Genomic DNA, 71,340 nt, shown 5'->3' on the forward strand with positions numbered 1-71,340 from the left:
AGCCCCCTGACCCTAAAGAACCCCTGACCCTAAATAATCCTCTGACCCTAAATAACCCCGACCCCATAAGGACCCCCTGACCCTAAAGAACCCCCTGACCCTAAATAACCCCCTGCTCCTATGGGAACCCCTGGGACCCCCTGATCCTATTGGATCACCCCTGATCCTAAATAACCTCCTGACCTTAAATACCCCCTGATCCTAAAGGAGGCCCCGACCCAAAATAACCCCCTGACCCTAAATAACCCCTGGGACCCCTGATCCTACAGGAACCCCCTGATCCTATGGGAACCCCTGACCCTAAATAACCTCCTGATCCTATGGGAACCCCTGGGACCCCCTGATCCTATTGGATCACCCCTGATCCTATAGGAACCCCCTGACCCTAAATAACCCCCTGATCCTGTAGGAACCTCCTGATCCTAAAGAACCCCTGACCCTAAAAAACCCCCTGATCCTATAGAAACCCCCTGACCCAAAATAACCCCCTGACCCCATAAGGACCCCCTGACCCTACAGGAGCTTGTGGCCCCAAACAGGCCCCTGACCCCACCCCCGCCCTATTGATCCCTGTATTGATCAGCAGCGATTGGTGATCGATCATCGATATTGACCCTGGGTTATCGATCCCAGGTCACCAATCAGAGGGTATCACCCTTGATTATTGCTCCCAGGTTATCAATCCCGGTTTATCAATCCTCCAATATCAATCCTCATTATCCATCCCCTGTTATCAATCCCCCCTTATCAATCCTGGTTATTAATCCCCGTTATTGATTTCCGGTTATCAACCCCCATTACCAGTCCCCGTTATCAATCCCCCGTTATCAGTCCCCATTATCCATCCACTGTTATCAATCCCCCGTTATCAATCCTCCTTATTAATCCCCGTTATCGATCCCCTGTTGTCAATCCCTGTTTATCAATCCCCGTTATCAATCCCCCATTATCCATCCCCTGTTATCAATCCTCGTTATTAATCCCTGTTATCATCCCCGGTTATCAATTCCCCATTACCAGTCCCCGTTATCAATCCCCTGTTATCAGTCCCCATTATCAATCTCTGTTATCAATCCCCCGTTATCAATCCTCGTTATTAATCCCCGTTATTCATCCCCGGTTATCAATTCCCCATTACCAATCCCCATTATCAATCCCCCGTTATCAGTCCCCATTATCAGTCTGTGTTATCAATCCCCTGTTATCAGTCCCCATTATTGATCCCCATTATTGATCCCCATTATCGATTCCTGCCGCTCGATCCTCTCGGCGCTCTCCCCCATCCCTGCCCATCGATTCCATCTGTGCTCTCCCCACTCCCTGCCGCTCGATCCTCTCGGCGCTCTCCCCCATCCCTGCCGCTCGATCCTCTCGGCGCTCTCCCCGCTCCCTGCCGATCGATCCTCTCGGCGCTCTCCCCATCCCTGCCCATCGATCCTCTCGGCGCTCTCCCCGATCCCTGCCGCTCGATCCTCTCGGCGCTCTCCCCCATCCCTGCCCATCGATCCTCTCGGCGCTCTCCCCGCGGGGCTGGCGGGGCCGGAAGTGGCCGGGCCGGGGGGGGGCCCCGGGGCCTCCTCAGGAGCCGCCGCCGCCGCCGCGCCCGGACCCCCCCGGACCCCCCCGGACCCCCCCTCAGCGGGACCCCCGCGCCCCCCCAGCCCCGGGGGGGCTCCGAGCCGGCCCGGTGAGCGCGGGGAGAGCGGCGGGGAGCGCGGGGCGGGGGGCGCGGCCTGGCGGGGCTGTCAGCGCTCCGTGAGGGTGGGGAGGGGGCGCGGGGACCCCCCCAGGGTGGGGCTGGGGGCTCTCGGTGAGGGGGGGGCTGTTCTGAGGGGGGCGCGGCCCCTCCGGGGGTCTCGGGGGGTTTTGGCGGGATCGCGATTTTGGGGGGGGGGGTCGCGACCCTCAGGGGGGTTTGAGGGGGAATTTGAGGGGGGGTCGCACCCCCGGCGCTGTCGGGGCCGTGTTCGGGGCGGGTGTCTCGGTTTTTTTTTGGGGAGGGGTCGTGGGCCCCTCAGCGCTGCTCTGAGGGGATCCCGTGCCCCCCCCACACCCTCAGGGGGTTTTGGCGGGATCGCGATTTTGGGGAGGGGTCGTGGCCCCCCTGAGGGTCTCAGGGCTGTATTGGGGGGGGTCTCAAGGCGTATTTGGGGGGGTCTCAGGGCTGTGTTTGGGGGGGGTCTCAAGGTGTATTTTGAGGTGGGGTCTTCTCTAATTTAGGGGGGGGTCGTGCCCCCCTGAGGGTCCCAAGGCTGCACTGGGGGGGGTCTCGGGTCTGTATTTTTGGGGGGGGTCTCAAGGTGTATTTGGGGAGGGGTCTCCTCTTTTTCGGGGGCTCAAGTCTGTATTTATTTTGGGGTGGGGTCTCACGTCTGTATTTTAGGGTGGGGTCTTCTCTAATTTAGGAGGGGTCGTGCCTCCCCAAGGGTCTCAGGGCTGGATTTTGGGGGGGGGGTCTCAAGGCGTATTTGGGGGGGGTCTGAGGGCTGTATTTATTTTGGGGGGGGTCTCACGTCTGTATTTTGGGGAGGGGTCTCCTCTAATTTAGGGGGGGGTCGTGTCCCCCCCTGAGGGTCTCAAGTCTGTATTTATTTTGGGGTGGGGTCTCAGGGCTGTATTTTGGGGTGGGGTCTCCTGTAGTTTAGGGAGGGGGTTGTGTCCCCCCCAAGGGTCTCAGGGCTGTATTTTGGGGGGGGTCTCCTCTAATTTAGGGAGGTCGTGCTTCCCTGGGGGTCTCAAGTCTGTATTTATTTTGGGAGGGGTCTCAAGTCTGTATTTATTTTGGGGTGGGGTCTCAAGTCTGTATTTATTTTGGGGAGGGGTCTCAAGTCTGTATTTATTTTGGGGAGGGGTCTCAAGTCTGTATTTATTTTGGGGAGGGGTCTCAAGTCTGTATTTATTTTGGGGAGAGGTCTCGAGTCTGTATTTATTTTGGGGAGGGGTCTCAAGTCTGTATTTATTTGGGGAGGGGTCTCAAGTCTGTATTTATTTGGGGAGGGGTCTCAAGTCTGTATTTATTTTTGGGAGGGGTCTCAGAGCTGTATTGGGGGGGTCTCAAGTCTGTATTTATTTTGGGGAGGGGTCTCAAGTCTGTATTTATTTTGGGGTGGGGTCTCAAGTCTGTATTTATTTTGGGAGGGGTCTCAAGTCTGTATTTATTTTGGGGAGGGGTCTCCTCTTTTTCACGGGTTCTCCTGGCGCTGTCAGGACTTTATTTTGGGGAGGGGTCTGGATTTTCTGGCTGTTCCCCTCAAGACCCCCCCCCAAAAGTCAGAACCCCCTGAGGGTCTCAGGGCTGGATTTGGGGAGGGGTCGTCTGATTATTTGGGGAAGGGTCTCCATGTCCCACTGGGGGTTTGGATTTTGGGGAGGGGTCTCAGTGGGGTTTGATTCTGATTTTGGGGGGGGTCTCAGGGCTGGATTTGGGGGGGGGTCCGTCTCCCTTTTAGGGGCTCTCTGATTTTGGGGAGGGGTCTCAGGGCTGTATTTTGGGGAGGGTCTCTAATTTTTGGGGGTCTCCCCGTCATTTTAGGGGCTCACTGATTTTTTTGGGGGGGGGGTCTTTGATTTTTGGGATCTCTGATTTTGGGGTCTCTGATTTTTGGGGTTTCTGATTTTTTGGGTGTCTGATTTTTTGGGGTCTCTGATTTTTGATGATTCAGATTTTTGGGGTCTCTGATTTTTGATGATTCAGATTTTTGGGGTCTCTGATTTTTGGGCTCTCTGATTTTTGATGATTCAGATTTTTGGGGTCTCTGATTTTTGGGCTCTCTGATTTTTGATGATTCAGATTTTTGGGGTCTCTGATTTTTGATGATTCAGATTTTTGGGGTCTCCCCTCCCCTTTTGGGGTGTCTCTGATTTTCCTGTGGGGTCAGGACCCCTCCCCAAATCCCTGCAGGGTTTTAATCCCCCCCCTCCCCTTTGAGGATTCCATGGAATCCCTGGAATGAATTCAGGGGAATCTCCTCCCCCTCCCCAATTCCTGGGGTTTGCTGCCTCCCCTGCACTTTTTATTTTTATTTTTTTAATTTTTTATTTTTATTTTTACTTTTTATTTTTATTTTATTTTTATTTTTATTTTTTATTTTTATTTTATCTTTATTTTATTTTTATTTTTAATTTTAAAATTTTTTTTATTTTAAATTTTTTAAATTTTTATTTATTTTTATTTATTTTTATTTTTGTTTTCATTTTTAATTTTTATTTCTATTTCTATTTTTTATTTTTATTTTTATTTTATTTTTATTTTTTATTTTTTTAATTTTTATTTTTTTAATTTTTAAATTTTTTATTTTTTATTTTAAATTTTTTAAATCTTTATTTATTTATTTATATTTATTTTTATTTTTGTTTTCATTTTTAAATTTTTATTTCTATTTCTACTTTTTATTTATATTTTTATTTTTATTTTTTAATTTTATTTTTATTTTTATTATTAATTATTTTATTTTTTATTTTTTATTTTAAATTTTTTTAAAGTTTTATTTATTTATTTATATTTATTTTTATTTTTGTTTTCATTTTTTATTTTTATTTCTATTTTTTATTTTTATTTTATTTTTATTTTTACTTTTATTTTTATTTTTATTTTATTTTTACTTTTATTTTTATTTTTACTTTTATTTTATTTTTATCTCTTTATTATTTTTTATTTTTACTTTTATTTTTAACTTTTATTTTTATTTTATTTATTTTTATTTTTTATTTATTTTTATTTTATTTTTCTTTTAATTTTTCTTTTCTTTTATTTTTCTTTTCTTTTCTTTTCTTTTATTTTTATTTTATTTTATTTTTATTTTATTTTTTATATTTTTATTTTTATTTTTACTTTTATTTTTATTTGTACTTTTATTTTATTTTTGTCTTTTTATTATTTTTTCTACTTTTATTTTTTAACTTTTTATTTTATTTATTTTTATTTATATTTTATTTTTCTTTTAATTTTTCTTTTATTTTTCTTTTCTTTTATTTATTTTATTTTATTTTTATTTTACTTTTTAAATTTTTATTGTTATTTTTATTGTTATTTTTTATTTTTTATTGTTATTTTTATTTCTATTTTTATTTTTATTTTTATTTTTACTTTTATTTTTATTTTTTTGGGGGGATAAAGAAATTTTTTAGGGAATTTTGGGAGTTCCCAAACCCCCATCCCCAACAATTTTGTGAAGAGAAATTTCCCCTCATATCCCAAAATTCCCAAAAAAGAAATTTTCCTGTGGGGTTTAGGGCAAAAAAAAAAAAAATAAAAAAGAGATTTTTTTTTCCCCCTCTGGATTTTTTTGGGATTTTTCCCCCCTGGATTTTTTTGGGATCCAGGAGAATTTTTGGGATTTTTCCCTTTTGGATTTTTTTGGGATTTTTCCACTTTGGATTTTTTTGGGATTTTTCCACTTTGGATTTTTTTGGGATTTTTCCACCTCCCTCTCCCCGGGGAATTTCGGGGTTATCCCAGGTCAGGCTCTGAGGATTTTTTTGGGATTTTTTTTGGGATCTCTTCCCGAGGGAGCTGCTCCAGTTTGGAATTTAAATTAAAAATAAAAAAATAAAAAAAGTCACAGAGGATGGAACAACCAGAGCTGCATCCCAGAATATCCTGGAATTGTTTTTCCAGCTTTTACTGGGATTTATCCCTCAAAAAATAAAATAAAATAAAATAAAAATAAAAATAAAATAAAAATAAAAAAATAAAATAAAAAATAAAAATAAAATAAAATAAAAATAAAATAAAATAAAATAAAATAAAATAAAATAAAATAAAATAAAATAAATGGATGGAGCAGCTGCAGCTTCATCCCAGAATATCCTGGAATTGTTTTTCCACTTTTTTTTTTTTTTATTTTATTTTAATTTTTTTTTATGGTTGGATTTTCTGAGCAAAGGAGGGGGGAGGGGAAAAAAAATAAAAATAAAAATAAAAATAAAAATAAAAATATTCCCGATTTCCATGGGAGCGCTGGGCCCCCCGGGATGGGATTTAAGCGGGGTTTAAATGGAATTTAGGCGGGGTTTAAATGGAATTTTGGGCGGGGTTTAAATGGAATTTCGGGCGGGGTTTAACTGGGATTTAGGCGGAGTTTAATTGGAATTTTAGGCGGGGTTTAACTGGGATTTAGGCGGGGTTTAACTGGGATTTAGGCGGGGTTTAACTGGAATTTAGGCGGGGTTTAATTGGAATTTTGGCGGGGTTTAAATGGAATTTTAGGCGGGGTTTAAGTGGGTTTTAGGCGGGGTTTAATTGGAATTTTGGGCGGGGTTTAACTGGGATTGCATTGCTGGAGCCAAGGATGGGAATGGCGATTTATTCAGGATTTATTCAGGATTTATTCAGGATTTATTCAGGATTTATTCAGGATTTATTCAGGATTTAACTCCCAATTTTTCCAGCCCCACAAACTGGGAATTTTTTTTTTTTCTGGTTTTTATCCCAGATTCCATTCCTGGTTTTTCCATCCCTGCAAACACTGGGAATTGGTTTTTTTTTTTTCTGGGATTTATCCAGAATTCAATTTCCTGTTTTTTCCAGCCCTACAAAGAGCAGGAATTGGGATTTTCAGGGATTCCATTCCTGGTTTTCCCAGTTGTTCCCAGGCTGGGAATGGGAATTTATTCAGGATTTATTCAGGATTTATTCAGGATTTATTCAGGATTTATCCAGGATTTATTCAGGATTTATTCAGGATTTATCCAGGATTTATTCAGGATTTATTCAGGATTTATCCAGGATTTATTCAGCATTTATTCAGGATTTATCCAGCATTTATTCAGGATTTATTCAGGATTTATCCAGGATTTATCCAGGATTTATTCAGGATTTATTCAAGATTTATTCAGGATTTATTCAGGATTTATTCAGGATTTATTCAAGATTTATTCAGGATTTATCCAGGATTTATTCAGCATTTATTCAGGATTTATTCAGCATTTAATTCCCAATTTTTCCAACCTTGCAAAGAGTGAGAATTGTGATTTTTCAGGGTTTTATCCAGGATTTATCCAGGATTTATTCAAGATTTATTCAAGATTTATTCAGGATTTATTCAGGATTTACTCAACATTTATTCAGGATTTATTCAGGATTTATCCAGGATTTATCCAGGATTTATTCAGGATTTATTCAGGATTTATTCAGGATTTATTCAGGATTTATTCAAGATTTATTCAGGATTTATTCAGGATTTAATTCCCAATTTTTCCAGCCCCACAAACTGGGAATTGGGATTTTTTTAGGGATTTATTCAGGATTTATTCAGGATTTAATTCCCAATTTTTCCATCCTTGCAAAAAGTCAGAATTGGGATTTTTCAGGGTTTTTATTCAGGATTTATTCAGCATTTATCCAGGATTTATCCAGGATTTATTCAGGATTTATTCAGGATTTATTCAGGATTTAACTCCCAATTTTTCCAGCCCCACAAACTGGGAATTGGGATTTTTTTAGGGTTTTATCCAGGATTTATTCAGGATTTAATTCCCACTTTTTCCATCCCTACAAACAATAGGAATTTTTTTTTTCTGGGATTTATTTTTCTTTTTAATTTTTTTTCCCATCTCTTATTTTAATTTATTTTTATTTTATTTTATTTTACTTTATTTTATTTCATTTTATCTTATTTTATTTTATTAATTTTCTTGTACTGTATTTTATTTCTGGAGTGTCCCAGGTGGGAGCAGCCCTGGCTGTGCAGGAGGAGTCAGAGCCGTGGCCCAAATCCTGCTGGGACCCCCAGGGAGTGAATCCCCTGCAATCAACCTCACATCTGTGTCCTGCTTCTGTATTTTATATTTTATATTTTATATTTTATATTTTGTATTTTATATTTTATATTTTATATTTATATTCTATATTTTATATTTTATATTTTATATTTTATATTTTATATTTTATATTTTATATTTTATATTTATATTCTATATTTTATATTTTATATTTTATATTTTATATTTTGTATTTTGTATTTTATATTTTATATTTTATATTTTATATTTTGTATTTTGTATTTTATATTTTATATTTTATATTTTATATTTTCTATTTTCTATTTTCCATTTCCCAGTTCTGAATTCCTCCTGCTTCCCAGGGATCCAGTTCTGTGTTTTCTATTTTCTATTTTATATTTTACATTTTCTATTTTCTATTTTCTATTTTATATTTTAAATTTCATATTTTATATTTTATATTTTATATTTCTGAATTCCTCCTGCTTACCAGGGATCCAATTCTGTATTTTATATTTTATATTTTATATTTTATATTTCCAGTTCTGAATTCCTCCTGCTTACCCAGGGATCCAGTTCTGTGTTTTATATTTTCTATTTTCTATTTTCTATTTTCTATTTTCTATTTTCTATTTTCTATTTTCTATTTTATATTTTATATTTTATATTTTATATTTTATATTTTATATTTTGTATTTTCCATTTCTGAATTCCTCCTGCTTACCCAGGGATCCAGTTCTGCATTTTATATTTTATATTTTATATTTTGTATTTTATATTTTATGTTTTATATTTTATATTTTATATTTTTTATTTCACAGTTCTCAGTTCCTCCTGCTTACCAGGGATCCAATTCTGTATTTTATATTTTATATTTTATATTCTATATTTTATATTTTATATTTTATAGTTTATATTTTATATTTTCCATTTTATATTTTATATTTTCCATTTCCCAGTTCTCAATTCCTCCTGCTTACCCAGGGATCCAATTCTGTGTTTTATATTTTATATTTTATATTTTATAGTTTATATTTTATATTTTATATTTTATATTTTATATTTTATATTTTATATTTTATATTTTATATTTTATATTTTATATTTCCCAATTCTGAATTCCTCCTGCTTACCCAGGGATCCAGTTCTGTGTTTTATATTTTCTATTTTCTATTTTCTATTTTCTATTTTCTATTTTCTATTTTATATTTTATATTTTATATTTTATATTCTATATTTTATATTTTCCATTTCTGAATTCCTCCTGCTTCCCAGGGATCCAGTTCTGTGGTTTCTATTTTATATTTTATATTTTATATTTTATATTTTATATTTTATATTTTATATTTTATATTTTATATTTTCCATTTCCCAGTTCTCAATTCCTCCTGCTTACCCAGGGATCCAGTTCTGTGTTTTATATTTTATATTTTATATTTTCCAGTTCTCAGTTCCTCCTTCTGCCCCTGCTGCTTTTGTGGTGTTTTAAAAAAACAAAGAAAAAAAAACCCAAAAAACAAAAAATACCCAAACAAAAAGAAAAAAACAACAAACAAAAAAAACCCAAAATAAAAAAACCAAACAACAAAAAAACCCAAAACAAACAAAAAACCCCAAAAAAACCCAAAAACAAACAAACAAAAAATCCCCAAACAAAAAAAACCCCAAAAACAAAAAAATACCCAAAACAAATCAAGCAAAAAAAAATAAAAAACAAACAAAAAACCCAAAACAAAACAAAAAACCCCAAACAACAACAGCAACAACAAAACCCAAATAAAACAAAAAAACCCAAAAAACCTCAAAAAACCCAAAAAGAAAAAAAAAACAAAAACGAACAAACAAAACAAAAAATAAAGTAAAATAAAATAAAACAAAATAAAATAAAATAGAATAAAATAAAATAAAATAAAAATTAAATAAAATAATAAAATAAAATAAAAAAACCCAGGAATGGCCTCTGGGGAATTTTTGTCCTTGATGTCCCAGGAATGTCCTGAACCCTGGGATTGTCCCCAGGACTGTGACTGTCCCCAAATTTGGGATTGTCCCCAGGACTGTGACTGTCCCCAAATTTGGGATTGTCCCCAGGACTGTGACTGTCCCCAAATTTGGGATTGTCCCCAGGACTGTGACTGTCCCCAAATTTGGGACTGTCCCCAGGATGGAATGTTCTCAATCCCAGGATTGTCCCAGCAATGGAATTGTCCCCAAGCCTGGGATTGTCCCCAGGACTGGGATGGCAGGACTGGGACTGTCCCTGATCCTGGGATTGTCCCCAGGATGGAATGTCCTCAATCCCAGGATTGTCCCAGCAATGGAATTGTCCCCAGGACTGGGATTGTCCCCAAGATGGGATGTTCTCAGTCCTGGGATGTGCTTGGTTTTTGGGATTGTCCCCAGGACCAGGATTTGTCCCCAGATCTGGGATTGTCCCCAGATTTGGGATGACAGGACTGGGATTGTCACTGGTCCTGGGATTGTCCCCTGGTTTGGGATTGTCCCCAGGGTGGAATGTTCTCAATCCCAGGATTGTCCCAGCAATGGAATTGTCCCCAAACCTGGGATGGCAGGACTGGGATTGTCCCTGATCCTGGGATTGTCCCCAGGAATAGAATTGTCCCTGATCCAGGAATGTCCTCAATCCCAGGATTGTCCCCAGATCTGGGATTGTCCCTAATTCCAGAACTGTCCCCAGGATGGAATGTCCTCAGTCCTGGGATTGTCCCCAGGATGGAATGTTCTCAATCCCAAGATTGTTCCAGAAATGGAATTGTCCCCAAGACTGGGATTGTCCCTGATCCTGGGATTGTCCCCAGACCTGGAATTGTCCCCAGATTTGGGGTGGCAGGACTGGGATTGTCCCCAGGAATGGGATTTGTCCCCAGATTTGGGAGTGCTGGTCAGGATTGTCCCAAGGATGGAATGTCCTCGGTCCTGGGATTGTCCCCTGGTTTGGGATTGTCCCCAGGATGGAATGTTCTCAATCCCAGGATTGTCCCAGCAATGGAATTGTCCCCAAGGCTGGGATTGTCCCCAAGGCTGGGATGGCAGGACTGGGACTGTCCCTGATCCTGGAATTGTTCTGAATTCTGGGATTGTCCCCAGGACTCTTCCTGATCCTGGGATTGTCCCAAATCTGGGATTGTCCCTGATCCTGGGATTGTCCCCAGGAATAGAATTGTCCCTGATCTAGGAATGTTCTCAATTCCAGGATTGTCCCCAGGACTGGGATTGTCCCTGATCCAGGATTGTCCCCAGGATGGAATATCCTCAATCCCAGGATTGTCCCAGAAATGGAATTGTCCCCAGGACTGGGAATGTCACTGGTCCTGGGATTGTCCCCATACCTGGAATTGTCCCCAGATCTGGGATGGCAGGACTGGGACTGTCACTTGTCCTGGAATTGTCCCCAGGACTGGGATTGTCCCTGATCCTGGGATTTGTCCCCAGAACTGGGATTGTCCCCAGGATGAGTGTCCTCAATCCCAGGATTGTCCCCAGGACTGGGATTGTCCCTAATTCCAGAACTTTCCCCAGGATGGCATGTCCTCAGTCCTGGGGTTGTCCCCAGGATGGAATGTTCTCAATCCCAGGATTGTCCCAGAAATGGAATTGTCCCCAGATCTGGGATTGTCCCCAGGACTGGGATGGCAGGACTGGGATTGTCCCCAGGACTGTGACTGTCCCTGATCCAGGAATTGTTCTTAATCCTGGGATTGTCCTTGGCTTTGGGATTGTCCCCAGAACTGAGATTGTCCCCAGGATCAGTGTCCTCAATCCCAGGATTGTCCCAGCAATGGAATTGTCCCCAAGGCTGGAATTGTCCCCAGATCTGGGATGGCAGGACTAGGACTGTCCCTGATCCTGGGATTGTCCCCAGATCTGGGATTGTCTCAGAAATGGAATTGTCCCCAAGCCTGGAATGGTCCCCAGATCTGGGATGGCAGGACTGGGGCTGTCCCTGATCCTGGGATTGTCCCTAATTCCAGGATTGTCCCCAGGATGGAATGTCCTCAACCCTGGGATGTGCTTGATTTTTGGAATTGTCCCCAGATCTGGAATTGTCCCCAGATTTGGGGTTGCAGGACCAGGATTGTCCCCAGGACTGTGACTGTCCCCTGATCTGGGATTGTCCCTGATCCTGGGATTGTCCCCAGGAATGGAATTTGTCCTCAGGACTGAGATTGTCCCCACATCTGGGATTGTCCCCAAGACTGTGACTGTCCCTGATCCAGGATTGTCCCCAGGATGGAATGTCCTCAATCCCAGGATTGTCCCAGCAATGCAATTGTCCCCAGGCCTGGGATTGTCCCCAAGCCTGGGATGGCAGGACTGGGATTGTCCCAAATCTGGGATTGTCCCTGATCCTGGGATTGTCCCCAGGAATAGAATTGTCCTCAATTCCAGGAATGTCCTCAATTCCAGGATTGTCCCCAGGACTGGGATTTGTCCCCAGGACTGGGATTGTCTCAGGAATGGAATTGTCCCCAAGGCTGGGATTGTCCCCAGATCTGGGATGACAGGACTGGGATTGTCCCTGATCCTGGGATTTGTCCCCAGAACTGGGATTGTCCCTAATTCCAGAATTGTCCCCAGGATGGAATGTCCTCAATCCCAGGATTGTTCCAGAAATGGAATTGTCCCCAAACCTGGGATTGTCCCCAGACCTGGGATGGCAGGACTGGGATTGTCCCTGATCCTGGGATTGTCCCCAGATCTGGGATTGTCCCCAGGATGAGTGTCCTCAATCCCAGGATTGTCCCCAGAACTGGGATTGTCCCTAATTCCAGAACTGTCCCCAGGATGGAATGTTCTCAAACCCAGCATTGTCCCAGAAATGGAATTGTCCCCAAGGCTGGAATTGTCCCCAGGACTGGGATTGTCCCAAATCTGGGATTGTCTTGAATCCTGGGATTTGTCCCCAGAACTGAGATTGTCCCCAGGACTTGGATTGTTCTTAATCCTGGAATTGTCCTTGGCTTTGGGACTGTCCCCAGATCTGGGATTGTCCCTGATCCTGGAATTGTCCCCAGGAATGGAATTTGTCCTCAGGACTGAGATTGTCCCCACATCTGGGATTGTCCCCAAGACTGTGACTGTCCCTGATCCAGGATTGTCCCCAGGATGGAATGTTCTCAGTCCTGGGATTGTCCCCAGGATGGAATGTTCTCAATCCCAGCATTGTCCCAGCAATGGAATTGTCCCCAAGGCTGGAATTGTCCCCAGACCTGGGATGGCAGGACTGGGATTGTCCCCAAGACTGTGACTGTCCCTGATCCAGGAATTGTTCTTAATCCTGGGATTGTCCTTGGCTTTGGGATTGTCCCCAGATCTGGGATTGTCCCTGATCCTGGGATTGTCCCAGCAATGGAATTGTCCCCAAGGCTGGAATTGTCCCCAGACCTGGGATGGCAGGACTGGGACTGTCCCTGATCCTGGGATTGTCCCCAGAACTGGGATTGTCCCCAGGATCAGTGTCCTCAATCCCAGGATTGTCCCCAGGATGGAATGTTCTCAATCCCAGGATTGTCCGCAGGATCAGTGTCCTCAATCCCAGAACTGTCCCCAGGATGGAATGTTCTCAATCCCAGGATTGTCCCAGCAATGGAATTGTCCCCAAGCCTGGGATGGCAGGACTGGGATTGTCCCCAGGAATAGAATTGTCCCTGATCCAGGAATGTCCTCAATTCCAGGATTGTCCCCAGGACCAGGATTTGTCCCCAGATCTGGGAGTGCTGGATCAGGATTGTCCCCAGGATGGAATGTTCTCAGTCCTGGGATTGTCCCAGCAATGGAATTGTCCCCAGGACTGGGATGGCAGGACTGGGACTGTCCCTGATCCTGGGATTGTTCTTAATTCTGGGATTGTCCTGAATGCTGAGATTTGTCCCCAGAACTGAGATTGTCCCCAGGATCAGTGTCTCCAATCCCAGGATTGTCCCCAGGATCAGTGTCCCCAATCCCAGGATTGTCCCCAGATCTGGGATTGTCCCTGATCCTGGAATTGTCCCCACCTGGTTTATAAAATATTCCCCATTAACAGGAGATATCCCATGTAGAAATAACAATTTCAAAATTAAAATAAAATTAAAATAAAATTAAAAACTAATTAATAACAAATGGATAACCAATCATTATCCATTAATAAAAATTAAAAGCTAATTAACAGCCAATTAAGATGCAATTAATAAATAAAAATGATAAGTTATTATGAGCCAATTAATAAACAATTAATAGGTCATTAATGTCCAGATAAAAGGTAATTAACACTCAATTAATCACTAATTAACACCTAGCTAATAACTAAATAATACTTAATTAATACCTAATTAACAACCAATAATAAGAAATTATTGTCAAATTAATAACTAATTAATATAGAAATAATAGCTCATTAATAGCTGATTAGAGCTCCCTCATCAGCAGCAGCTCCTCTTTCCTTGCAGATTCTGGAATTTCCCCAGAATAAAATACAAAAAAATCCCAAAAATCCCAAAAAATCTCTAAAATCCCTAAAATCCAAAAATACCCATAAAATAAAAAAGCCCTAAAATCCCAAAAATAAAAAAATAATTTAAACTCCCCCCAAAAAAATAAAACCCAAAAAAATCCCCAAAAATTACCAAAAAAATCCCCAAAAATTCTCAAAAAAATCCCTAAAAAATCCCCAAAAACTCCCCAAAAAATCCCTAAAAATTCCCAAAAATTTTCAAAAAAACAAAAAAAAAAAAATCCGCCAAAAAATTCCCAAAAAAATCCCTAAAAATTCCCCAAAAAATCCCCCAAAAAATCTCAAAAAATAAAAAAAATCCCAAAAAATCCCCCAAAAATCTCCAAAAATTCCCCAAAAATCTCCAAAAAAATCCCCCAAAATTCCCCAAACACTCCCAAAAAACCCCTAAAAATACCCAAAAATTCTCAAAAAAATTTTAAAAATCCCCAAAATCCCAAAAAACCCCAAAAATCCCCCAAAAAATCCCAAAATATAAAAAAAAATTCCCCAAAAATAAAAAAAATCCCCCAAAAATCTCCAAAAAAAATCACCAAAAAAAAAAAAAATCCCAAAAAAACCCCCAAAAATCCCTAAAAATTCCCCAAAAATCCCTAAAAATCCCCAAAAAACCCCCAAAATTCCCAAAAAACCCCTAAAAATTCCCAAAAATTCTCAAAAAAAAAGCCCCAAAAACTTTCCCAAAAAATAAGAAAAAATTTTTAAAAATTTCCAAAAAAATTTTTAAAAACCCCCAAAAATTCTCAAAAAAATCTCTAAAAAATCCCCAAAAAATCCCAAAAAATCCTCAAAAAATCCCCCAAAAAATCCCCAAAAAATCCCCCAAAATTCCTCAAAATTCTCCAAAAGATAAAAAAAAAATCCTCCAAAAAATCCAAAAAAATCCCAAAAAAATCCCAAAAAAGCCCCAAAAGCTCCCTAAAAAATCCCCAAAAATTCCCAAAATATCCTCAAAAATCCCAAAAAAATCCCAAAAAATCCCCCAAAAATCTCCAAAAATTTCCCAAAAACTCCCAAAAAATCTCCAAAAAAATCCCCCAAAATTCAAAAAAAACTCCCAAAAAAACCCTAAAAAATCCCCAAAATTTCCCCAAAAATCCCCAAAAAACTCAAAAAATCCCAAAAAATTCTCCAAAAAATTCCCCAAAAAATCCCCAAAAAAATCCCAAAAAATCCCCAAAAAATCCCCAAAAAACCTCAAAAAATCCCAAAAAATTCTCCAAAAAATCCCCCCAAAAATCCCTAAAAATCCCAAAAAAAATCCCAAAAAATCCCCCAAAAATCTCCAAAAATTCCCCAAAAACTCCCAAAAAATCCCCAAAAAAATCCCCCAAAATTCCCAAAAAAACTCCCAAAAAAACCCTAAAAAATCCCCAAAATTTCCCCAAAAATCCCCAAAAAACTCAAAAAATCCCAAAAAATTCTCAAAAAAATCCCCCCAAAAATCCCAAAAAAATCCCTAAAAATTCCCAAAAATTCTCAAAAAAAAATCCCCAAAAAATCCCTAAAAATTCCCAAAAATCCTCAAAAAAAATTTTTAAAAATCCCCCAAAAAATCCCAAAAAATTAAAAAAAATCCAAAAACATTTTTAAAAAATCCCCAAAAATTCTCAAAAAATCTCCAAAAAAATCCTCAAAAAATTTCCAAAAAAATCCCAAAAAAATCCCCAAAAATTCTCAAAAAAATCCCTAAAAAATCCCCAAAAAATCCAAGAAAAATCCCAAAAAAATCCCCAAAAATTCTCAAAAAAATCCCAAAAAAATCGCCAAAAAATCCCCAAAAAATCCCAAAAACCCCAGGAATCCCCAGTTCCCCTTTGCCCTCCCCCATTGCAGAATTTTCCATGGAAAGTTCTGGAATTGGAGCAATTTTCTCTTTTTGCAGGAGCTGTGCAGCCATGGACATCGAGGACTGCAACGCGCGATCCTACATCACCGGTGAGGGGCTGGGGGCAAAAATTTAACTAAATTAACCCAAATTTACCAAATTCCACAAATTCCACATTTCCCTGATTATTCCCAAATGTTCCCTGGTTTTTCCTGATTTTTCCAGATTTTTTTTCCTGATTTTTCCTGATTTTTCCTGATTTTTTTCTGATTTTTCCCTGATTTTTTTCTGATTTTTTTCTGAATTTTTCCCTGATTTTTTCCTGATTTTTCCTGGATTTTTTTCCCCCAAAATTTTTTTTCTGGATTTTCCCCCAGATTTTTTTTCTGGATTTTCCTCCAGATTTTTTCCAGATATTTCTGATTTTTCCCTCATTTTTTTCTGATTTTCCCTGATTTTCCATGATTTTTTCCTGATTTTTTTCTGGATTTTCCCCAGATTTCCCCTGATTTTTCCCAGATTTTGTTCTGGATTTCCTCCAGATTTTTTCCTGATTTTTTCCCTGGATTTTCCCTGACTTTTCTGGATTTCCCCAGATTTTTTTTCTAGATTATTCCCAGATTTTTTTTTTTTCCCCCTGGATTCCCCCCAGATTTTTCCCTGATTTTCCCCCAGATTTTCCCTGGATTTTTCCAAGATTTTCCTAGGTTTTTTTCCAGATTTTTCCTGGATTTCTCCTAATTTTTCAGGATTTTTCTTGGATTTTTTCCCTGATTTCTCCCAGATTTTTTCTGGATTTTCCCCAGATTTTCCCAGATTTTTTCCCTGGATTTTCCTGGATTTTTCTCAGATTTTTCCCAGATTTTTTCCTGGATTTTCCCAGATTTTTTTCCAGATTTCCCCCAGATTTCCCCTGATTTTTCCTGATTTTCCATAATTTTCCCCTGATTTTTTTCCAGATTTTTTCCATATTTTTTATCTGGATTTCCCCTGATTTTTACCCCCCATTTTTCCCAGATTTTACCCAGATTTTCTCAGATTTTTTCCAGATTTTTCCTGGATTTTTCCCAGCTTTTCTCCAGATTTATCCTGATTTTTCCCAGATTTTTCTCTGATTTTACCCAGATTTTTCCCTGTTTTTCTACACATTTTCCTCCTATTTTTCCTGTATTTTCCCCCAGATTTTCCCTGGATTTCCCCCAGATTTTCCCCCCATTTTCCCAGATTTTTTTCTGGATTTTTCCCTGTTTTTCCACACATTTTCCTTCAATTTTTCCCATATTTTTCCCAGATTTTCCCTGAATTTTCCCCCTATTTTTCCCATTTTTCTGCACATTTCCCCCAAACTTTTCCTGTATTTTCCCCACATTTTTCCTGGATTTTTTCCAGATTTCCCCCAAATTTTTCCTATATTTTCCCCACATTTCCCCAGATTTTTTTGGAGCAAATTTGATTCATCCAACCCCAAAATCCCAAACTGGGACCGAATTTTTTGGGATTTATCCCAATTTCCCCACAGCTTCAATTCCTGATTTTTTTTTCCCCTTTTAGGAACTAAAAAACCTCCAGGGGTGGGAAAAAACCAAAAACTGGGGGAAAAAAACCCCAAAAAAAACCCCAAAAATATAAATTTGAACGCAGATGGTGGGAAAAAAATTAAAATTGGGGGAAAAAAACCCCAAAAAAACCAAATAAAAATAAATTTAAGTGCAGAGAGTGGGAAATTCCCCCTTGGATCAGGGCTGGAATTTCCAGGAGGGAATAAAAACTTGAGGGGAAAAAACCCCCTAAAAACCCCCAAAAAATAGAAAATTGAGTTCAGAGGGTGGGAAAAAACAAAAAATTGAGGGGAAAAACCAAAAAATAGAAATTTGAATGCAGAGGGTGGGGAAAAAAACCCAAAATTCGAGGAAAAAAAACCAAATAAAAATTAATTTGAGTGCAGAGAGTGAGAAAAAAAACAAAAATTAAGGGGAAAATAACCCCAAAAAAAAAAAAAAATTAGAAAATTGAGTGCAGAGGGTGGGAAAAAACCCAAAAATTGGGGTGAAAAAAAACCAGAAAAAAATAGAAATTTGAGTGCAGAGGGTGGGAAAAAACTAAAAATTAGGGAAAAAAAAACAGAAAAAATGAAATTTAAGGGCAGAGAGTGAGAAAAAAACAAAAAATAAGGGGAAAAAAACCCCAAAAAATTAAAAAAAAAATAAATTTAAGTGCAGAGGGTGGGAAAAAACCCAAAAATTGGGGTGAAAAAAAATTAGAAAAAAATAGAAATTTGAGTACAGAGGGTGGGAAAAAATTTCAAAATAAATGAAATTTAAGTGCAGAGGGTGGGAAAAAACCCCAAAAATCGAGGAAAAAAACCCCAAAAAACCAAATAAAAATAAATTCGAGTGCAAAGGGCTGGAAATTCCCCTTGGTCAGGGCTGGAATTTCCAGCAGGGTGGGAATTGTTCCCATTCCAGCCTGGCAGGAGGGAGGGGAGGAGATCCAGGAAAATTCCAGCAGGGCCAGAGCTGGGAAAGTTCCCAGGGAAAGTCTGGAATGTTCCCAGGGCTGGGCCCGGAGGGATTGGGAGGGAGGGGAAGGGGGGAGGGGAAATTGGAATTTTCCAGGTTTAGAATCATCCCCAAAAAAAAAAAAAATTAAATTACAAAAAAATTAAATTAAAAAAATTAAATTAAAACATTAAATTAAAAAAATTAAATTAAAAAAAATTAAATTTAAAAAATGGGGTTGGATTTTTGTTCCTAAAAAAAAAAAATTAAATTAAATTAAAAAATGGGGTTGGATTTTTGTTCCCAAAAGGGGGGCGAGCTCATCCCAAAAAAAAAAAAAATTAAATTAAATTTAAAAATGGGGTTGGATTTTGGATCTTTCTGATTCCCAGATTGTTGGGAGTGCTGGGATCCAAACCCTGCTGTGCTTTCCCAAATTAATTCCCAAATTAATTCCCAAATTAATTCCTAAATCAATTCCCAAATTCCCTCCATTTCTCCCTGAAAAATTTGGGATCCCACAAAAATCTGGGATCCATCCCTGCTGTTCTTTATCACATTCCCAAATTAATTCCTAAATTAATTCCCAAATTAATTCCCAAATTCCCTCTCCCCATTCCTGGTCCCATTCCCACCCCCTGAATTTTAGAATTGCTCCAATTCTTCCTGAAAAAATTTGGATTTCTGTAAAATCTGGGATCCATCCTTGCTGTGCTTTATCACCTTTCCAAATGAATTCCTAAATTAATTCCTAAATTAATTCCCAAATTAATTCCCAAATTCCCTCTCCCTCCTCTTCCAGTCCCATTCCCACTCCCTGAATTTTGGGATTGCTCCATTTCCCCTGAAAAATTTGGGATTTCTGTAAAATCTGGGATCCATCCTTGCTGTGCTTTATCACATTTCCAAATTAATTCCTAAATTAATTCCTAAATTAATTCCTAAATTAATTCCCAAATTAATTCCTAAATTCCCTCTCCCTCCTCTTCCTGTCTCATTCCTGGTCCCATTCCCACTCTCTGAATTTTGGGATTGCTTCATTTTTCCCTGAAAAATTTGGGATTTCGGTAAAATCTGGGATCCATCCCTGCTGTGCTTTATCACATTCCCAAATTAATTCCCAAATTAATTCCTAAATTAATTCCTAAATTAATTCCCAAATTCCCTCCCACTCCCTTCCCTGTCTCATTCCTGGTCCCATTCCCACTCCCTGAATTTTGGGATTGCTCCATTTTCCCCTGAAAAAATTGGGATTTCAGTAAAATCTGGGATCCAAACCCTGCTGTTCTTTCCCAAATTAATTCCCAAATTCCCTCCCCTCTCCCCCTCCTCTTCCCTTTCCCATTCCTGGTCCCATTCCCACTCCCTGAATTTTGGGATTGTTCATTTTTCTCTCAAAAATTTGGGATCTCTCTAAAATCTGGGATCCAAATCCTGCTCTCATTTTCTTCTCCCTCTCCTTTTCCCATTCCTGGTCCCATTCCCACTCCCTGAATTTTAGGATTGCTCCATTTTCCCCTGAAAAATTTGGGATTTCTGTAAAATCTGGGATCCAAACCCTGCTGTGCTTTATCACATTCCCAAATTAATTCCCAAATTAATTCCCAAATTAATTCCCAAATTAATTCCCAAATTAATTCCCTCCCCCTCCTCTTCCTCTCCCATTTCTGGTCCCATTCCCACCCCCTGAATTTTGGGATTGCTTCATTTGTCCCTGAAAAAATCGGGATTTCTGTAAAATCTGGGATCCATCCCTGCTGTGCTTTCCCAAATTAATTCCCAAATTCCCTCCCCTCTCTCATTCCTGGTCCCATTCCCACTCCCTGAATTTTGGGATTGCTTCATTTTTCCCTGAAGAATTTGGGATTTCTGTAAAATCTGGGATTCAAACCCTACTGTGCTTTATCACATTTCCAAATTAATTCCCAAATTCCTTCCCCATCCTCTTCCAGTCCCATTCCCACTCCATGAATTTTAGGAAAATTTAGGATCTCTGTAAAATCCAGGATCCAAACCCTGCTCTCATTCCCTCAAATTAATTCCCAAATTCCCTCCCCCTCCTCTTCCTGTCCCATTTCTGGTCCCATTCCCATTCCCTGAATTTTAGGATTGCTCAATTTTCCCCTGAAAAATTTGGGATCCCACAGGAATCTGGGATCCAAACCCTGCTCTCATTCCCTCTCCTTTTCCCATATTCTTAAATTAATTCCCAAATTCCCTCCCCCTCCTCTTCCTGTCTCATTTCTGGTCCCATTCCCACTCCCTGAATTTTGGGATTGCTCCATTTTTCCCTGAAAAATTTGGGATTTCTGTAAAATCCAGGATCCAAACCCTGCTGTGCTTTATCACATTCCCAAATTAATTCCCAAATTCCCTCCCCTCTCCCTCCTCCTGGTCCCATTGCCACTCCCTGAATTTTGGGATTGCTCCATTTCCCCTGTAAAATCTGGGATCCAAACCCTGCTCTCATTCCCTCTCCTTTCCCACATTCTTAAATTAATTCCCAGATTTCCTCCCCCTCCTCTTCCTGTCTCATTTCTGGTCCCATTCCCACTCCCTGAATTTTAGGATTGTTCCATTTTTCCCTCAAAAATTTGGGATTTCTGTAAAATCCGGGATCCAAACCCTGCTCTCATTCCCTCCTCCCTTCCCAAATTCCCTCCCCTGTCCCTCCTCCCCCATTCCTGGCTCTCATTCCTGCTCCCATTCCCACTCCCTCAATTTTGGGATGGTTCCATTTCTCATCCCCATCCTGCTGGAATTTGGGATCCCACTGGAATTCAGGATTCCCACAAAACCCTTCCCCCATTCCCAGTTCGTGGTTTTTAGGAATGTCCCATTTCTCCCTGGCCCCAATCCCACTAAAATTTGGGATCCTGCCCTCCTTTCCCAGTTCCATTCCCAGTTTTTGGGTGTCCCAATTCTCTCCCTGCTCGTTTCAATTCCCACTAAAATTCTGGGATCCTGCTCAGATCTGGAATCCCACGCTCGCTCTGAGCCATTCCCACATTCCCACATTCCATTCCCACATTCCAGTCCCTCCCATTTCCCAGTTCCTGCCTTTTGGGAATTTCCCATTTCTCATTCCTATCCCACCAAAATCCCGAGATCCCTCTGAAATCCTGGACCCCACTAAAATCTGGGATCCCACTAAAATCTGGTATCCCACCAAAATCCCGATATCCCACTAAACCCTGCCATCCCTCCCTCTCTCCCTCCCTCCTCCCCCCATTCCCATCCCTCCTCCTCCCCTCCCTCTCCCGTTCCTGGTTCCATTCCCATTCCTGGTTTTTAGGAATGTCCCATTTCTCCCTGGCCCCAATCCCACTAAAATTTGGGATTCCCTCCTCCCTTCCCCCATTCCCACATTTCCATTCCCACCCTTTCCTCTCCCATTCCCATTCCTGGTTTTTAGGAATGTCCCATTTCTCCCTGTCCCAAATCCCACTAAAATCTGGGATCCTGCCCTCATTTCCCAGTTCCATTCCCAGTTTTTAGGTGTCCCATTTCTCTCTCTGCTCGTTTCAATTCCCACTAAAATCCTGGGATCCTGCTCAGATCTGGAATCCCACGCTCGCTCTGAGCCATTCCACATTCCCACATTCCATTCCCACATTCCAGTCCCTCCCATTTCCCAGTTCCTGCCTTTTGGGAATTTCCCATTCCTATCCCTGTGAAATCCGGGACCCCACTAAAATCTGGGACCTCACTAAAATCTGGGATCCCTCTGAAATCCCGATATCCCACCAAAATCCCGATATCCCACTAAAACCTCTCATCCCTCCCTCTCCCCCTCCCTCCTCCCCCATTCCCATCCCTCCTCCTCCCCTCCCTCTCCCATTCCCATTCCTGGTTTTTAGGAATGTCCCGTCTCTCCCTGGCCCCAATCCCACTGAAATTTGGGATTCCCTCCTCCCTCCCCCCATTCCCACATTCCCTCCCCTCCCTCTCCCATTCCCAGTTCGTGGTTTTTAGGAATGTCCCATTTCTCCCTGTCCCAAATCCCACTAAAATTTGGGATCCTGCTCTCCTTCCCTCTCCCATTCCCAGTTCCCAGCTTTTGGGAATGTCCTGGAATCCTGCTCAGATCTGGAATCCCACGCTCGCTCTGAGCCATTCCCACATTCCCACATTCCATTCCCACATTCCAGTCCCTCCCATTTCCCAGTTCCTGCCTTTTGGGAATGTCCCATTTCTCCCTCTCTTCGTCCCAATCCCTCTAAAATTTGGGATCCTGGGACCCCTCTGAAATTCTGGGATCCCTCTGAAATCCCGGTATCACTCCAAAATCCCGATATCCCACCAAACCCTGGCATCCCTCCCTCCCTCCCTCCCTCCTCCCCCATTCCCATCCCTCCTCCTCCCCTCCCTCTCCCGTTCCTGGGGCAATTCCCAGTTCCTGCCTTTTGGGAATGTCCCATTTCTCCCTCTGCTGGCCCCAATCCCTCAGAAATTCTGGGACTCCACTGAAATTTGGGATCCCTCCCTCCTCCCTCCCCCCATTCCCATCCCTCCTCCTCCCCTCCCTCTCCCGTTCCTGGTTCCATTCCCATTCCTTTTTTTTAGGAATGTCCCATTTCTCCCTGTCCCAAATCCCACTAAAATTTGGGATCCCTCCCTCCTCCCTTCCCTCATTCCCACATTCCCTCCCCTCCCTCTCCCATTCCCAGTTCGTGGTTTTTAGGAATGTCCCATTTCTCCCTGGCCCCAATCCCACTAAAATTTGGGATCCTGCCCTCATTTCCCAGTTCCCAGCTTTTGGGAATGTCCCATTTCTCCCTCTGCTCGTCCCAATCCCCTCTGAAATCCTGGGATCCTGCTCAGATCTGGAATCCCACGCTCGCTCTGAGCCATTCCCACATTCCCACATTCCATTCCCACATTCCAGTCCCTCCCATTTCCCAGTTCCTGCCTTTTGGGAATTTCCCATTCCTCGTTCCTATCCCTCTGAAATCCGGGACCTCACTAAAATCTGGGATCCCTCTGAAATTTTGGGATCCCTCTGAAATTCTGGTATCCCACCAAAATCCCGATATCCCACCGAACCCTGGCATCCCTCCCTCTCCCCCTCCCTCCTCCCCCCATTCCCATCCCTCCTCCTCCCCTCCCTGTGCCATTCCTGAGCTGGATTTTCCCTGGATTCCAGGAATTTGCTCTTCCTGGAAGGTGAGCGGCTGCGTTCGCCCCTCCAGCGCCTCCCTCCGCCCCGCCGGGATCCCGCGCTGCTTCCCGGGAATCCCGATCCAGGCATCTCCGGGATTCCTCCCTCAAGGTACCAAACAATTCCCGACATTTCAAACAACAACAAAAAAAAAAAATTCCCGGAAAAAAAAACTCCGAGCTGGGAGGGGATTGAAGGGATTTCAGGAATTCCCGGCTGGAATGAGGGAGGAGGGAAAAGCTGGAGTGGTTTTTTTTTTTTTTTTTTTATATTTGGCCACTCCCCGAGGTGGGATTTAGGGATTTAGGGATTTGGGAGGAGCCGGAGATTCCCGGAGCGCCTCCGGGATTTGGGGATTTGGAGCTGCTGGAATTGTCGGGGTTGGGAGTGGAGAGAGCTGGAAGCGGGATGAGGCTCCAGGAGATTCCCAAAGGTTGGTGCGGGGTTTTTTGGGATTTTTTTGGGGTTTTGGGGTTTGGGATTTAATCCTGGAAGGGGTTTTGAGATCCTGGAATTTGCTTTTTCCATGTGGGAAAAAATGTTGGAGTTGGAGCTGAGCCGGGTGGGATCGGGGTCAGATTCCGGGATCATCCTAAGGGTTGTTCCCAAAGATTTTTGGGATTTTTGGGGTTTGGGATTTTCTCCTGGAAGGGATTTTGAGATCCTGGAATTCGCTTTTTCCATGTGGGAAAAATATCTTGGAGTTGGAGCTGAGCCGGGTGGAATCAGGGCACAGCTCTGGGATCTTCCCAGGGGTCGCTCTTGCCCCGTTCCAGGGGATTTGGGATTTTTGGGGTTTAGGATTTAACCCTGGAAGGGATTTAGGGGATCCTGGAATTCGCTTTTTCCATGGGAAAACCCCTTGGAGTTGGAGCTGAGCCGGGTGGGATCGGGGTCAGACTCCAGGACAATCCCAGGGGTCGCCCTTGTCCCATTTCAGAGGGATTTAGGATTTGGGATTTGGGATTTTTTTGGGGTTTGAGGTTTGGGATTTAATCCTGGAAGGGGTTTTGAGATCCTGGAATTTGCTTTTTCCATGTGGGAAAAAATCTTGGAGTTGGATCTGAACCGGGTGGGATCGGGGTCAGATTCCGGGACAGTCCTAGGGCTTGTTCCCAAAGATTTTTGGGATTTTTGGGGTTTGGGATTTGCCTCTGGGTGGGATTTCAAGATCCTGGAATTCGCTTTTTCCATGTGGGAAAAAAATGTTGGAGTTGGAGCTGAGCCGGGTGGAATCAGGGCACAGCTCTGGGATCATCCCAGGGGTTGTTCCCAAGGATTTTTGGGATTTAGGATTTGGGATTTTTGGGGTTTGGGATTTAGGATTTACACCCTGGAAGGGGTTTTGAGATCCTGGAATTTGCTTTTTCCATGTGGGAAAAAAATCTTGGAGTTGGAGCTGAGCCGGGTGGAATCAGGGCAAGCACCGGGATCATCCCAGGGGTCGCTCTTGCCCCATTTCAGAGGATTTTTGGGATTTGGGATTTGGGATTTTTGGGGTTTGGGGTTTAGGATTTAACCCTGGAAGGGAATTTACAGATCCTGGAATTCGCTTTTTCCATGTGGGAAAAAATCTTGGAGTTGGAGCTGAGCCGGGTGGAATCAGGGCACAGCTCTGGGATCATCCCAGGGGTCGCTCTTGTCCCGTTCCAGGGGATTTGGGATTTGGGATTTGGGATTTTTGGGATTTTTTGGGGGTTTGGGATTTAGGATTTACACCCTGGAAGGGGTTTGAGATCCTGGAATTCGCTTTTTCCATGTGGGAAAAAATGTTGGAGTTGGATCTGAGCCGGGTGGAATCAGGGCACAGCTCTGGGATCTTCCCAGGGGTCGCTCTTGCCCCATTCCAGGGGATTTGGGATTTAGGATTTGGGATTTGGGATTTTTGGGGTTTGGGATTTATCCCTGAAATAGTCCTGGAAGGGATTTAGGGATCCTGGAATTCGCTTTTTCCATGTGGGAAAAAATATTGGAGTTGGAGCTGAGCCGGGTGGGATCAGGGCACAGCTCTGGGATCATCCTAAGGGTTGTTCCCAAAGATTTTTGGGATTTGGGATTTGGGATTTTTGGGGTTTGGGGTTTGGGATTTAACCCCTGGAAGGGATTTTGAGATCCTGGAATTCGCTTTTTCCATGTGGGAAAAACCTTTGGAGTTGGGTGGAATCAGGATGAGACTCTGGGATTATCCCAAGGGATGTTCCCAGGGATTTCTGGGATTTGGGATTTTTGGGATTTAGGATTTGGGATTTAGGATTTGGGATTTGCTCCTGGAAGGGATTTAGGGATTCTGGAATTCCTTTTTTCCATTAAAAAAAACCCCTTGGAGTTGGATCTGAGCTGGGTGGGATCATCCCAAGGGATGTTCCCAGGGATTTTTGGGATTTGGGATTTTTGGGATTTTTTGGGATGCTGGAATTCCCTGGGAATAGAAGCACCCATGGAGGGAACCCAGAGGGGATTTGGGAATTCCTGAGAGGGAAATTTGGGAATTCTGGATGGAATTTTGGGAATATCCTATTAAAAATCCAGATTTTCCCCAGGAATATCCTATTTAAATCCTGATTTTTCCCTGGGAATATTCTATTAAAAAATCCCAATTTTTCCCTGGAATACCCTATTAAAAAATCCTTATTTTAAAATTTTTTTCCCTGGGAATCCAGCCCTGGAATACCCTAAAAAAATCTAATTTTTCCCTGGAATATCCCAAAAAAAATCCCAATTTTTCCCTGGAATACCCTATTAAAAATCTGATTTTTTTCTCTGGAATATTCTATTAAAAATCCGATTTTTTTCTGGAATACCCTATAAAAAATCCCGATTTTTCCCTGGAATATTCTATTAAAAATCCCAATTTTTCCCTGGAATACCCTATAAAAAATCTAATTTTTCCCTGGAATATCCTATAAAAAATCCTTTTTTTCTCTGGAATACCCTATTAAAAATCCGATTTTTCCCTGGAATATTCTATTAAAAATCCAATTTTTTTCTGGAATACCCTATAAAAATCCCCATTTTTTCCTGGAATATCCCATTAAAAATCTGGATTTTCCTCTGGAATATCCTATGAAAAATCCTGTTTTTCTCTGGAATATCCTAAAAAAAATTCCCATTTCTCCCTGGAATACCCTATAAAAAAATCCCGATTTTTCCCTGGAATATTCTATTAAAAATCCCATTTTTTCCCTGGAACACCCTATAAAAAATCCCAATTTTTAATTTTTCCCCTGAGCACCCATCCCTGCCCTCTCCTGATTTTCCCCCCTCCCCCGGGCTCGACATTCCCGGGATTTTTTTGGCTCCTCCCGCCCTTTCCCAGCCTTTTCCTGGGGATTTTTTTTGGGATTTTTCCAGCCCCTCCCTCTCCCCCCGCGGGAGTTTGGGAATGTTTGGGAAACTCCCGGGGAGATTTTCCCGGCCAGAGATTCCAGCTGGGCCGGAAAAGTTTTGGGGAAGGATCCCGGGGGAAATTCCCGACCCAAAAACACAAAAAAAACACAAAAAACCCAAAAGGAGCCGTTCCCACGGGCGGGGGAGGGGAGGGAAAAGGGAATTAATTTGGGAAAAGGAAATTTGGGATTGGAGAGAAATTTGGGATTGGGAGTAAAATTTGGGATCAGGATTTTGGGATCAGGGAAGAAAATTTGGGATCAGGGTTTGGGATTGGGGAGGAAATTTGGGATGGGGGAGAAAATTTGGGATCAGAGTTTGGGGAGGGGAAAAGGAAATTCAGGACCAAGAGAGGAAATTTGAGATCAGAATTTGGGATCAGGGTTTGGGATCAGGGTTTGGGATGGGGAAAAGGAAATTTGGGATGGGGGAGAAAATTTGGGATCAGGGTTTGGGATGGGGAAAAGGAAATTTGGGATCAGAAATTTGGGATTGGGGGGAAATTTGGGGTGGGGTAAAATTTTGGATCAGAATTTTGGGATGGGGAGATTTGGGATCAGGGTTTGGGATGGGGAAAAGGAAATTCAGGATCAAGAGAGGAAATTTGGGATCAGAGTTTTGGGGAGGGGGAAGAAATTTGGGATCAGAATTTTTGGATGGGAGAGGAAATTTGGGATCAGAAATTTGGGATTAAGGGGTGGGAGGGGTGAAAATTTGGGATTAGAGTTTGGGATGAGGAAAGGAAATTTTTGATCAGAATTTGGGATGGGGGAAAGGAAATTCAGGATCAGGAGAGGAAATTTGGGATCAGAAATTTGGGATCAGGGAAGAAAATTTGGGATCAGAATTTTGGGATTGGGGGGTGGGAAGTGTGGAAATTTGGGATCAGAGTTTTGGGGTGGGAGAGAAAATTTGGGATCAGAGTTTGGGACCAGGGTTTGGAATTGGGGGAATTTGGGGTCAGGGTTTGGGGTAGGAGAGGAAATTTGGGAATGGAGAAAGGAAATTTAGGATCAGAATTTTGGGATGGGGAAAAGGAAATTCAGGATCAGGAGAGGAAATTTGGGATGGGGAAAATTTGGGATGGGGTGAGGAAATTTGGGATCAGAGTTTTGGGGTGGGGAAAAGGAAATTGAGGATCAGGAGAGGAAATTTGGGATCAGGGTTTTGGGGAGGGGAAAAGGAAATTTGGGATTGGGGAGAAAATTTGGGATGGGAAAAGGAAATCTGGGATCAGAATTTGGGATAGGGGGATTTGGGGTCAGAGTTTGGGATCAGGGAAGGAAATTTGGGAATGGGGGTAAAATTTGGGATCAGAAATTTGGGATTGGGGGTGGGAGGGGTGGAAATTTGGGATCAGATTTTGGGATGGGGAGAAAATTTGGGATCAGGGCTTGGGATGGGGAAAAAGTTTGGGATGGAGAAAAGGAAATTCAGGATCAAGAGAGGAAATTTGGGATCAGAATTTTGGGATCAGGAGAGGAAATTTGGGATCAGAGTTTTGGGGTGGGATAGAAAATTTGGGATCAGAATTTTGGGGTCAGGGAAGGGAATTTGGGATTGGGGAGAGGAAATTTGGGATTAGAATTTTGGGGTGGGATAGAAAATTTGGGATCAGAAATTTGGGATTGAGGGGTGGGAGGGGTGGAAATTTGGGATCAGAGTTTTGGGATCGGGGAGGAAATTTGGGATGGGGGAAGGGGGAGGTGAAAAATTTGGGATGAGGGGGATTTGGGATCAGAATTTTGGGGTGGGGGAGAATTTGGGATCAGGGTTTGGGATGGGGAAAAGGAAATTCAGGATCAGGAGAGGAAATTTGGGATGGGGGGATTTGGGGTCAGAGTTTGGGATGGAGAGAGGAAATTTGGGATCAGAATTTGGGGATCAGGGAAGGAAATTTGGAAGGGGGGAGAGGAAATTTGGGACCAGGATTTTGGGGTGGGGGAAAATTTGGGATCAGAATTTGGGGAGGGGTAAAGGAAATTTGGGATGGGGGAGGGGGAGGGAGGAAATTTGGGAATGGGGAAAAGGAAATTCAGGATCAGGAGAGGAAATTTGGGATCAGAATTTTGGGATCAGGGAAGGAAATTTGGGGTCAGGGTTTGGTAGGGGAAAAGGAAATTTGGGATGGGGGTAAAATTTGGGATCAGAAATTTGGGATTGGGGGTGGGAGGGGTGGAAATTTGGGATCAGAGTTTTGGGGAGGGGAAAAGGAAATTCAGGATCAAGAGAGGAAATTTGGGATGGGGGGATTTGGGGTCAGAGTTTGGGATGGAGAGAGGAAATTTGGGATGGGGAGAGGAAATTTGGGATTGGGGAAGGGGGAGGGAGGAAATTTGGGATGGGAAAAATTTGGGACCAGAAATTTGGGACTGGGGGGTAGAAGGGGTGGAAATTTGGGATCAGAATTTGGGATGGGGAAAAGGAAATTCAGGATCAGGAGAGGAAATTTGGGATCAGGGTTTGGGATTGGGGAGGAAATTTGGGATGGGGAGAGGAAATTTGGGATTGGGGAAGGGGGAGGGAGGAAATTTAGGATGGGGTAAAATTTGGGATCAGAGTTTTGGGATTGGGGAAAAGGAAATTCAGGATCAAGGTTTGGAATTGGGGAGATTTGGGATCAGGGTTTGGGGAGGGGGAAGAAATTTGGGATCAGAATTTTTGGATGGGGTGAGGAAATTTGGGATCAGAAATTTGGGATGGGGAAAAGGAAATTCAGGATCAAGAGAGGAAATTTGGGATCAGGAATTTTGGGATCAGGGATTCCTGTGGGTGTTCTCCTGACCCCATTGCTGTGTTTCCCCTCCTCAGCCCGTGGGGATTCCCTCCTGGAGCAGGAATTTTGGGATCAGGGATTTGGGATCAGGGATTCCCCTGGATGTATTCCTGACCCCTTTCCCTGTGTTTCCCAGCCCGTGGGGATTCCCCCCTGGAGCAGGAATTCCGCTCGGCCGTGGGGGGAGGGGCAGCCCGGAGCCCCCCCAGCCCCCGCTCGTCCCCTCGGTCCCCGGGTGAGTGACCCCAGAGCTCCAGAACCTTCCCTGGACACCCCTGAACATCCTCTAAACACCCCTGAACCTTCCCTGGACACCCCCTGGACATTCCCTGAACATTCCCCCATTTCCCATTCCCCCATTTCCCCCATTCCCTCATTTCCCCATTCCCCCATTTTCCCTCTCCTGACCCCATTTCCCCATTCACCCATTCCCCATTTCCCATTCCCCAATTTCCCCAATCCTATTTCCCCCATTTCCCCATTCCCAATCCCAATCCCATTCCCCCTCTCCTGACCCCATTTCCCCAATCCCATTTCCCCCTGCCCAAATCCCATTTCCCCATTTCTCCCATTACCCCAATCCCATTTTCCCCATTCCCCCTGCCCCAATCCCAATTCCCCCATTCCCCATTTCCTGACCCCATTTCCCCTCTCCTGACCCCATTCCCCCAATCCCATTTCCCCCATCCCAATCCCATTCCCCTTCTCATTCCCCCATTCCCCCAATCCCATTTCCCCATTTCCCCATTCCCCATTTCCTGATCCCATTTCCTCTCTCCTGACCTTATTCCCCCAATCCCAATCCCATTCCCCCATTCCCCCTCTCATTCCTCCATTTCCCATCTCCTGACCCCATTTCCCATTTCCTGACCCCATTTCCTCTCTCCTGACCCCACTTCCCCCATTCCCCCAATCCCATTCCCCCAATCCAAATCCCATTCCCCCATTCCTCTATTCCCCAATCCCATTTCCCCCTCTCATTCCCCATTTCCCATTTCCTGACCCCATTTCCTCTCTCCTGACCCCATTCCCCAATCCCAATCCCATTCCCCCATTCCCCCATTCCTCCAATTCCCCAATCCCAATCCCAATCTTATTCCCCAATTCCCCCATTTCCCCAGTCCCATTCCCCCATTCCCCATTCCCCCATTCCCAATTTCCCTCCTGCCCCAATCCCATTCCCCCATTCCTCCATTTCCCCATTTCCCTATTTCCCATTTCCCCAATCCCATTCCCCCTCTCATTCCCCCATTCCCCATTCCCCATTTCCTGATGTCATTTCCCCTCTCCTGACCCCATTCCCCAATCCCAATCCCATTCCCCCATTTCCCCAATCCCATTTCCCCATTTCCCCAATCCCAATCCCAATCCCATTCCCCCTCTCATTCCCCATTCCTCCAATCCCAATCCCATTTCCCCATTCCCCATTCCCCATTCCCCCATTCCCCCATTTCCCCCTGCTGCAATCCTGTTTCCCCCATTCCCCCAATCCCATTCCCCATTTTCCCATTCCCCAATCCCATTCTTCCTGTCATTCCCCATTCCCCTTCTCCTGCCCTGATTTCCTCCATTCCCCCATTCCCCCTGCCCCAATCCCAATTCCCCCATTTCCCCATTCCCCCAATCCCAATCCCATTCCCCATTCCCCATTTCCTGACCCCATTTCCTCTCTCCTGACCGCATTCCCCCAATCCCAACCCCAATCCCATTCCCCCTCCCATTTCCCCAATCCCAATCCCATTCCCCCTCTCATTCCCCATTCCCCATTTCCTGACCCCATTTCCTCTCTCCTGACCCCATTCCCCCCATCCCGTTTCCCCAATCCCATTTCCTCCAATCCCAATCCCATTCCCCCTCTCATTCCCCATTTCCATTCCCCGTTTCCTGACCCCATCCCCCATTCCCCCATTCCCCCAATCCCATTCCCCATTTCCCCCAATCCCAATCCCAATCCCATTCCCCCTCTCATTCCCCATTCCCCATTTCCTGACCCCATTTCCTCTCTCCTGACCCCATTCCCCCAATCCCAATCCCATTCCCTCTCTCATTCCCCCATTCCCCATTCCCCCATTCCCCCAATCCCATTCCCCATTTCCCCCAATCCCAATCCCAATCCCATTCCCCTTCTCATTCCCCATTTCCCCCAGTCCCCCATTCCCAATTCCCCATTTCCCCCAATCCCAATCCCATTCCCCTTCTCATTCCCCCATTTCCCCATTCCCCCTCTCATTCCCCATTCCCCATTTCTTGACCCCATTTCCCCTCTCCTGACCCCATTCCCCCAATCCCAATCCCATTCCCCATTTCCCCAATCCCATTTCCCCCATTCCCCCATTTCCCCATTTCCCCATTCCCCCAATCCCCATTCCCCCAATCCCATTCCCCCAATCCCAATCCCATTCCCCCATTTCCCCATTCCCATTTCCCCATTTCCCCCATTCCCCCATTCCCCCAATCCCATTTCCCACTGTCCCAATCCCATTCTCCTTCTCATTCCCCCATTCCCCCCACTCCTGACCCCATTTCCCCATTCCCCCAATCCCAATTCCATTTCCCCAATCCCCATTTCCATTCCCCCATTCATTTCCCATTTCCCCATTTCCCCTTCCCCCAATCCCATTCCCCCAATCCCATTTCCCCAATCCCATTCCCCCATTCCCCCATTCTCCCATTCTCCCATTTCCCCCTGCCCCATTCCCATTTCCCCAATCTTGTTTCCCCCATTCTCCCAATCCCATTTCCCCTGTCCCAATCCCATTTCCCCATTCCCATTTCCCCCATTCCCCATTCCCCCAATGCCCTTCCCCCATTCCCCCCCTCATTCCCCCGTTTCCCCAATCCCATTTCCCCATTCCCCCATTTCCCCCATTCCCCATTTTCTGACCCCATTTCCCCTCACTGACCCCATTTCCCCCATTTCCCCCTGCCCCAATCCCATTCCCCCATTCCCCATTCCCAATTCCCCCATCCCCCATTCCCCCATTCCCAGTTTCCCTCCTGCCCCAATCCCATTTCTCCATTCCCCATTTCCTGACGCCATTTCCCCCTCTCCTGACCCCATTTGCCCCAATCCCATTCCCATTCCCCATTTCCCCATTCCCCATTTCCCCATTCCCCCATTTCCCCAATCCCATTTTCCCCTCTCATTCCCCATTTCCCATTTCCTGACCCCATTTCCTCTCTCCTGACCCCATTCCCCCAATCCCAATCCAATTTCCCATTTCCCCAATCCCAATCCCATTCCCCCTCTCATTCCCCATTTCCTGACCCCATTTCCCCATTTTCCCAATCCCATTCCCCATTCCCCCATTCCCCCTCTCATTCCCCATTCCCCATTTCCTGACCCCATTTCCTCTCTCCTGACCCCATTCCCCCAATCCCAATCCCATTCCCCTTCTCATTCCCCCATTCCCCATTCCCCCATTTCCCCAATCCCAATCTCATTTCCCTCAATCCCAATCCCAATCCCAATCCCATTCCCCCTCTCATTCCCCATTTCCCCCAGTCCCTCATTCCCTTCCCCATTCCCCCATTCCCCCTCTCATTCCCCATTTCCATTCCCCATTTCCTGACCCCATCCCCCATTCCCCCATTCCCCCAATCCCATTCCCCATTTCCCCCAATCCCAATCCCAATCCCATTCCCCTTCTCATTCCCCCATTCCCCATTTCCCCCAGTCCCCCATTCCCAATTTCTCACTCCCCCATTCCCCACTTCCTGACCCCATTTCCCCATTTCCCCATTCCCCCAATCCCATTTCCCCCTGCCCCAATCCCAATTCCATTCCCCCTCTCATTCCCCCATTTCCCCATTTCCTGACCCCATTTCCCCCATTTCTCCCAATCCCATTCCCCCAATCCTCCATTCCCCCATTCCCATTTCCCTCATTCCCCATTCCCCCTGCCCCAATCCTATTCCCCACTGTTCCAACCCCATTCCCCCTCTCATTCCCCATTCCCCATTTCCTGACCCCATTTCCCCTCTCCTGACCCCATTCCCCCAATCCCAATCCCATTCCCCATTTCCCCAATCCCATTTCCCCCATTCCCCCATTTCCCCATTCCCCAATCCCAATTCCATTCCCCAATCCCAATCCCATTTCCCCCATTCTCCCATTCCCCACTCCCCATTCCCCCATTTCTATTCCCCATTTCCCCATTCCCCATTTTTCCCTGCCCCAATCCCATTCCTCAATCCCAATCCCATTTCCCCATTCCCCCTCTCATTCCCCATTCCCCATTTCCTGACCCCATTTCCTCTCTCCTGACCGCATTCCCCCAATCCCAACCCCAATCCCATTCCCCCTCCCATTTCCCCAATCCCAATCCCATTCCCAATTTCTCATTCCCCCGTTCCCCATTTCCTGACCCCATTTCCTCTCTCCTGACCCCATTCCCCCAATCCCAATCCAATTTCCCATTTCCCCAATCCCAATCCCAATCTCATTGCCCCTCTCATTCCCCCATTCCCCCCGTTCCCCATTCCCCCTCTCCTGGTCCCATTCCCCCATTCCCAATCCCATTTCTCCCATTTCCCCATTCCCCCTTCTCCCATTCCCCCGTTTCCCCAATCCCATTCCCAATCCATTCCCCCATTCCCCCATTTCTATTCCCCATTTCCCCATTCCCCATTTTTCCCTGCCCCAATCCCCATTTCCCCCAATCCCATTCCCCCATTCCCCCAATCCCAATCCCATTCCCCATTCCCCATTTCCTGACCCCATTTCCTCTCTCCTGACCGCATTCCCCCAATCCCAACCCCAATCCCATTCCCCCTCCCATTTCCCCAATCCCAATCCCATTCCCAATTTCTCATTCCCCCGTTCCCCATTTCCTGACCCCATTTCCCCTCTCCTGACCCCATTTCCCCAATCCCATTTCCCACTGTTCCAATCCCATTTCCTCTCTCCTGACCCCATTCCCCCCATCCCGTTTCCCCAATCCCATTTCCTCCAATCCCAATCCCATTCCCCCTCTCATTCCCTATTCCCCATTTCCTGACCCCATTTCCAATTTCCCCATTCCCCCATTTCCCCATTCCCCCAGTCCCATTCCCCTATTTCCCCCAATACCAATCCCATTCCCCTTCTCATTCCCCATTTCCCCATTTCCCCCTCTCATTCCCCATTCCCCATCCTGACCCCATTTCCTCTCTCCTGACCCCATTTCCTCTCTCCTGACCTTATTCCCCCAATCCCAATCCCATTTCCCCAATCCCAATTCCATTCCCCCTCTCATTCCCCATTCCTCCAATCCCAATCCCATTTCCCCCATTCCCCCATTTCCCCCAGCCGCAATCCTGTTTCCCCCATTCCCCCAATCCCATTCCCCATTTTCCCATTCCCCAATCCCATTCTTCCTGTCATTCCCCATTCCCCTTCTCCTGCCCTGATTTCCTCCATTTCCCCATTTCCTCTCTCCTGACCCCATTTCCCCCATTCCCCCAATCCCATTTCCCCCAATCCCAATCCCATTTCCCCCATTCCCCATTCCCCATTTCCTGACCCCATTTCCTCTCTCCTGACCCCATTCCCCCAATCCCAATCCCAATCCCCCACTCCCAACCCCACTCCCAACCCCTCACTCTTTCCCCGCTCCAGCCAACTCCATCAAGGTGGAGATGTCGTCGGACGAGGATTCCCCGGGGCGGCTGCAGGACAAGGAGGGGCTGGGGGAGGATTCTCTGCCGGAGCCGGAGCCGGAGCCGGAGCCGGAGCCGTTCCCGGAGCCCTTCCCGGAGCCCAACTCGCCCGGGGGCATCCGCCTGCCCAACGGCAAACTCAAATGTGACGTGTGTGGGATGGTGTGCATCGGGCCCAACGTGCTCATGGTGCACAAACGGAGCCACACCGGTGAGAAATGGGGCAAAAAAAACAAAATAATGGGGTAAAAATGGGATTTATGGGGGAAAATCGGGGTAAAAATGGGATTTGTGGGGTCTGTGGGATGGTGTGCATCGGGCCCAACGTGCTCATGGTGCACAAACGGAGCCACACCGGTGAGAAATGGGGGGAAAAACAAAAAAAATGGGGAAAATCAGGGTAAAAATGGGGTAAAATGGGATTTATGGGAAAAAAATGGGATAAAAATGGGATTTTTGGGGTAAAAATGGGGTTAAAATGGGATTTCTGGGGTGTGTGGGATGGTGTGCATCGGGCCCAACGTGCTCATGGTGCACAAACGGAGCCACACGGGTGAGAAATGGGGCAAAAAACAAAAAAAATGGGGAAAAACAGGGTTAAAATGGGGCAAAACCAAAAAAAACGGGAAAAATCGGGGTAAAAATGGGATTTATGGGGTAAAAATGGGGGAAAATGGGAATAAAATGGGATTTGTGGGGTCTGTGGGATGGTGTGCATCGGGCCCAACGTGCTCATGGTGCACAAACGGAGCCACACCGGTGAGAAATGGGGAAAAAATGGGGAAATTGGGAAAAATCAGTGAAAAAATGGGGCAAAAAACAAAAAAAAAAGAGAAAAATCAGGGTAAAAATGGGGTAAAAATGGGATTTGTGGGGTCTGTGGGATGGTGTGCATCGGGCCCAACGTGCTCATGGTGCACAAACGGAGCCACACAGGTCAGGAATGGGGCAAAAATGTGAGAAAACAGGAAAAAACGGGGGAAAATTTAAAAAAAATAGGGAAAATCGGGAATAAAATGGGAATAAATGGGGATAAAATGGGGGAAAATGGGGTAAAAATGGGATTTATGGGGTGTCAGCAGTGCGGGGTTGGGGTTGGTTTGAGGTTGTTTGGGATTGATGCCATAATTAATTTGGGATTTTTTTAGGGGAACGCCCGTTCCAGTGCCAGCAGTGCAGGGTCAGGATTAGGTCTGGGATTATTTAGGATTTATTCCATGAGGAATTTTGGGATTTTTTTTTTAGGGGAACGGCCATTCCAGTGCCAGCAGTGTGGGGTTGGGTTGATGTCAGGATTTATTTAGAATTGATCCCATAATAAATTTGGGATTTTTCAGGGGAACGCCCGTTCCAGTGCCAGCAGTGCATGGTCAGGATTTATTTGGGATTAATCCCATTGGGAATTTTGGGATTTTTTAGGGGAATGCCTGTTCCAGTGCCAGCAGTGTGGGGTCAGGATTAGTTCTGGGATTATTTAGGATTTATTCCATGAGGAATTTTGGGATTTTCCAGGGGAACGGCCGTTCCAGTGCCAGCAGTGCAGGATCAGGATTAGGGTTGGGGTTATTTAGGATTGATCCCATAATTAATTTGGGATTTTTTAGGGGAACGGCCGTTCCAGTGCCAGCAGTGCAGGGTTGGGGTTGGTGTCAGGATTGATTTAGGATTGATCCCATAAATTATTTGGGATTTTTTAGGGGAACGGCCGTTCCAGTGCCAGCAGTGCGGGGTTGGGGTTGATGTCAGGATTGATCCCATAATAAATTTGGGATTTTTTTTAGGGGAACGGCCGTTCCAGTGCCAGCAGTGCTGGGTTGGGGTTGGTGTCAGGATTTATTTAGGATTGATCCCATAATAAATTTTGGGATTTTTTAGGGGAACGGCCGTTCCAGTGCCAGCAGTGCAGGGTTGGGGTTGGTGTCAGGATTGATTTAGGATTGATCCCATAAATTATTTGGGATTTTTTAGGGGAACGGCCGTTCCAGTGCCAGCAGTGCAGGGTCAGGATTGATTTAGGATTGATCCCATAATAAATTTGGGATTTTTTAGGGGAGCGGCCGTTCCAGTGCCAGCAGTGCGGCGCGTCCTTCACGCAGAAGGGGAACCTGCTGCGCCACATCAAGCTGCACTCGGGGGAGAAACCCTTCAAGTGCCCCTTCTGCTCCTACGCCTGCCGGCGGCGCGACGCGCTCAGCGGGCACCTGAGGACGCACTCGGGTCAGTGGGGACGGGGACAGGGAATGGGACATCCCACTGATCTCACTGATCCTATCCCATCCCATCCCACTGATCCCATCCCATTGATCCCATTGATCCCATCCCATTGATCCCATCCCATCCCATCCCATTGATCCCATTGATCCCATTGATCCCATCGATCCCATCCCATCCCACAACGCCCTCAGCGGGCACCTGAGGACACACTCGGGTCAGTGGGGACAGGGAATGGGACATCCCATTGATCCCATTGATCTCACTGATCCCATCCCGTCCCATCCCATTGATCCCACTGATCCCATTCATCCCATTGGTTCCATCCCATCCCATCCCATCCCATCCCATGGATCCCACTGATCCCATTGATCCCGTCCCATTGATCCCACTGATCCCATTGATCCCGTTGATCCCAGTGATTCCATCTCATCCCACTGATCCCATCTCATTGATCGCATTGATCCCATTCTGTTGGTCCCATTGATCCTATTGATCCTATCCCACTGATCCCATCCCATCCCACAATGCCCTCAGCGGGCACCTGAGGACGCACTCGGGTCAGTGGGGACGGGGAATGGGGCAGGGACATCCCACTGATCCTACTGATCCCATTGATCCCATTGATCCCATCCCATACCATCCCACAATGCCCTCAGCGGGCACCTGAGGACGCACTCAGGTCAGTGGGGACGGGGAATGGGACAGGGACATCCCATTGATCCCATTGATCCCATTGATCCCATTGATCCTATCCCATCCCATCCCATTCCATCCCATTGATCCCATTGATCCCATTGATCCCATCCCACTGATCCCATTGATCCCATCCCATTGATCCCATCCCACGACGTGCTCAGCGGGCACCTGAGGATGCACTCGGGTCAGTGGGGACGGGGACATCCCATTGATTCCATCCCATTGATCCCACTGATCCCATCCCATTGATCCCATCCCATTGATCCCATCCCATTGATCCCATCCCATCCAATTGATCCCATGGATCCCATTGATCCCATTCCACAATGCCCTCAGCGGGCACCTGAGGACGCACTCGGGTCAGTGGGGACAGGGAATGGGACATCCCATTGATCCCATTGATCCCACTGATCCCATCCCATCCCACTGATTCCATTGATCCCATCTCACTGATCCCATCCCATCCCATCGATCCCATCCCATTGATCCCATCCCATTGATCCCATTGATCCAATTGATCCCATTGATCCCATCCCATTGATCCCACTTACCCCATTGATCCCATTGATCCCATCCCATGGATCCCATTGATCCCACTGATCCCATCCCACTGATCCCATTGATCCCATTGATCCCATCCCATTGATCCCATTGATCCCATCCCACCAATGCCATTGATGCCATCCCACTGATTCCATTGATCCCATTGATCTCACTGATCCCATTGATTCCATCCCATTGATCCCATTGATCCCATTGATTCCACTGACCCCATTGATCTCATTGGTCCCATTGATACAATCCCATTGATCCCACTGATCCCATCCCATTGATCTCACTGATCCCATTGATTCCATCCCACTGATCCCACTGATCCCACTGATCTCGTCGCATTGATCCCACTGATCCCACTGATCCCACTGATCTCGTCGCATTGATCCCACTGATCCCACTGATCCCACTGATCCCATTGATCCCATCCCATTGATCCCATTGATCTCACTGATCCCATCCCATTGATCCCATCCCATCCCATTCCATCCCATTGATTCCATCCCATTGATCCCATCTATCCTATCCCATTGATCCCACTGATCCCATTGATCTGATCCCATCCCATTGATCCCATCCCAACCCATTCCATCCCATTGATCCCATCCCATTGATCCCATTGATCCCATTGATCCCATCCCATTGATCCCACTGTTCCCATCCCATCCATCCCAAGCAATTGATCCCATCAATCCCATCCCATTGATCCCGACCCACTGATCCCATCCCACTGATCCCATTGATCTCAATGATCCCATCCCATTGATCCCATTGATCCCATTGATCCCATCCCATCCCACTGATCCCATTGATCCCATTGATCCCATCCCATCCCATTGATCCCATTGATCCCACCCCACTGATCCCATCAATCCCATGCAATGTCACTTCCCGAGCTCTCTGTTCCCAATCCTGTCCCCTCCTGGAGGGGACAATTCCCAAATTTCCCAAAAGGAAAAATCCCTGTGGATCCCAATCCCATTCCCAGCCTGGATCCTCCTGCTCCAGGGATTTTTCCCTCACTGGGATCCTTTAGGAGACCCCAAAATTCCCAAAATCCTGGGATTTTCCCTCCTTAATGTCCTTTAGAAGATCCCAAATTCCCCAAATCCCAGGATTTCCCCTCATTTGGGGCTCCCTGTGGATCCCAGTCCCATTCCCAGCCTGGATTCTCTTGCTCCAGGGATTTTTCCCTCATTAATGTCCTTTAAGAGATCCCAAATTCCTCAAATCCCAGGATTTTCCCTCATTTTGGGATCCCTGCAGATCCTGATCCCATTCTCAGCCTGGATTCTCCTGCTCCAGGAATTTTTCCCTCTCTGGGATCCTTTAGGAGATCCCAAAATTCCCAAATCCTGGGATTTTCCCTCCTTAATGTCCTTTAGGATATCCCAAATTCCCCAAATCCCAGGATTTTCCCTCATTTTGGGCTCCCTGTGGATCCTGACCCCATTCCCAGCCTGGATCCTCCTGCTCCAGGGATTTTTCCCTCATTAATGTCCTTTAAAAGATCCCAAATTCCCCAAATCCCAGGATTTTGGATCATTTTTGGGCTCTCTGGGATCCTTTAGGAGACCCCAAATCCTGGGATTTTCCCTAATTTTTGGGATCCCTGTGGATCCCAATCCCATTCCCAGCCTGGATCTCCTCCTGCTCCAGGGATTTTCCCTCACTGGGATCCTTTAGGAGATCCCAAAATTCCTCAAATCCCAGGATTTTCCCTCATTAATGTCCTTTAGGATATCCCAAACTCCCCAAATCCCAGGATTTGGGATCATTTTGGGCTCCCTGTGGATCCTGATCCCATTCCCAGGTTGGATCTCCTCCTGTTCCAGGAATTTTTCCCTCTCTGGGATCCTTTAGGAGACCCCAAAATTCCTCAAATCCCAGGATTTTCCCTCATTAATGTCCTTTAAAAGATCCCAAATTCCCCAAATCCCAGGATTTTGGATCATTTTTGGACTCCCTGTGGATCCTGATCCCATTCCCAGGTTGGATCCTCCTGCTCCAGGGATTTTTCCCTCATTAATGTCCTTTAAGAGATCCCAAACTCCCCAAATCCCAGGATTTTGGATCATTTTTGGGCTCCTTATGGATCCAAATCCCATTCCCAGCCTGGATCCTTCTGCTTCAGGAATTTTTCCCTCTCTGGGATCCTTTAGGAGATCCCAAAATTCCCCAAATCCTGGGACTTTCCCTCCTTAATGTCCCTTAGGAGATCCCAAACTCCCCAAATCCCAGGATTTGGGATCATTTTGGGCTCCCTGTGGATCCTGATCCCGTTCCCAGCCTGGATTCTCCTGCTCCAGGGATTTTTCCCTCACTGGGATCCTTTAGGAGACCCCAAATCCCAGGATTTTCCCTCATTTTTGGGCTCCCTGTGGATCCCAATCCCATTCCCAGCCTGGATTCTCTTGCTCCAGGAATTTTTCCCTCATTAATGTCCTTTAAAAGATCCCAAATTCCCCAAATCCCACGATTTTGGATCATTTTTGGGCTCTCTGGGATCCTTTAGAAGACCCCAAATCCTGGGATTTCCCCTCATTTTTGGGATCCCTGTGAATCCTGATCCCATTCCCAGCCTGGATTCTCCTGCTCCAGGGATTTTTCCCACTCTGGGATCCTTTAGGAGACCCCAAAATTCCTCAAATCCCAGGATTTTTCCCTCATTAATGTCCTTTAGGATATCCCAAACTCCCCAAATCCCAGGATTTGGGATCATTTTTGGGCTCCCTGTGGATCCCAATCCCATTCCCAGCCTGGATTCTCTTGCTCCAGGAATTTTTCCCTCATTAATGTCCTTTAAGAGATCCCAAATTCCCCAAATCCTGGGATTTCCCCTCATTTTTGGGCTCTGGGCTCCCTGTGGATCCCAATCCCATTCCCAGCCTGGATCCTCCTGTTCCAGGGATTTTTCCCTCATTAATGTCCTTTAAGAGATCCCAAATTCCTCAAATCCTGGGATTTTCCCTAATTTTTGGGTTCTGGGATCCCTGTGGATCTTGATCCCATTCCCAGGTTGGATCTCCTCCTGCTCCAGGGATTTTTCCCTCTCTAGGATCCTTTAAGAGACCCCAAAATTCCTCAAATCCCAGGATTTTCCCTCCTTAATGTCCTTTAAAAGATCCCAAACTCCCAAAAATCCCAGGATTTTGGATCATTTTTTGGACTCCCTATGGATCCCAATCCCACTCCAGCCTGGATCCTCTTGCTCCAGGAATTTTTCCCTCTCTAGGATCCTTTAGGAGACCCCAAACTCCTGAAATCCTGGAATTTTCCCTCATTTTTTCACCCATTCCCAGCTCCCTCACTGGCACAATTCCCTCCCCATCCCCTCCACCCCAACCTGGGCTTTTTTTTCTTTTTTTTGGGGAGGGGGTGAAGGAGGAAATCCCAAATTTTCCATGGATTCCAGGGGGGGAGGGGCTGCACATTCCCAGCGTTCCCAGAGGGGCTCCTGCCTTTCATCTCCTTCCCAAAAAAAAAATAAATCAGGGATTAAGGATCCGACATCAAAGGGGCTCTGGAGGAGCCAAAATTCCCTCGGGATTTCCTTCTGCTCCCAGCCTGGAAAATCCCAACACTGCAGCTTCCAGCCTGCTCCAAGGCTGCCAGAAATTCCTGGGCTGGAATTTCAGAGGAGCTCCCCAGTTCCTGATCCCAATTCCTGATCCCAATTTCTGATCCCAGCTCCCAGTTCCTTATCCCAGTTCCTGATCCCAGTTCCCAGTTCCTGATCCCAGTTCCTGATCCCAGTTCCCAATTCCTGATCCTAATTCCCAATTTCTGATCCCAGTTTCCAAATCCAGATTCCAGTTCCCAATTCCTGATCCAAATTTCCAGTTCCTGATTCCAATTCCCAGTTCCTGATCCCAGTTCCTGATCCCAGTTCCCAATTCCTGATCCTAATTCCCAATTTCTGATCCCAGTTTCCAAATCCAGATTCCAGTTCCCAATTCCTGATCCAAATTTCCAGTTCCTGATTCCAATTCCCAATTCCTGATCCCAGTTTCCAATTCCTGATCCCAATTCCCAGTTCCTGATCCCAATTCCTGATCCCAATTCCCAATTTCTGATCCCAGTTCCCAATTCCTAATCCCAGTTCCCAGTTCCTGATCCCAATTCCCAGTTCCTGATTCCAATTCCCAATTTCTGATCCCAGTTTCCAAATCCAGATTCCAGTTCCCAATTCCTGATCCAAATTTCCAGTTCCTGATTCCAATTCCCAATTCCTGATCCCAGTTTCCAATTCCTGATCCCAATTCCCAGTTCCTGATCCCAATTCCTGATCCCAATTCCCAATTTCTGATCCCAGTTCCCAATTCCTAATCCCAGTTCCCAGTTCCTGATCCCAATTCCCAGTTCCTGATTCCAATTCCCAATTTCTGATCCCAGTTCCCAAATCCAGATTCCAGTTCCCAATTCCTGATCCAAATTTCCAGTTCCTGATTCCAATTCCCAATTCCTGATCCCAGTTCCTAATTCCTGATCCCAGTTCCCAATTCCTGATCCCAATTCCCAGTTCCTGATCCTAATTCCAGTTCCCAGTTCCTGATCCCAATTCCCAATTCCAATTCCCAGTTCCTGACCCCAGTTTCCAATTCCAATTTCTGATCCCAGTTCCCAATTCCTAATCCCAGTTCCCAGTTCCTGATCCCAATTCCCAGTTCCTGATTCCAATTCCCAATTTCTGATCCCAGTTCCCAAATCCAGATTCCAGTTCCCAATTCCTGATCCAAATTTCCAGTTCCTGATTCCAATTCCCAATTCCTGATCCCAGTTCCTAATTCCTGATCCCAGTTCCCAATTCCTGATCCCAATTCCCAGTTCCTGATCCTAATTCCAGTTCCCAGTTCCTGATCCCAATTCCCAATTCCAATTCCCAGTTCCTGACCCCAGTTTCCAATTCCAATTTCTGATCCCAGTTCCCAATTCCTTATCCCAATTTCCACTTCCTGATCCCAATTCCAGATCCCAGCTCCCAATTCCTGATCCCAGTTCCCAAATCCAGATTCCAGTTCCCAATTCCAGATCCCAGTTCCCAATTCCTGATCCCAATTCCCAGAACCAATCCCAATTCTTGATCCCAATCCCTGGTGCTGATCCCAATTCCAATTCCAGATCCCAAATCCCAAATCCCAATCCCTGATGTCCCAAATCCTAAACCCTGATTTCCCACATCCCAAATCCCAACCCCTGATGTCCCTGTCCCTTCCCCAGTGTCCTCCTCCAAGCCCTACAAGTGCAGAAATCCCAAATCCCAAATCCTGATGTCCCTGTCCCTCCCCAGTGTCCTCCCCCACGGTGGGCAAGCCCTACAAGTGCAGAAATCCCAAATCCTGATTTCCCAGACCCCAAATCCCCAATCCCACATTCCAAATCCCAAATCCTGATTTCCCAAATCCCAATCCCTGATGTCCATATCCCATTCCCAGTGTCCTCTCCCACGGTGGGCAAGCCCTACAAGTGCAGAAATCCCAAATCCCACATTCCCAATCCCCAATCCCAAATCCTAATGTACATATCCCATGCCCAGTGTCCTCCCCCACGGTGGGCAAGCCCTACAAGTGCAGAAATCCCAAATCCTGATTTCCCCAATCCCAAATCCCAAATCCTGATGTCCCTGTCCCTCCCCAGTGTCCTCCCCCACGGTGGGCAAGCCCTACAAGTGCAGCTCGTGCGGGCGCAGCTACAAACAGCAGAGCAGCCTGGAGGAGCACCGGGAGCGCTGCCACAGCTTCCTCAGGAGCCTGCCCGGGGAAAACCCCGCACAGACAGGTGGGAAATCCCAAAAAAATCCCAAATCCTAAACCCCCAGGGGATGGGAAATGGGGTGGGAGTTGTGGGATCAGGGTCCTTTTCCATGGAAAAAGGGTTGGGGGTGAAGGGATTGTGATCCCAAATCCGTGGGTGAAGGGAGCGCTGCCTGCAGAGGCTCCCCATGGAAAACCCCACACAGACAGGTCTGACATCCTGATAAACTCTGGGAAAATCCCAGGAAAACCCCACACAGGTCTGGCATGGGGAAATCCCATAAAAATCCCAAATCCTAAATCCTCTGGGGATGGGAAATGGGGTGGGAGTGAAGGGATTGTGATCCCAAATCCAGGGAGCGCTGCCACAGCTTCCTCAGGAGCCTGCCCGGGGAAAACCCCGCACAGACAGGTGGGAAATGGGAAATCCCAAAAAATCCTGGATCCCAAATTCCCTGGGGATGGGAAATGGGGTGGGAATGAAGGGATTGTGATCCCAAATCCAGGGAGAGCTGCCACAGCTTCCTCAGGAGCCTGCCCGGGAAAAACCCCACACAGACAGGTGGGAAATGGGGAATCCCAAAAAAATCCCAAATCCTAAATCCTCTGGGGCTGGAAATGGGGTGGGAGTTGTGGGATCAGGGTCCTTTTCCATGGGAAAGAGTGGGGAGAGAGGGGATTGTGATCCTTTTCCATGTGAGATTGGGATCCTAAATCCATGTGGGATTGTGATCCTTTTCTATTTGGGACTGTGATCCTAAATCTATGTGGGATTGTGACCCTCTTCCATGGAAAAAGGAGTTGAGAGTGTTGGGATTGTGATCCCAAATCCATGGATAAAGGGAGCGCTGCCTCAGCTTTCTGCAGAGACTCCCCTTGGAAAATCCTGGATCCTAAATCCCCAGGGGCTGGAAATGGGGTGGGAGTTGTGGGATCAGGGTCCTTTTCCATGAAAAAGAGTGGAAAAATTAGGAGGTTGTGACCCTTTTCCATTTGGGATCATGATCCTTTTCCATGTGGGATTGGGATCCTAAATCCATGTGGGATTGTGACCCTTTTATATTTGGGATTGTGATCCTAATTCCATGTGGGATTGTGACCCTTTTCTATTTGGGATTGTGACCCTTTTTCATGCGGGATCATGAACCTTTTCCATGGAAAAAGGGTTTGGAGTGTTGGGATTGTGATCCCAAATCCATGGATGAAGGAAGTGCTACCTCAGCTTTCTGCAGAGACTCCCCTTGGAAAATCCCATAAAAATCTTGGATCCCAAATCCCTCAGGGGCTGGAAATGGGGTGGGAGTTGTGGGATCAGGGTCCTTTTCCATGGAAATGGCGTGGGAAAATAGGAGATTGTGACCCTTTTCCATTTGGGATCATGAACCTTTTCCATGTGGGATTGGGATCCTAAATCCATGTGGGATTGTGACCCTTTTATATTTGGGATCATGATCCTAAATCCATGTGGGATTGTGACCCTCTTCCATGGAAAAATGGTTGGGGGTGAAAGGATTGTGATCCCAAATCCATGGATGAAGGGAGTGCTGCCTGCAGAGACTCCCCATGGAAAACCCCGCACAGACAGGTGTGACATCCTGATAAACTCTGGGAAAATCCCAGGAAAACCCCACACAGGTCTGGCATGGGGAAATCCCACAAAAATCCCACATCCTAAACCCCCTGGGGATGGGAAATGGGGTGGGAATGAGGGATTGTGATCCCAAATCCATGGAAAATTGTTGGGATTGTGATCCCAAATCCATGAAAAGGTTGGGAGTGAGGGATTGTGATCCCAAATCCATGGAAAAGAGTTTGGAGTGTTGAGATTGTGATCCCAAATCCATTGGGATTGTGATCCCAAATCCATGAAAAGGTTGGGAAGTGTTGGGATTGTGATCCCAAATCCGTGGAAAGGGTTGAGAAGTGTTGGGATTGTGATCCCAAATCCATGAAAAGGGTTGGAATGAAGGATTGTGATCCCAAATCCATGGAAGGGGTTGGAGTGAGGGACTGTGATCCCAAATCCAGGAAAAGGTTGGGAATTGTTGGGATTGTGATCCCAAATCCATGAAAAGGTTGGGAAGTGTTGGGATTGTGATCCCAAATCCATGGAAAATTGTTGGGATTGTGATCCCAAATCCATGGAAAAGGTTGGGAATGAAGGATTGTGATCCCAAATCCATGGAAAAGGTTGGGAATTGTTGGGATTGTGATCCCAAATCCATGGAAAAAGGGGTTGGAGTGAGGGACTGTGATCCCAAATCTATGAAAATGGTTGGGATTGTGATCCCAAATCCATGGAAAAGGGTTGGAGTGTTGGGATTGTGATCCCAAATCCATAGAAAGGGTTGGGAATGAGGGATTGTGATCCCAAATCTATGAAAAGGGTTGAGAATTGTTGGGATTGTGATCTCAAATCCGTGGAAAATTGTTGGGATTGTGATCCCAAATCCATGAAAAGGGTTGTAATGAAGGATTGTGATCCCAAATCCAGGAAAAGGTTTTGGAATTGTTGGGATTGTGATCCCAAATCCATGGAAAAGTTTGGGAGTGAGGGATTGTGATCCCAAATTCATGGAAATGGTTGGGAATTGTTGGGATTGATCCCAAATCCATGAAAAGGTTGGGAATGGTTGGGATTGTGATCCCAAATCCATGGAAAAGGGTTGGGATTGTGATCCCAAATCCAGGAAAAGGTTGGGAATTGTTGGGATTGTGATCCCAAATCCAGGAAAAGGTTGGGAATTGTTGGGATTGATCCCAAATCCATGGGATAGGGTTGGGGAGTGTTGGGATTGTGATCCCAAATCCAGGAAAAGGTTGGGAATTGTTGGGATTGATCCCAAATCCATGAAAAGGTTGGGAATTGTTGGGATTGATCCCAAATCCATGGGAAAGGTTGGGAATTGTTGGGATTGATCCCAAATCCATGGGAAAGGTTGGGAATTGTTGGGATTGATCCCAAATCCATGGAAGAGGGTTGGAATGAAGGATTGTGATCCCAAATCCATGGAAGGGGTTGGAGTAAGGGATTGTGATCCCAAATCCATGAAAATGGTTGGGATTGTGATCCCAAATCCATGGAATGGGTTGGAGTGAGGGACTGTGATCCCAAATCCATGGGAAAGGGTTTGGAGTGTTTGGTTTGTGATCCCAAATCCACAGGAAAGGTTGGAGTGAGGGACTGTGATCCCAAATCCATGAAAAGGTTGGGAATTGTTGGGTTGATCCCAAATCCAGGAAAAGGTTGGGAATTGTTGGGATTGTGATCCCAAATCCATGAAAAGGTTGGGAATTGTTGGGATTGTGATCCCAAATCCCTGCAAAGGGTTGGGAAGTGTTGGGATTGTGATCCCAAATCCATGGAAAAGTTTGGGAAGTGTTCGGATTGTGATCCCAAATCCATGGGAAAAGGTTGGGAAGTGTTGGGATTGTGATCCCAAATCCATGGAAAAGGGTTGGGATTGGGATCCCAAATCCATGAAAAGGTTGGGAATTGTTGGGATTGTGATCCCAAATCCATTAAAAGGGTTGGAAGTGTTGGGATTGATCCCAAATCCATGGAGAGGGTTGGGAATTGTTGGGATTGATCCCAAATCCATGGAAAAGGGTTGGGAATTGTTGGGATTGATCCCAAATCCATGAAAAGGGTTTGGAGTGTTGGGATTGTGATCCCAAATCCATTTAAAGGTTGGGAATTGTTGGGTTGATCCCAAATCCATGGAAAAGGTTGGGAATTGTTGGGATTGATCCCAGTGCCGTGAGTCGCTGCCCCCACCCCACTGAACCCTCACAGATCCCAAATCCCTGACTCCAAACCCCCATTCCCAGAACTTCCCAGGGTTCTTTTTGCTGGGAAAAAAACCACAATCGGGACATTCCCAGGCCCCTGGAAGCAGCAGGATTCCCAGGATCAGGGAACATTTCAGAACAGGAGTTTTGGGAACATTCCCAATTGGGATTTTTAGGATCAGGGACCATTTCAGAACAGGATTTTTAGGATCAGGGACCATTCCCAGTCGGAATCCCCCTGCTCAGGGACCATTTCAGAGCAGGATTTTTAGGATCAGGAACCATTTCACAGCAGGATTTTATTTAGGATCAGGAACCATTTCACAGCAGGATTTTAGGATCAAGGACCATTCCAGTGCAGGATTTTTAGGATCAGAGCCATTCCTGACTGGAATACTCCAGCTCAGGGGCTATTTCAGTGCAGGATTTTTAGGATCAGGGACCAGTTCAGAACAGGATTTTTAGGATCAAGGACCATTCCTGACCAGGATCCCATGGCTGAGACCATTCTAGACTGGGGTTTTTAGGATCAGGGACCATTGCAGAGCAGGATTTTTAGGATCAGAGACCATTTCAGAGCAGGATTTTTAGGATCAAGGACCATTCCTGACTGGGATTCCCCGGCTCAGGGGCTATTTCAGAACAAGATTTTTAGGATTAGGGACCATTTCAGAACAGGATTTTTAGGATCAGGGGCCATTCTAGATGGGGATTTTTAGGATCAGGGACCATTTCAGAGCAGCATTTTTAGGATCAGAGCCATTCCTGACCGGAATACTCCAGCTCAGGGGCTATTTCAGAACAGGATTTTTAGGATCAGAGACCATTCCTGATTGGGATCTCCCTGCTCAGGGACCATTCCCAACCGGGATTTTTAGGATCAGGGACCATTTCAGAGCAGGATTTTTAGGATCAGGGACCATTCCCAATTGGAATCCCCCGGCTCAGGGACCATTTCAGAGCAGGATTTTTAGGATCAGGAACCATTCCAGTGCAGGATTTTTAGGATCAGAGACTATTTCAGAACAGGATTTTTAGGATCAAGGACCATTCCAGTACAGGATTTTTGGGATCAGGAACCATTCCAGTGCAGGATTTTTAGGCTCAGGAACCATTCCAGTGCAGGATTTTTAGGATCAGAGACTATTTCAGAACAGGATTTTTAGGATCAAGGACCATTTCAGAGCCACATTTTTAGGATCAGGGACCGTTCCCAGTTGGAATCCTCCGACTCAGCGCCCATTTCAGAGCAGGATTTTTGGGATCAGTGACCATTCCAGAACAGGATTTTTGGGATCAGTGACCATTCCAGAACAGGATTTTTAGGATCAGGGACCATCCCCTGGCTCAGCACCCATTTCAGAACAGGATTTTTGGGATCAGGGACCATTTCAGAACACGATTTTTAGGATCAAGGACCATTTCAGAGCAGGACTTTTATGATCAGCGCCCATTTCAGAGCAGGATATTTGGGATCAGGGACCATTCCCAACCGGGATTTTTAGGCTCAGGGACCATTTCAGAGCAGGACTTTTATGATCAGCACCCATTTCAGAACAGGATTTTTAGGATCAGGGATCATCCCCCGGCTCAGAGGCCATTCTAGACCGGGATTTTTAGGCTCAGAGACGATTTCAAAGCAGGACTCTTATAATCAGCGCCCATTTCAGACCACGATATTTCAGCTCAGGGACCATCCCCCGGCTCAGAGGCCATTCCAGGCCGCAGAGGCCATTTCAGAACAGGATTTCCGGCATCGCGCACCATTCCCAACCACCATCCCCCTTGCTCAGTGACCATTTTCCTCATCGGGCACCACTCCCGAGCAGAAATCCGGCGGCTCAGAGCCGCTTTCCCCGGGGTTATGGCGGGGTTGGCGAAGGCCTGAAGCCGCCTCCTCTCCCCCCCGTCACCGCGGCAGGAGCGGGGCCCGCTGGAAGCCGGAGGGATCCGGGAGCGGCTGCGGGGACACACTCGGGGTAAGCTCGGCTTCCAGCAGCCGCTCCCAGGGGCCCTCCCAGCCCGAAGCTCATCCCGGGGATTTTTTTTTTCCCCCTCCCTTTTGTTTGCGTTTTGCAGGGGAGGAAATCCGGGAGCTGGATATGGTGCCCGAGGCGTTGCTTCATCCTGAGCGCCCCACCTTCATCGAGCGGTTGGCGGGGAGTTTTACCAAGAGGAAACGTTCCACGCCGCAGAAATTTGTGGGTAAGGGAAAAAAAAATAAAAAGAAAAGATGGAAATAAAAAAAAAAAAAGAAATTCCGCTCCCCGTGGGAGAGAGATGAGGGGCGGCCCCTCAGGGATGGCGGCGTGAGGGGAGTGGGGGGGAGCGGGAAAGGGAATGCCGTTTTTAAAAAGGCTTTAAATTAAAAAATACCCGCGAATTTAAAAATAAAAAAATCCTAAAATTTACAAAATCCCAAGGGAAAACGCTCCAAGCCGCAGAAATTTGTGGATAAGGGAAAAAAAAAAAACATGGAAAAAATAAAAAATTCCGCTCCCGGTGGGAGAGATGAGGGGCGGCCCTCAGGGCGTGAGGGGAGCAGGAAAGGGAATGCCACAAAAAGAGGCTCAAAATGAGCCTCAAATTAACAAAAAAACCGGCCCAAATTTTAAGAAATTAATTCAAATTAAAAGAAAAGTACCTTCTTTTTTTAAAAAATCAGTAATTAAAAAAAATCACCTCACGTTTTAAAGAACGCTTTAAATTAAAAAATACCCGCAAATTAACAAAAAAAAAAAATCCTCAAATTTGTAAAATTCCAAGGGGAAACGCTCCACGCCGCAGAAGTTTGTGGGTAAGGGAAAAAAAAATAAAAAGAAAAGATGGAAATAAAAAAAAAAAAAGAAATTCCGCTCCCCGTGGGAGAGAGATGAGGGGCGGCCCTCAGGGATGGCGGCGTGAGGGGAGTGGGGGGGAGCGGGAAAGGGAATGCCGTTTTTAAAAAGGCTTTAAATTTAAAAATACCCGCGAATTAAAAAAAAAAAATCCTCAAATTTACAAAATCCCAATGGGAAACGCTCCAAGCCGCAGAAATTTGTGGATAAGGGGGAAAAAAAAAACATGGAAAAAATAAAAAATTCCGCTCCCGGTGGGAGAGATGAGGGGCGGCCCTCAGGGCGTGAGGGGAGCGGGAAAGGGAATACCACAAAAAGAGGCTCAAAATGAGCCTCAAATTAACAAAAAACCGGCCCAAATTTTAAGAAATTAATTCAAATTAAAAGTACCTCCTTTTTTAAAAAAATCAGTAATTAAAAAAAAAATCACCTCACGTTTTAAAGAACGCTTTAAATTAAAAAAATACCCGCAAATTAACAAAAAAAAAATCCTCAAATTTGTAAAATTCCAAGGGGAAACGCTCCACGCCGCAGAAATTTGTGGGTAAGGGAAAAAAAAATAAAAAGAAGAGATGGAAATAAAAAAAAAAAAATTCTGCTCCCCGTGGGAGAGAGATGAGGGGCGGCCCCTCAGGGATGGCGGCGTGAGGGGAGTGGGGGGGAGCGGGAAAGGGAATCCTGTTTTAAAAAAGGTTTTAAATTTAAAAATACCCGGGAATTTAAAAAAAAAAAAATCCTCAAATTTACAAAATCCCAAGGGGAAACGATCCAAGCGGCAGAAATTTGTGGATAAGGGGAAAAAAAAACCATGGAAAAAATAAAAAATTCCGCCCCTGGTGGGAGATGAGGGGCGGCCCTCAGGGATGGCGTGAGGGAAACGGAATCCCCACAAAAAGAGGCTCAAAATGAGCCTCAAAATAACGAAAAATCAGCTCAAATTGAAAGAAATTAATTCAAATTAAAAGAAGAGTACCTCCTTTTAAAAAAAATGAATACTTAAAAAAATTTCACCTCACGTTTCTCACGTTTTAAAAAACGCTTTAAATTAAAGAATACCCGCAAATTAACAAAGAAAAAATCCTCAAATTTGTAAAATTCCAAGGGGAAATGCTCCACGCCGCAGAAGTTTGTGGGTAAGGGAAAAAAAAACCAAAAAGAAAAGATGGAAATAAAAAAAAAAAAGAAATTCCGCTCCCTGTGGGAGAGAGATGAGGGGCGGCCCCTCAGGGATGGCGGCGTGAGGGGAGTGGGGGGGAGCGGGAAAGGGAATCCTGTTTTAAAAAACGCTTTAAATTAAAAAATACACGCGGATTAAAAAAAAATCCTCAAATTTACAAAATCCCAAGGGGAAACGCTCCAAGCTGCAGAAATTGTGGGTAAGGGGAAAAAAAAGATGGAAAAAATAAAAAATTCCGCTCCCGGTGGGAGAGATGAGGGGCGGCCCTCAGGGCGTGAGGGGAGTGGGAAAGGGAATGCCACAAAAAGAGGCTCAAAATGAGCCTCAAATTAACAAAAAACCGGCCCAAATTTTAAGAAATTAATTCAAATTAAAAGTACCTCCTTTTTTAAAAAAATCAGTAATTTAAAAAAAAAAATCACCTCACGTTTTAAAGAACGCTTTAAATTAAAAATACCCGCAAATTAACAAAAAAAAAATCCTCAAATTTGTAAAATTCCAAGGGGAAACGCTCCACGCCGCAGAAGTTTGTGGGTAAGGGGAAAAAAAAAATAAAAAGAAAAGATGGAAATAAAAAAAAAAGAAATTCTGCTCCCCGTGGGAGAGAGATGAGGGGCGGCCCCTCAGGGATGGCGGCGTGAGGGGAGTGGGGGGGAGCGGGAAAGGGAATGCCGTTTTTAAAAAGGCTTTAAATTAAAAAATACCCGCGAATTTAAAAATAAAAAAATCCTCAAATTTACAAAATCCCAAGGGAAAACGCTCCAAGCCGCAGAAATTTGTGGATAAGGGGGAAAAAAAAAACATGGAAAAAATAAAAAATTCCGCTCCCGGTGGGAGAGATGAGGGGCGGCCCTCAGGGCGTGAGGGGAGTGGGAAAGGGAATGCCACAAAAAGAGGCTCAAAATGAGCCTCAAATTAACAAAAAACCGGCCCAAATTTAAAGAAATTAATTCAAATTAAAAGAAAAGTACCTCCTTTTTTTAAAAAATCAGTAATTAAAAAAAAATCACCTCACGTTTTAAAGAACGCTTTAAATTAAAAAATACCCGCAAATTAACAAAAAAAAAATCCTCAAATCAATAAAATTCCAAGGGGAAACGCTCCACGCCGCAGAAGTTTGTGGGTAAGGGGAAAAAAAAACAAAAAGAAAAGATGGAAATAAAAAAAAAAAGAAATTCCGCTCCCTGTGGGAGAGAGATGAGGGGCGGCCCTCAGGGCGTGAGGGGAGCGGGGCGGGAATCTCGTTTTAAAAAACGCTTTAAATTAAAAATTACCCGCGAATTAAAAAAAAAAAAAAAATCCTCAAATTTACAAAATTCCAAGGGGAAACGCTCCGAGCTGCAGAAATTGTGGGTAAGGGGAAAAAATTTAAAAAATGGAAAAAAAAATTTTCCCCCCGGTGGGAGATGAGGGGCGGCCCTCAGGGATGGCGCCGTGAGGGAAATGGAATCCCCACAAAAAAAGGCTCAAAGTGAGCCTCAAAATAACAAAAAATCAGCTCAAATTGAAAGAAATTAATTCAAATTAAAAGACGAGTACCTCCTTTTAAAAAAAAATGAATACTTAAAAAAATTTCACCTCACATTTCTCACATTTTAAAAACGTTTTAAATTAAAAAATACCCGCAAATTAACAAAAAAAAAAACCTAAAATTAACAATGACTCAAAAAAATACTCACAAATTAATCAGAAAAATCCTAAAATTAACAATAGCTCAAGGGGAAATGCTCCAAGCTATAGAAATTTGTGGATTAGGAAAAGATGGAAAAATTCTCCCAGCAGGAGGTGAGGGGAGAAAAGGAATCCCCACACAAAGGATTTAAAATAAACCTCAAATTAACAAAAAAACGGCTCAAACAAAAAAGCCACAAATTAATAAAAAAACCCCTCGCACTAATAAAATCTCATAATATCCAAAAAATCCCCCTCATGTAAAAAACCTTTCAAAGTAAAAAATAGCCCTTAAATTAAAAAAAAAACCAACTCACATTAAAAATTCTCCCCTCAAATACAAAAAAATTCCCTTAAATTACAAAAAACAAGTTCAAATTTTAAAATTAAAAAAAGCCCTGAAATTTAAAAAATTCCTCTCTATTTTTAAAAAAATATCAAATAAAAAAAAAACTACAATTATAAAATTTCCTCCTCAAATATTTTATATTCATGGAATTTTTTGGGGCATTCCCCCCAGCTCTCTCCTCTCCCTTTATTATTTAATGACTTTTGATGTTTATTTTGATAATTTTGGGATTTTTCACCCCCTAATAAAAAAATCCCACTGGAATTTCAGATTTTTTATCCCTCTAGCTCCTCCTCCCTGCCTCATTCTTGGGGAAAATGAACCCAAAATTTGGAGTGAACCAGCCTGGGACCCCCAAATTGGGGTCCTCAAATCCCAAACCTGTCCCATCCCAACTCCTGTCTCTGGTTTTGGGGTTCCCAAATCCCAAATTTGTCCCATCCTGACCCCTCTTTGTGGTTTTGGGGTCCCGAAATCTGCCCCACCCCATCTCCTCTCTCTGCTTTTGGGGTCCCCAACCCCAAATTTCTCCCATTCTGAGCCCTCTCTGTGATACTGGGGGGGGTCCCCAAATCCCAAACCTGCCCCATCCTGAGCCTTCTGTCTGGTTTTGGGGTCCCCAAATCCCAAACCTGCCTGTCCCAATCCATGTCAGTGATTTTGGGGTGTCTCCACCCCAACCCCTCTCAGTGAATTTGAGGTACCCTGAGGGTGTCTCATCCCCTCTCAGTGATTTTGGGGTGTCCCAACCCCTCATTGATCCCGGTGTCCCCCACCCCTCTCAGTGATTTTGGGGTCCAATCCCCTCAGTGATTTCGAGGTGTCCTGAGGGTGTCCCATCCCCTCTCATTGATCCCGATGTCCCCCCATCCCTCAGTGATTTTGGGGTGCCCTGAAGGTGTCCCCTTTCCACCCCACCCCTCTCAATGATTTCGGGGTTCCCCACCCCTCAGTAATTCCAGGGTCCCCACCCCTTAGTGATTTTGGGGTGTCCCCCCCTCAGTGATTCCGGTGTCCCCCTCCCCAGTAATTTTGGGGTCCCTCCACCCCTCAGTGATTTTGGGGTCCCTCCACCCCTCAGTGATTTTGGGGTGTCCCCAACCCCTGTGATTTCAGGGTGCCCTGAGCATGTCCCACCCTCTCAGTGATTTCGAGGTCCCCTGAGGGTCCCCCACCCCTCAGTGATTCTGGGGTCCCCCAACCCCTCAGAGATTTTGGGGTGTCCCCCACCCCTCTCAGTTATTCTGGTCCACCCACCCCTCTCAGTGATTTTGGGGTGCTCTGAGGGTTTCCCCACTCCTCAGTGATTCTGGAGTGTCCTGAGGGTGTCCCATCCCCTCTCAGTGATTCCGGGGTCCCTCAACTTCTCAGTGATTTTGGGATACCTGGAGGGTTGCCCAACCCCTCAGTGATTTTGGGGTGCCCCCACCCCTCAGTGATTCCAGGTCCCCACCCCTCAGTGATCTCGGGGTGTCCCCCCCTCATTGATTCTGGTGTCCCCCTCCCCAGTAATTTTGGGGTGTCTCCCACCCCCTCTGAGTGATTTTGGGGTGCCCTGAGGGTTTCCCTACCCCTCATTGATCCCAGAGTCCCCCAACCCTTCAGAGATTCTGGTGTCCCCAAACCTCTCATTGATTTTGGGGTAGTGGTTTTGGGGTCCGCCACCCCTCAGTGATTTCGGGGTGTCCCCCATCCCCTCTCAGTGATTTCGGGGTGTCCCCCATCCCCTCTCAGTGATTTCGGGGTGCCGTGAGGGTTTCCCAACCCCTCAGTGATTTCGTAGTGTCCTGAGGGTGTCCCCATCCCCTCTCAGTGATTCCAGGTCCCCATCCCTCAGTGATTTCGGGGTCCCCCAACCCCTCAGTGATTTCGGGGTACCTGGAGGGTTTCCCAATCCCTCAGTGATTTTGGGGTGTCCCCACCCCTCATTGATCCCGGTGTCCCCCACCCCTCAGTGATTTTGGGGTCCCCCCACCCCTCAGTGATTCTGGGGTCCCCCACTCCCTCTCAGTGATTTCGGGCTGCCCTGAGGGTGTCCCATCCCCTCTCAGAGATTCCGGGGTCCCATCCCCTCACTGATTTCGGGGTGCCCCCCACCCCTCACTGATCCCGGTCCCCCCTCCCTCATTGATCCCAGGTCCCCCCCTCAGTGATTTTGGGGTCCCCCATCTCCTCTCAGTGATTTCGGGGTGCCCTGAGGATTTCCCCACCCCTCAGTGATTCCAGAGTGTCCTGAGGGTGTCCCATCCCCTCAGTGATTTTGGGGTGTCCCTCACCCCTCTCATTGATTTTGGGGTCCAATCCCCTCAGTGATTTCGAGGTGTCCTGAGGGTGTCCCATCCCCTCTCATTGATCCTGGTCCCCCACTCCTCAGTGATTTCGGGGTGCCCTGAAGGTGTCCCCTTTCCACCCCACCCCTCTCAATGATTTCAGGGTTCCCCACCCCTCAGTAATTCCAGGGTCTCCACCCCTCAGTGATTTTGGGGTGCCCCCCCCTCAGTGATTCCGGTGTCCCCCTCCCCAGTAATTTTGGGGTGTCTCCCACCCCCTCTGAGTGATTTTGGGGTGCCCTGAGGGTTTCCCTACCCCTCATTGATCCCAGAGTCCCCCAACCCTTCAGAGATTCTGGTGTCCCCCAACCTCTCACTGATTTTGGGGTCCAATCCCCTCAGTGATTTCGGGGTGTCCCCCCCTCATTGATCCCGGTGTCCCCCACCCCTCTCAGTGATTTTGGGGTCCAATCCCCTCAGTGATTTCGAGGTGTCCTGAGGGTGTCCCATCCCCTCTCATTGATCCTGGTCCCCCACCCCTCAGTGATTTCGGGGTGCTCTGAAGGTGTCCCCTTTCCACCCCACCCCTCTCAATGATTTCGGGGTTCCCCACCCCTCAGTAATTCCAGGGTCTCCACCCCTTAGTGATTTTGGGGTGTCCCCCCCTCAGTGATTTCGGGGTCCCCCACCCCTCAGTGATTTTGGGGTGTCCCCAACTCCTCTCAGTGATTCTGGTGTCCCCCAACCCCTGTGATTTCAGGGTGCCCTGAGCATGTCCCACCCTCTCTTAGTGATTTCGGGGTCCCCCACCCCTCAGTGATTTCGAGGTCCCCTGAGGGTCCCCCAACCCCTCAGAGATTCTGGGGTGTCCCCCACCCCTCTCAGTTACTCTGGTCCCCCATTCCCTCTCAGTGATTTCGGGGTGCTCTGAGGGTTTTCCACCCCTCAGTGATTCCGGAGTGTCCTGAGGGTGTCCCATCCCCTCTCAGTGATTCCGGGGTCCCCCAACCCCTCATTGATTTTGGGGTACCTGGAGGGTTTCCCAACCCCTCAGGGATTTTGGGGTACCTGGAGGGTTTCCCAACCCCTCAGGGATTTTGGGGTACCTGGAGGGTTTCCCCATCCCTCAGTGATCTCGGGGTGCCCCCACCCCTCAGGGATTTTGGGGTACCTGGAGGGTTTCCCCATCCCTCAGTGATCTCGGGGTGCCCCCACCCCTCAGTGATTTTGGGGTACCTGGAGGGTTTCCCAACCCCTCAGGGATTTTGGGGTATCCCCCCACCCCTCTCAGTGATTTTGGGGTACCTGGAGGGTTTCCCAATCCCTCAGTGATCTCGGGGTGCTCCTCACCTCTCTCAGTGATTTTGGGGTGTCCCAACCCCTCATTGATCCCGGTGTCCCCCACCCCCCTCAGTGATTCTGGGGTCCCCCACTCCCTCTCAGTGATTTCGGGGTGCCCTGAGGGTGTCCCATCCCCTCTCATTGATCCTGGTCCCCCACCCCTCAGGGATTTCGGGGTGCCCTGAAGGTGTCCCCTTTCCACCCCACCCCTCTCAATGATTTCGGGGTTCCCCACCCCTCAGTAATTCCAGGGTCTCCACCCCTCAGTGATTTTGGGGTGTCTCCCCCTCAGTGATTCCGGTGTCCCCCTCCCCAGTAATTTTGGGGTGTCTCCCACCCCCTCTCAGTGATTTTGGGGTGCCCTGAGGGTTTCCCTACCCCTCATTGATCCCAGAGTCCCCCAACCCTTCAGAGATTCCGGTGTCCCAAACCCTCAGTGATTTTGGGGTCCAATCCCCTCAGTGATTTCGGGGTGTCCTGAGGGTGTCCCATGCCCTCTCAGTGATTCCAGGTCCCCACCCCTCAGTGATTTCGGGGTCCCCCACTCCCTCTCAGTGATTTCGGGGTGCCCTGAGGATTTCCCCACCCCTCAGTGATTCCAGAGTGTCCTGAGGGTGTCCCACGCCCTCAGTGATTTTGGGGTGTCCCTCACCCCTCTCATTGGTTTTGGGGTCCAATCCCCTCAGTGATTCCGGAGTGTCCTGAGGGTGTCCCATCCCCTCTCATTGATCCCGATGTCCCCCCTCCCTCATTGATCCCAGGTCCCCCCTCAGTGATTTCGGGGTGCCCTGAGCGTGTCACATCCCCTCTCAGTTATTTCTGGGTCTCATCCCCCTCACTGATCCCGGTCCCCCCCTCATAGATTTTAGGGTCCCCCCTCACTGATCCCAGTCCCCCCTCACTGATCCCGGTCCCCCCTCACTGATTTCGGGTTCCCCCTCCCTGATCCCGCTCCCTCTCCCCAGGCGAGAAGCAGATGCGCTTCGCCCTCTCGGAGCTTCCCTTCGACGTGAGCCCCGGTTTCGAGAAGGACTCGGAGCTGCTCCCGTCCCGCGGGCACGCCCTGGATCCGCCCTACGCGGGCCCGCTGTCCCTGCTGGGCTCTGCCGACCCTCTGCGCCCGCTCCGCCTGGCCACCAACTGCATCACCGAGGTCACCCCGGTCATCAGCTCCGTCTACACCCAGATCCAGGCGCTGCCCGCCCGCCTCGAGCTGCCCCGCGGCCGCGACTCCTCCGAGGACGGCGCCGACGCCATCCCGGTGATTTTCCGCAGCCGCGACGGCGCCGCTTCCCCCTCCAACGGCTGCCAGGACTCCACGGACACCGAGAGCATCCAGGAGGAGCGGGCGGGCGGCGGCAGCAGCCGCCACAGCCCCGCCTACGCCAAAGAGGAGCCCAAGGAGGAGCCCGAGGGCGCGGCTCGCTGCTTCCCCAAGGAATCGCTGCGCGTTCTCAACGAGGAGGGCGAGCAGCTTCGAGCGTTCTGCTGCGAGCACTGCCGGGTGCTCTTCCTGGACCACGTCATGTTCACCATCCACATGGGCTGCCACGGCTTCAGGGACCCTTTCGAGTGCAACATCTGCGGCTACCGCAGCCAGGACCGCTACGAGTTCTCCTCGCACATCGTGCGCGGCGAGCACAAGATTTGAGGTGGGGGAAAAAGTTCCCTCCCCTTCCTGTCGCTGGTTTTGCCTCCCTGGTTTTCAACTTTGCTCGGTGAATGCAAAATGTGAGGTTGGGAAATTCAAATTCTCCTTTTTCCCCTCCCATTTCCCCTCCCCTTCCTGCCTCTGGTTTTCCCTCCCTGGTTTTCAATTCGTGCTCGGTGAATGCAAAATGTGAGGTTGGGAAATTCAAATTCTCCTTTTTCCCCTCCCATTTCTCCTCCCACATCGTGCGTGAGCACAAGATTTGAGGTGGGGAAAAGTTGAAAAGTTCCCTCCCCTTCCTGTCTCTGGTTTTCCCTCCCCGGTTTTCAACTCGTGCTCGGTGAATGCAAAATGTGAGGTTGGGAAATTCAAATTCTCCTTTTTCCTCCTCCCACATCGTGCTCGAGCACAAGATTTGAGGTGGGGGAAAAAAGTTCCCTCCCCTTCCTGTCGTTGGTTTTCCCTCCCTGGTTTTCAACTCGTGCTCGGTGAATGCAAAATGTGAGGTTGGGAAATTCAAATTCTCCTTTTTCCCCTCCCATTTCCCCTCCCACATCGTGCTCGAGCACAAGATTTGAGGTGGGGAAAAGTTGAAAAGTTCCCTCCCCTTCCTGCCTCTGGTTTTCCCTCCCCGGTTTTCAACTTTGCTCGGTGAATGCAAAATGTGAGGTTGGGAAATTCAAATTCTCCTTTTTTTTCCAATTTTCCCCTCCCATTTCCCCTCCCACACCATGCTCAAAATGTGAGCTTGAAAAACTCAAATTCCCTTTTTTATTCCAATTTTCCCCTCCCATTTCCCCTCCCACATCATGCTCAAAATGTGAGGTTGGAAAAAAAAATCTTCCCTGCCTCAAATTCCCTTTTTCCCCTCCCCTTCCTGCCTCTGGTTTTCCTCCGCCCTCGATTTTTCCTCTCCTATCTTGTGCTCGGTGAACAGAAAATGTTGAGGTTGGAAAATTCAAATTCTCCTTTTTTTTTTTCCAATTTTCTCCTCCCATTTCCCCTCCCACATTGTGCTCAAAATGTGAAGTTGGAGGAAATTCAAATTTCCTTTTTTTTTCCTATTTTCTTCTCCCATTTCCCCTCCCAAATCTGAGCTTGGAAAAAAAAATCTTCCCTGCCTCAAATTTTCCTTTTTTCCCTCAATTTTCCCCTCCCACACCATGCTCAAAATGTGAGCTTGAAAAACTCAAATTCCCTTTTTTTTCCCCAATTTTCTCCTCCCATTTCCCCTCCCAAATGTGAGCTTAAAAAACTCAAATTCCCTTTTTTTCCCTCAATTTTCCCCTCCCACACCATGCTCAAAATGTGAGCTTGAAAAACTCAAATTCCCTTTTTTTCCCAATTTTCTCCTCCTATTTCCCCTCCCAAAAGTGAGCTTGGAAAACTCAAATTCAATTTTTTTCCCAATTTTCCCCTCCCACATTTTGCACACTGAGCACAAAATCTGAAGTTGGAAAAAAAAAATAAAAATCCTCACCCAGCCTCAAATTCTCATTTTTTTCCCCTCCCACATCGTGCTCAAAATGTGAGGTTGGAAAAAAACAAAAAAAATTCTTCCCTGCCTCAAATTTTCCTTTTTTCCCTCAATTTTTCCCCTCCCTTCCTTAGGGCATGGAACTGTTGGGTTGTGTTGTTTTTAATGTTTTTCTTTTCTACTCCTTTGCACTGACTTTGGCTATATATAAAAAAAAAAAATATTTAAAAAAACAACAACAACAACAAAAAAATAAACCCAAAAAACCAGAAATTCACCCCAAAAACCCGACTGGCCCAGCCCAGGGGGAGCCCTTAATCCTTTTTATAAATAGAATTATTTAAATATTAAATAGGAAATAACATTTTTTTGTGCTTTTTTTTTTTTTTTCCCCCAAAACCTCGTTATTTATTACGCTTTTTTGAGTTGCTCTTTTGATAATTCTTGGGGTTTTTCACCCAAAAAAAAAAAAAAAGACAAAAAAAAAAAGACAAAAAATTTTTTAAAAAATAAATCAAGTCTCACTTGAATTTTGGAGACTGTTCCCCCCCTTGCCCCGCCCCCTAAAAACCTAAAGAACCTCAAAAATTCGGTGCTAAAACCCCCCAAAAAACCCAAAGGGACCCCCCCCCAAACCCAGCTTTAACTGGGGACCCCCAAAATCCTCCCCAAAATTTCTTCAGAGATTTTTTCAGAGCCCCAAAATCTCCTCAGAGTTTTTTTCAGACCCCAAAATCCTCCCCAAAATCTCCTCAGAGTTTTTTTCAGACCCCAAAATTTCCTCAGAGATTTTTTCAGACCCCCAAAATCTCCTCAGAGGTTTTTTCAGAGCCCCAAAATTTCCTCAGAGTTTTTTTTCAGAGCCCCCCACCCTCTATTTGGGGTCCCCTAAAATGAGGGATGAAGGTGTTGGGGGCTCCTTCTCTTCCAAAATATGGGGATTCCCACAAAATATTGGGATTTTAGTCTGAAATATGGGGATTACACCCTCAAAATATTGGGATTAATATTGGGATTTTACCCCCAAAATATTGGGATTTTACACTCAAAATATTGGGATTTTACCCTCAAAATATTGGGATTTTAGCCCTAAAATATTGGGATTTTACCCTCAAAATATTGGGATTTTACCCCTAAAATATGGGGATTTTACCCTCAAAATATTGGGATTTTAACCCCAAAATATTGGGATTTTACCCCCAAAATATTGGGATTTTACCCCCAAAATATTGGGATTTTACCCAAAATATGGGGATTCCCACAAAATATTGGGATTTTACCCCCAAAATATTGGGATTTTACCCCTAAAATATTGGGATTTTACCCCTAAAATATGGGGATTCCACCCCAAAATATGGGGATTACACCCCAAATATTGGGATTTTACCCCCAAAATATGGGGATTCCTCAAAAAAAATGGAGATTACACACCAAATATGGGGATTGCCTCCCAAAATATTGGGATTTTACCCTCAAAATATGGGGATTCCTCCAAAAAAATGGGGATTACACCCAAAATATAGGTATTCCCCCCCAAAATATTGGGATTACACCCCAAAATATGGGCATCCCCCCACCAGAATATGGGGATTTCCTCCTCAAAATATGGGGATCCCCCCAAAATATTGGGATTCCACCCTAAAATCTGGGGATCCCCCCCAAGTTTGGGGTTTGACAAAGGGGGAGGAGTTTGGGTGACCCCAATCCCAGCCCCCCCCACCCATGGGGACCCCAAATTCCATCCCTGGGATCTGGGGGACCCCCAACCACAGCCCCCCCACCCATGGGGACCCCAAATTCCCACCCATGGGGACCCCCAGCCCCATTTCCCCCTGAGACTCTGGGGTTCCCCCCACCCCAATTCCCCCCATTTTGGGGGTCCCCCCACCCCAATTCCTCCCTGAGACTCTGGGTTCCTCCCAGCCTATTCCCCATTTGGGGTCCCCCAGCCCCATTCCCCATTTGGGGTCCCCCAGCCCATCTGCATTTGGGGTCCCCCAGCCCCATTTTTGGGGTCCCCATTCCCATTTTAGGGTCTCCCCACCCCAGCCCCATTTTGGGGGTCCCCAACCCCATTTTGGGATCCCCTAGACCCATTTTGGGGTCCCACCCCATCCTCATTTTAGGGGTCCCCATCCCCATTTTGGGGTCCCTCACCCCATCCCCATTTTGGGGGTCCCCATCCCCATTTTAGGGTCCCCCCATCCCCATTTTGGGGTTCCCACCCCATCTCCATTTTGGGGGTCTCCATTCTCATTTTAGGGTCTCCTCACTCCATCCCCATTTTGGGGTGTCCCATCCCCATTTTGGGGGTCCCCCATCCCCACTTTGGGGGTCCCCCCTGGCCCCATCCCCATTTTGAGGGTCCCCACCACAGCCCATCCCCATTTTGGGGGTCTCCTCCCCCAGCCCCATCCCCATTTTGAGGGTACCCCCATCCCCATTTTGGGGTCCCCCAGCCCCATTTCAGGGTCCCCATCCCCATTTTGGGGTGTCCCCCCCAGCCCATCCCCACTTTGGGGGTCCCCCATCCCCATTTTGGAGCTCCCCCAGACCCATTTTGGGGGTCTCCTCCCAGTCCCATCCCCACTCTGGGGGTCCCATCCCCACTCTGGGGGTCCCATCCCCATTTTGGGGGTCCCGGCCCAGGTCCCATCGAGCCGAACAAACCAAAGCTGTTCCCTGTGCCAGGGACACCTCGAGCACCTCAGCAGCACTGCTGCCCCCTCCCCAAATTGGGGGATCCCCCTGCTGCCCCCTCCCCAAATTGGGGGAACCCCCTGCTGCCCCCTCCCCAAATTGGGGGGATCCCCCTGCTGCCCCCTCCCCAAATTGGGGAGATCCCCCTGCTGCCCCCTCCCCAAATTGGGGGATTCTTCCCTGCTGCCCCCTCCCCAAATTGGGGGATCCCCCCTTTCCCCCCTCCCCAAATTGGGGGGATTCTCCCCTGCTGCCCCCTCCCCAAATTGGGGGGATCCCCCTGTTGCCCCCTCCCCAAATTGGGGGATCCCCCTGCTGCCCCCTCCCCAAATTGGGGGAATCACCCCCCTGCTGCCCCCTCCCCAAATTGGGGGAACCCCCTTGCTGCCCCCTCCCCAAATTGGGGGAACCACCCCCCTGCTGCCCCCTCCCCAAATTGGGGGAACCCCCTGCTGCCCCCTCCTCAAATTGGGGGATCCCCCTGCTGCCCCCTCCCCAAATTGGGGGATCCCCCTGCTGCCCCCTCCCCAAATTGGGGGATCCCCCTGCTGCCCCCTCCCCAAATTGGGGGAACCCACCCCCTGCTGCCCCCTCCCCAAATTGGGGGATCCCCCTGCTGCCCCCTCCCCAAATTGGGGGAACCCACCCCCTGCTGCCCCCTCCCCAAATTGGGGGGATTCTCCCCTGCTGCCCCCTCCCCAAATTGGGGGGATTCCCTTCCCCCCTCCTCAATTTAGGGGGATCCCCCTGCTGCCCCCTCCTCAATTTGAGGGGATTCTCCCCTGCTACCCCCTCCTCAAATTGGGGGATCCCCCCCTGTTTCCCCCTCCTCAAATTGGGGGAACCCCCCCTGCTGCCCCCTCCCCAAATTGGGGGAACCCCCCTTCCCCCCCTCCTCAATTTGAGGGATTCCCCTTCCCCCCTCCTCAATTTGAGGGGATTTTCCCCCTGTTGCCCCCTCCCCAAATTGGGGGGAATCACCCCCTGCTGCCCCCTCCCCAAATTGGGGGGATTCCCTTCCCCCCTCCTCAATTTAGGGGGATCCCCCTGCTGCCCCCTCCTCAATTTGAGGGGATTCTCCCCTGCTACCCCCTCCTCAAATTGGGGGATCCCCCCTTTCCCCCCTCCCCAAATTGGGGGGATTCTCCCCTGCTGCCCCCTCCCCAAATTGGGGGAACCCCCCTTTCTCCCCTCCTCAAACTGGGGGGATTTTCCCCCTGCTGCCCCCTCCCCAAATTGGGGGGATCCCCCTGCTGCCCCCTCCTCAATTTGAGGGGATTCCCCTTCCCCCCTCCTCAATTTGAGGGGATTCCCCTCTGTTTCCCCCCTCCTCAATTTAGGGGGATCCCCCTGCTGCCCCCTCCTCAATTTTGGGGAATTCCCCTCTGTTTCCCCCCTCCTCAATTTGGAGGGATTCCCCTTTTTTCCCCTTTTCCATTTCTTCTCCAGTTTTCCCCCTTTTTTTCCCTTTTTTCCAGATTTTTTACCCTTTTCCCCCTGATTTTTTTCCTCCTTTTCCCCATTTTTCCCTTTTTTTCCTTTTTTTTCCTTTTTTCACCCCCTTTTCCCCCCTTTTTTTCTCCCTTTTCTGTTTCTTCTCCAGTTTCCCCCTTTTATCCCTGATTTTTTCCCCTTTTTTCCCCTTTTTTTCCCTTTCCCTCCCTTTTCCCTCCTTTTCCATTTCTTCTCCAGTTTTTTCCTCCTTTTTTCCCTGATTTTTTCCCTTTTTCCCCCTTTTTTCCCTCTTTTTCCCCCCCTTTTTTCCCCTTTTCCATTTTTTCTCCACTTTTTCCCCCTTTTTTCTCCTTTTTTCCCTGATATTTTTCCCTTTTTTCCCCGATTTTTTTCCATTTCCTCCCTCTTTTTTTCCCCCTTTTCCATTTCTTCTCCAGTTTTTCCCCCCTTTTTTCCCTTTTTTCCCTGATTTTTTTCCTTTTTTCCCTGATTTTTTTCCGTTTCTTCTCCAGTTTTTCCCCCTTTTTTTTCCTTTTTTCCCAGATTTTTTCCCTTTTTTTCCCCTTTTCCCCCAATTTTTTTCAATTTTTCCCCTTTTTCCCCCATTCCAATGCCAGACCCAAAACTGTAGGAATTTTCTACGACCTCCAGGTGGCTTTATCTTTATCTTTATCTTTATTCTCTTTATCCTCCCTGTAAATATCTATTTTTTAAACCTGACAGATGAAGAACAAACGAGGATGTGCAATACCCCAAACCCCCGAGCAATTCACGCATTTATTTTATTTTCAATTTTTTTTTTTGGCTTTTTCCCTTTTTTTGGATTTTTTTCCCCCTCCCCTGATTTCCCAGGAGCTTTTGTACCTGTAAAATATTGTAATTAATGATTTGTTGTAACGAGATCTACTGTAAGTTTTGTACTGTACTGGCTGAGGCTCTGGTTCAGAATAAACGGGAATTATTTAATGTGCCCACCCCAGAGCCACCAGCGTCCCTGGGGACACCTTGGGGACAGCAGGGGACATCCAGGGGACATCCAGGGGACAGTGGGGACAGCCAGGGGACACCCAGGGGACATTGGGGACAACCAGGGGACATTGGGGACAACCAGGGGACATTGGGGACATAGAGGAGGGGACACAGGATATTGGGGACACCCAAAAATGGAGGTAAAAGGACATTGGGGACACTGGGGACATCCAGGAGGGGACACAGAACATTGGGGACACCCAAAAATGGGGACAAGGGACATTGGGGACACACAGGGGACATCCAGGAATGGGAGAAAAGGACATTGGGGACACACAGAAGGGGACACCCAGGAGATGCTGGGGACATCCAGGAGAGGACACAGGACATTAGGGACATCCAGGGGACATTGGGGACACCCAGGGCACATTGAGGACATCCAGGAGGGGACACTGGGGACACCCAGGGGACATTGGGGACACCCAGGGGACACTGGGGACACAGGGGGGCACCCTGGGGACATCCAAGGGACATCCAGGGGACATTGGGGACAGCCAAAAATGGGGGGAAAAGGACATTGGGGACACCCAGGGGACACTAGGGACAACCAGGGGACACCCAGGGGACATTGGGGACAGCAGGGGACACCGGGGACATCCAGGGGATGTTGGGGACACCCAAAAATGGGGACAAAGGACATTGGGCACATCCAGAAATGGGAGAAAAGGACATTGGGGACACACAGAAAGGGACACAGGACAGTGGGGACAACCAGGGGACCTTGGGGACATCCAGGGGACAGTGGGGACATTGAGGAGGAGACACTGGGGACATCCAGGGGACATCCAGGGAACACTGGGGACAACCAGGGGACACTGGGGACATCGAGGGGACACCCAGAGGACATCCAGGGGACCTTGGGGACACTGGGGACAACGAGGGGACATCCAGGGGACACTGGGGACAGCCAGGAGGGGGACTGGGGACACAGGGGGGACACACAGGGACATCCAGGGGATGTTGGGGACAGCCAAAAATGGGGGGAAGAGGACGTTGGGGACACCCAGGGGACATCCAGGGGACACTGGGGACAACCAGGGGACATCCAGGGGACACTGGGGACAGCCAGGAGGGGACTGGGGACACACAGGTACATCCAGGGGACCTTGGGGACAACCAGGGGACATTGGGAACATTGAGGAGGAGACACTGGGGACATCCAGAGGACATCCAGGGGACATTGAGGACACCCAGGGGACACTGGGGACATCGAGGGGACACCCAGAGGACATCCAGGGGACATTGAGGACACCCAGGGGACAGTGGGGACATTCAGGGGACACTGGGGACACCGAGGAGGGGACTGGGGACAGTGGGGACAACCAGGGGACATCTAGGGGACAGTGGGGACAGCCAAAAATGGGGGGAAAAGGATGTTGGGGACACCCAGGGGACACCCTGGGGACAGCAGGGGACACTGGGGACACCCAGGGGACATCCAGGGGACATTGGGGACACCCAGGGGACATCCAGGGGACATTGGGGACACCCAGGGGACATTGAGGAGGAGACACTGGGGACATCCAGGGGACACTGGGGACAACCAGGGGACATCCAGGGGACACTGGGGACAGCCAGAGGACACTGGGGACAACCAGGGGACAGTGGGGACAGCCAGGGGACACACAGGGACATCCAGGGGATGTTGGGGACACGCAGGAATGGGGACAAAGGACATTGGGCACATCCAGAAATGGGGGAAAAGGACATTGGGGACACACAGAAAGGGACACAGGACATTGGGGACAACCAGAGGACACTGGGGACAGCCAGGAGGGGACTGGAGACACAGGGGGGACACAAAGGGACATCCAGGGGATGTTGGGGACAGCCAAAAATGGGGGGAAAAGGACATTGGGGACACCCAGGGGACACTGGGGACAGCCAGGAGACACTGGGGACACAGCTGGGGACATCCAGGGAACACTGGGGACATCCAGGGGACACCCAGGGGACACTGGGGACATCGAGGGGATACCCAGAGGACATCCAGGGGACATTGAGGACACCCAGGGGACATTGGGGACATCGAGGGGATACCCAGAGGACATCCAGGGGACATTGAGGACACCCAGGGGACATTGGGGACATTGAGGAGGGGACACAGGACACTGGGGACACCCAAAAAGGGGGACAGAGGACACTGGGGACATCCAGGGGACACTGGGGACACACAGGAGGGGACTGGGGACACAGGAGGGACACACAGGGACATCCAGGGGATGTTGGGGACAGCCAAAAATGGGGGGAAAAGGACGTTGGGGACACCCAGGGGACATTGAGGAGGAGACACTGGGGACATCCAGGGGACACTGGGGACAGCCAGAGGACACACAGGGGACAGTGGGGACAACCAGGGGACATCTAGGGGACACTGGGGACAACCAGGGGACATTGGGGACACACAGGGGACATTGGGGACAGTGGGGACAACCAGGGGACACCCAGGGGACACTGGGGACTGCCAGGGCATGTTGGGGACACGCAGGAATGGGGACAAAGGACATTTGGCACATCCAGAAATGGGAGAAAAGGACATTGGGGACACACAGAAAGGGACACAGGACGTTGGGGACAACCAGGGGACATTGGGGACATCCAGGGGATGTTGGGGACAACCAGGGGACAGTGGGGACATTGAGGAGGAGACACTGGGGACATCCAGGGGACATTGGGGACATCCAGGGGACATCCAGGGGACACTGGGGACACCTAGGAGGGGACAAAGGACATTGGGGACATCCAGGAATGGGGACAGAGGATGCTAGGGACACCCAGGGGACACTGGGGACATCCAGGGGATGTTGGGGACAGCCAAAAATGGGGGGAAAAGGACATTGGGGACACACAGGGGACATCCAGGGGACAGTGGGGACACCCAGGGGACAGTGGGGACATTGAGGAGGAGACACTGGGGACATCCATGGGACATCCAGGGGATGTTGGGGACACCCAGGGGACATTGGGGACAACCAAGGGACACGTTGGGGACATCCAGGGGGGACACCCAGGGGACATTGGGGACATCCAGGGGACACTGGGGACATCCAGGAGGGGACTGGGGACACAACGGGGACACCCAGGGGACGTCCAGGGGATGTTGGGGACATTGAAGAGGGGACACAGGACACTGGGGACACCCAAAAATGGGGACAAAGGACACTGGGGACATCCAGGAGGGGACTGGGGACACCCAGGAGGGGACAGGGGACATCCAGGGGACACTGGGGATAGCCAGGAATGGGGGAAAGGACACTGGGGACACCCAGAGTACATTGGGGACATCCAGGGGACATTGGGGACATTGAGGAGGAGACACTGGGGACAACCAGGGGACATCCAGGGGACATTGGGGACAGCCAGGGGACATCCAGGGGACACCCAGGGGATGTTGGGGACACACAGGGGACAGTGGGGACACACAGGAGGGGACTGGGGACACACGGGGGATACCCAGGGGACATTAGGGACATCCAGGGGATGTTGGGGACATCCAGGGGACACCCAGGGCACGTTGGGGACACCTAGGGGATGCTGGGGACACCCAGGGGGCATTGGGGACATCCAGAAATGGGGACAAAGGACACTGGGGACACCCAAGGGACAGTGGGGACATCCAGGAATGGGGACAAAGGACATTGGGGACAGCCAGGGGATGTTGGGGACATCCAGGAGGGGACACAGGACACTGGGGACATCCAGAAATGAGGACAAAGAACACTGGGGACATCCAGGGGGCATTGGGGACAGCCAAAAATGGGGACAAAGAACACTGGGGACACCCAGGAATGGGGATAAAGGACATTGGGGACACCCAGGGGACACTGGGGACATCCAGGAGGGGACAAATGATATTGGGGACATCCAGGAGGGGACACAGGACACTGGGGACATCCAGAAATAGGGGAAAGGACATCGGGGTCTCCTTTGGGGTTTTTTAGGGGACACCCAGGGATGGGGAGAGGGGACTCTGGTGACCCTGAAGAGGGGACACGGGACACTGGGGACCCCCGGATTTGGGGACACCCCCAGTCCCTGGGGACCCCCACGGGTGACAGGGGACACGCCCCTCTCCGGACTACATTTCCCAGCAGCCCTCGCGGCGGGCGCGCCTGGCGGATGACGTCACACGCAATGCGCGGGCGTTCTAACGTCACACGCAGTGCGCGGGAGTTCTCACTTCACGCGCGCGGCGTGGATCCCTCCGCCCACCGCAGGAAAAATAGTCCCTACCCCATCCTCGCTCCCGTTAATTTCTCTCCAACTCCCGCCGCTCGCCGCCCACCCCGCCCTCCCCGGTGCCTCGGGTGGAGCCGCCGCGAGGCCTCCTCGGGTGTCCCCGCGGGCACCGGAGCGGCGGCGGCGGCAGCGGAGGCGCTTCCGGGCGGAGGGAGCACATTGATAAGGGCGGCGGTGCTTCGGCTCCGCCTCTTCCGGTTCTCCCTCAGAGCCGCCATGGTGAGCGCGGCGTGGCCGGGCGGGCCCGGGGGGCTCCAACGGGGCTCGGAGGAGCCTGAGGGGGCTCGGGGAGGGATGTGAGGACCGTGTGGGGCAGGGGGTGCGGGGAGGAGCCCTTTGAGGGGGGCTCGGGAAAAGATGGGGGGCCCGTGTGGGGCAGGGGGGGCTGAGGGGAGCCCTTTGAGGGGGCCTCTGAGGGGTTTGGAGGGGCTTGGAGGGGGATGTGGGGCCCATGTGGGGCTGAGGGGAGCCCTTTGAGAGGGGCTCTGAGGGGTTTGGGGGGGCTCGGGAAGGGATGTGGGGCTGAGGGAGGGTTTTGGGGGGGGGGCTGAGAGCCTCGGGAGGGGATTTTGGGGTTTGGGGGGGCTCTGAGGGGGATGTGGGGCAGGAGA

At 47.5% G+C, this 71,340-nt stretch overlaps 2 protein-coding genes across 3 annotated transcripts in view; both read left to right on the forward strand.

Moving 5' to 3' along the window:
• Window positions 1-1,608: 1,608 nt before the first annotated feature.
• Window positions 1,609-59,912, forward strand: IKZF4 (IKAROS family zinc finger 4). Of its 2 annotated transcripts, XM_033083281.2 has the most exons (9): window positions 1,609-1,687; window positions 16,122-16,174; window positions 23,709-23,834; window positions 30,023-30,121; window positions 35,486-35,737; window positions 37,576-37,743; window positions 44,626-44,766; window positions 50,613-50,738; window positions 59,144-59,912. In XM_033083281.2, the coding sequence occupies exons 2-9, from the start codon at window positions 16,135-16,137 to the stop codon at window positions 59,827-59,829; spliced, it is 1,638 nt and encodes a 545-aa protein (XP_032939172.1). In that variant the 5' UTR covers window positions 1,609-1,687; window positions 16,122-16,134; the 3' UTR covers window positions 59,830-59,912. The 2 variants fall into 2 exon arrangements, with proteins under 2 accessions (XP_032939172.1, XP_032939171.1); XM_033083280.2 differs by lacking the exon at window positions 1,609-1,687 and having other exon boundaries at window positions 16,032-16,174.
• Window positions 59,913-70,863: 10,951 nt separating this feature from the next.
• Window positions 70,864-71,340, forward strand: part of RPS26 (ribosomal protein S26) — an 11,439-nt gene continuing 10,962 nt past the window's right edge. The window contains exon 1 of the mRNA XM_033083284.1: window positions 70,864-70,948. Within this exon, the coding sequence (XP_032939175.1) occupies window positions 70,946-70,948 (3 nt within the window). The 5' untranslated portion in view covers window positions 70,864-70,945. The remainder of the gene's footprint in view (window positions 70,949-71,340) is intronic.

Source organism: Catharus ustulatus, chromosome 31 (assembly GCF_009819885.2).
Source record: "Catharus ustulatus isolate bCatUst1 chromosome 31, bCatUst1.pri.v2, whole genome shotgun sequence".
Classification (NCBI taxonomy): domain Eukaryota; kingdom Metazoa; phylum Chordata; class Aves; order Passeriformes; family Turdidae; genus Catharus; species Catharus ustulatus.

What these genes read in the sequence shown, in the direction of transcription:
- IKZF4 (XM_033083280.2), top strand. Translation starts at nt 16,081, where the DNA reads ATGGAAAGTTCTGGAATTGGAGCAATTTTCTCTTTTTGCAGGAGCTGT. An exon ending in CGCGCGATCCTACATCACCG is followed by an intron (nt 16,175 to 23,708) that starts GTGAGGGGCTGG and finishes CCTGGATTCCAG; the next exon opens with GAATTTGCTCTTCCTGGAAG. An exon ending in GCACCTGAGGACGCACTCGG is followed by an intron (nt 37,744 to 44,625) that starts GTCAGTGGGGAC and finishes GTCCCTCCCCAG; the next exon opens with TGTCCTCCCCCACGGTGGGC.